This window comes from Cavia porcellus, unplaced genomic scaffold (assembly GCF_034190915.1).
Source record: "Cavia porcellus strain 051 isolate PalLab524CR breed Dunkin Hartley unplaced genomic scaffold, mCavPor4.1 scaffold_21, whole genome shotgun sequence".
Taxonomy (NCBI): domain Eukaryota; kingdom Metazoa; phylum Chordata; class Mammalia; order Rodentia; family Caviidae; genus Cavia; species Cavia porcellus.
The window spans coordinates 5,058,503-5,119,542 of record NW_026947504.1 but is presented as its reverse complement, the minus strand read 5'-3'; the positions used below and the strand labels follow the sequence as shown (position 1 = coordinate 5,119,542).

At 49.4% G+C, this 61,040-nt stretch overlaps 1 protein-coding gene and 1 long non-coding RNA gene across 4 annotated transcripts; one reads left to right on the top strand and one right to left on the bottom strand.

Moving 5' to 3' along the window:
* Positions 1–486: 486 nt before the first annotated feature.
* On the top strand, positions 487–4,778 carry LOC106025107 (uncharacterized). The gene is made up of 2 exons (XR_001198680.3): positions 487–3,605; positions 3,908–4,778. It is a non-coding gene; the product is annotated as an uncharacterized LOC106025107 (long non-coding RNA).
* Positions 4,779–6,437: 1,659 nt separating this feature from the next.
* On the bottom strand, positions 6,438–20,878 carry Znf496 (zinc finger protein 496). Of its 3 annotated transcripts, none has more exons than XM_063232831.1 (9): positions 20,740–20,878; positions 19,527–19,642; positions 18,868–19,294; positions 18,388–18,577; positions 15,609–15,670; positions 11,351–11,483; positions 10,834–10,941; positions 10,536–10,631; positions 6,438–8,526 (listed from the first exon to the last, which is right to left on the bottom strand). In XM_063232831.1, exons 3-9 carry the CDS (start codon positions 19,255–19,257, stop codon positions 8,000–8,002), a joined length of 1,506 nt encoding a protein of 501 aa, XP_063088901.1. In that variant the 5' UTR covers positions 19,258–19,294; positions 19,527–19,642; positions 20,740–20,878; the 3' UTR covers positions 6,438–7,999. The 3 variants fall into 3 exon arrangements, with proteins under 3 accessions (XP_063088901.1, XP_063088903.1, XP_063088902.1); XM_063232833.1 differs by having other exon boundaries at positions 18,868–19,247; XM_063232832.1 differs by lacking the exon at positions 20,740–20,878 and having other exon boundaries at positions 18,868–19,247; positions 19,527–20,472.
* Between the last annotated feature and the right edge of the window lie 40,162 nt (positions 20,879–61,040).

Sequence of the window (61,040 nt, the reverse complement as noted above, 5' to 3'; positions counted from 1 at the left end):
AGATAAAGAAGAGACAAAAGCTAGGAGCTGATGGATAAACTATACCATGTTTATTTACATACTGCATACTCCCTACACTCTGAAGGACAATTTCAGCCCCACTGCCTGGCAACTTGTTTGCCTGGCTGGCCTGGGCCCCTTACCTTCTCGGTGCAGGAACAGCTTTGTTTAGGTAGATTCTTTTGAGCTTTCTGTTCTCAAGGCTGGTCTTGCTTTAGCCCCACATATGTGATCAGTCTCCAGCTTCAGTGGCTTTCTACAGGTAGCAATTTGAATTGTTTAGGAGGCTGTTGCTTCAGCTTCTGATATGTAAATTTTTGTACCCCGGGGACTCATAGCCTCTTTATTTTGAGGATTATACCTAGTGGACATTCCTGGAGCTGACTGGCTCTGCTATCCCACTGTGCCCATATCATTTACAGGGCTCACTGTGTGTGAGGAAACAGGAGACTGTCAGAATGGCCCCACAGATTGCATATCAGTACTTCTGACTTTTCCTGCATTGCTTAGAGCCAGCTGAAGAGAGAATTATCATAGCCAGTACACCAGTATGTGGGAATAAGACTGTGTACACCAGTATGTGGGAATAAGACTTAACAGCTGTTGCAGCAGTTCTGAATTCAGGAGGTGCCCATGTAGTCTTTGTTTTTCTAGAAGCTGGAATTCTTGGAACCACATTGTGGTGATCCACCAATAAAGTAAGAAGGTAATGGTACCTTCTCAGTTCCAGTGGGGAATGGGATAATTTATTAGTTTTGTAAACAATTTATTCTTGGTCTTTCTGATGGGGTAAATTTTTAATGTTTTGGGTGTTGAAAGACATTCACTTTCATTTTTTTTCACTTTGTTTTTAATTTTCCACTCCATTTTTTGTTTGACAGAACTTTATATTTCTGTCTGAGACTATGCATTGGTATAGGACCCTATTTTATCAATAAATATGAATGGTTAAAAGTGGAAAAGAATGTTAGACTTGAAGTAAATCAGTGGGAGAGATACACTGCTAACCACAAGACTTTAAAAGGAGACACGACATTTCAGCAGCAACAAGAATCTAAGAATTACAAATGTGTCTTGTGTTTAAACAGCCTCAAAGTACCAGCAACAGCAGCAGAAAGTGGGCAGCTGACAACCACACAGTGACACTATAGGAGACTGCCTTGTGGGGACCGTGTGGGTCACCAGATGGACAGTAGGGAGGCTGTAGGTCTCCACACAATAGCCAGCACCTGAAATGTTCATGACCCTGTTCCTTGTGAGGGAAAGATGTGCTCACAAGGGTAGGTGGCACAATCGTCACAACAGCATTTCTGATGGGTCTCAGAGGGGACAGCTGGGTGGCCACCCTGCCTTCTGTGGTGGCCTTGAGCTTTGCCTGGACACCTGGTGAACCCTGAAGCAAGGCTGTGGAGAGTAAGGCCTGTCACTAGTCTGTAATGCTGATTTGATGGGGGTTGAAAGGGTGTCAATACCATGCAATACCACCCACCCAAGGCACATTGGGACCACATTGTGGGAGAGAGAGACCCAAGGGAGAGACCTAAGGGGAGCTTCCCATGTGCATCCCTGTGCCTTGGTCTCAGTAATACCGCAGCCCAGGGGCAGTCGTGCGCTTCACCCAGCTGCAACTGTGGGAAGTCGGCCAGCCAGCAGTCCCCAGTCCACAGTATCACAGAGGATCCTGGCCTAGTTTAGGTGCCAAGTTCTGTGGTGCTTTTTAGGCAGAACAGATACTCATGTACAGAAATGGATGCTGCGGTCACAGAAAGTAGAACATGTGGCACTGGCTATGAGATCTACAGGCAGGGCCTCAAGGAGACTACTGTAGCTTAAAGAGCACCCAGACACTAGAGACTCAAGGACAGTGAACAAAATGCCTCTGACACCTGGAGTTGCTTCGTACCCCCACAAGCAGCTGAGAGGGTCGCACCGTCTCATGTTCACAGAGTAAGGGTGCTTGCCTTCCTTGGGTCCACACTGAAACATTCTGGTCACCAGCAAAGAATTTCAGTGTAAGAAATGGCTTTGTGGCCAAGTGCAAAGCCCAAAATATTTTCAGTATTTTAAGGCTTTAGTATGTGACACAGAAGAGTGCCTGCTAATGTCCCCAAGCAGGCCTGCCTGAGGGTGAAGGTCTGTCCCAGAGTGGAGCTTCTTTAGTCTAATTTGTGCATCCTGGCAGAAAGGAAGCTCATTTTGTCTAAAGAAACAACCAAACTGAGTAACTTGTTATGCCAAAAGTATGGGAGGCAAGATAAAGAAAAAATATAAGCACAAGACAGTTAAGCTAGTTATACAGCCAGTTTGTCTTGGTTCATTGAAGGGAAAGTTGTGCTAGTAATTTTCTGGACAAGTGTTTCATATCTATCTTATACCTGAACAACTACTGTCACTATAACAATAAGCAATGTGTTGATTATTGTTACTCTCCTACTACCCTGTTTTGAAACTGTTTTACTGTTACTTTTTTTTTTTTTTTGTACCGAGGATTGAACTCATGACAGGCACTTTTGCCACTGAGTTAAATCCCTGGCTCTTCTTAATTTTTAAAAATAAAAATAAATAAAAAATAGAACAGATCACTGACATTAAGTGGGGAAAACATCATTCACCCTGTGAAGTTCATACACTACAGATAATTTTAGGGCTTAAAAAAATTGATAGGGGTAGTTACAGTTTTTTTTTTTTTTTTTGAGACAGGGTCTTGCCATGTAAATGCAGTCTGGAAGTCACTACATAGCCCAAACTGGGCTTGAACTCACAGTGATCCTCCTGCTACAGTTTCCTGAGTGTGCAGGGATTACAAGTGTGACACCATGCCCTGCAGGGCTATGTATTTTAAAGCAACGTGTATTCTAAATTGACTTCTGTGTTAGAAAAATAACTTTTAAAATACTTTATTTTGACTTAATTGTGGCAAAATGAATACTATTAAGCACAAAGTCAGGATGACAAACATTTGCAGATCTTGTGATCCTGGGCCGGTCACTGTTCCTAGAATTCACTTTTTAAAAATGTTGGCAAATCTTTCCCTCACTCAGCATCAGGACAGAAGGAGCATGAGCGCAGACTCTAGGTGACAGACTTGCCATAACTGAGACACTGAGTAGAAGACACCGCCAGGAAGACCATTACTTCTCCAGCCAGGTGCACCAGGTGACCTTGCCGAGGGCCCCGCCCACCCGCTCAGCTCCATTCTCCTAGCTTTTCCGGAAACGAAGACACCTCCCGACACCGCCCAGTGTGTGGCGGCTCCCGGGTCCAGGGTTACTGAACGCATCCTGCGCCATAAGGCCAGGGCCATGTGGGGCCAGGCTTTCCACCTTTCAAGACTGTTCTGCCCCTGTTCCCTCAGGTGGGGTTTCTGTTCGCGGAGTGCGCTTCCCAAAAGCCGCAGCACCTGCTTAACCGGAAAGACAAGGAGGCCACCATCCCGTGCTCTGATCTCCCAACTCGCTCTTTCTGGAAACCGGGTCTCGGGAAAACTCCGGTGAACTCGAACTGGCGTTGGCAGCAGGCTGGGCAAAAGAAACCCAGTTAAGTACAACCGCCACCCAGGAAGACGTGCGCACGTGTCACTAACGCAGCGGGACTCAACGCCACAGGTGAGGACCAGGAACCTTCCCGTCCCTCACAGTGCTCACAGCACTGCAGAGAGCGAGGCCGAAGGCGCCGTCGGCCAAGCCGGCGACCCGGCTCTAACCTAACCCTGCGGCTCTGGCGCACGCGCAGGCCCCCATTAGGCCCTGCGGCTGCGCGCCACCCCCTGGGAAAGCCACCGTCAGCCCCGTCCCTGCACCCACTCCAATGGCCAGGTTCCAGGCACTGCCCATCCAGGATCTGCGGCAGTCGCTCCCACTCGTGCCCAGGGCGCCTCCCTCCACCCACTACCAACCCTTTGACACAGAGCGGAGCCCCAGAGCTCGGGGAGCAGCCGGCAGAGCGCCTCTTTCCCCTAATTCCGTGGGAAGTCGCGGAAGCGGCGCATGCGCAGAAGCCCTATCCTCAAGGTCCGGTACAGATGACGTAGCTGGAGAGCCTACTTTCCCACGGGACAGGCGGCATCGCGGGACCCGGGAGGCTGCTTCTCCACTTCCGGAAGGGTGGCTCGGCTGCCAGCGTGGCCTGTTCGCTGGTAGTGGTCACTCCTGATCAGTGCCTCATTGGAGGAGTTGGCGTTTTACTAGATGCTGGTTTTACAGTCCAGGACATTGTGGGAATAATGTGAAATTTCGAATGTGGGCATGCAGTGCTTTAACTTTTTAGTTTGGCTAAATGGCATTGCAGTTATTCGATCCATTTGTTTTAGTGCATTTTAAAGCATGAAAAGTCTCTGTTGTATTTAATTCGTTTTATTCTTGAGACAGGGTCTTTGTAGTTCAGGCTGGCCTTGAACTTTCTGTGTAGTCCAGGTTTGCCTCGAACTAGGAGGGATCCTCCTGAGTGCCAGGTTTACAGGTGTGCACCACCACGTCCAGCTCAAAGTCTCTATGATGGTTTGTGTCTGGGTACTCTCCCCTAAAGCCTCATGCAGTCATGGAGGCCACTGAGTCTAGTGTTGGGATTGGTGATGTGAATGCTGCATTCTGCTAGGGGCAGGTGCCAGCATACAGGATAAGGGAGAGAAGGAGATGTGCGTTCCACTTTTGCCCTTTTCACTCATGTTGCTGTGGCCTCCATGAACAGCTCCCTCTCAGCTTCGTCACTGTCTTGGAGCCAGCTGAGTATAGACTGAAACTTCCAAAAACTGTGAGCTAAATAAACATTTTCTTCCTTCATATTGTCAAGTATTTTGTCTCAGTAATGATAGAAAAGTAACCAAAGCATTTAAAATATATTAAGAACCAGGAAAGCAATATTAATTGATACATTAAAAAATGTTCACACCCACTAGAGCATCATCAATGGGCTGAAGCTGTCCTAGTGGGATAAATTTCTCTGGTAAACTCTGAACAAAAACAGTAGGGTTTATTTAATAGGGTAGGTGCACTCCACAGGCCTTGGGCCAATTACACACCAGTCTCTTGATAATTATTTGCCAGGACTCTGAGCTTCACCAAACCATCTGTCTTTCTAATCTTCTGTTGGTTGATTTTTCTTTTGTTGTTAGACCCACACTTTGCTTTTCCTTCCCTAGTTTTGGCTGCAAACTAAACAAGTTCTGTCAGGGGTTTCTCAGAACTGCCACCACTGCTGTTCCTGTGAATACGCCGATGCATTCCTCTAATCCAGCACTTAGGAAGACTGAGACATAAGATTTCAAGTTCAAGCTTTGCTTGGAAAACTTAAACATTGGTGAGATCCTATCTAAAAAAAAAAGTTTGGGGATGTATCTCAGTGTGAAGACTGAATTCAATCCCAAATACCGAAACACAAACATGAGCAAAATCTCCTATAGGTCAGAGGTTTTCACCCCTGGACCACAGTGATACCAGTCTCATTCTGTGGCCTATTAGGAAATGGGGTGGCAGCCAGGAAGTAGTGGTGCACATCTGTAGTCCCAGCGCTCAGGAGGCTGAGGCAGGATTGCTGTGAGTTCGAGGGGGTCAGCCTGGGATACATAGTGAGTTTGAGGCCAGCCTGAACTACATAGACCCTATCTCAAAAAACAAAACAGCCCTCCCCTCCTCACAAAACTGGTGCACAGCAGCCAGGAAGAGAGTTCAGCCTTCCGAGTTTATACCTGCTCCTCACCTCCGATTACCACTGTGGTCTGCTCAGCAGAGGAACCCAGTTCTCAGGCCCAGCTGTGATCCATCTGGGAATGTAATGCCCACTGGAGCATAGCAGACACTAGTTTGCAGACACTGCAAGCAGCTGCAGATCCAGAGAAATGCTGATCCATGGTATAGACTGTGACAGCTTGCAGACCAGATCAGAGCCTTCTAGGCAATGGCAGCAACTTGGCACAGGCCTCCTCTTGGCGAGCAGGTTTATCTGTGAAGGTCATGACCTGGTACGGGCGTGACCACCTCATTTTCCCCCTGGTTTCCAGGATGCCTGGCTCCTCACTGCACTTTCTCAGTCCTTCTGGCTCAGTTGTCAGGCCGTCCCTCCAAAAGGAAGATGAAACAGATGTCACTGGAGAACCTTTTTTTAAAAAATCTTTTTGAGACAGGGTCTCACTGTGCAGTTCAGGCTCCACTTGAGCTCACTTTGTAGCCCAGGCTGGTCCTGAACTCACAGCTATCATCTTGCTTCAGCTTCCTGTGTGCTGGGATTATAGGCATGTGTCGCCACACCCAGCTTGGAGAACCTTTTTGAAAATGGGGAAAACCATGATGACACAGAAGACTAGACTGACAACAGAGAGTGCAGAAGACAAAATAAGAACTCTTGGCCGGGGATTTATCTCGGTGGTATAAGCGCCTGCCTTGCAAGCAGGTAGTCGTGAGTTTGATCCCTGGTACCGATAAAAACGAAAAAGACAAAAAAAAGAACAAAATAAGAACTCTGCTTTAATTCCATGCTGAGTGAAGCAGGTGGCTGGCATTCTCTACTGCTGCTGCCACCAGCCAGCTCACTACCTGAGGTGACTCCCATTTGCAGATTGTTTGCTACTTAATATTTGATGCAGGCTTGTTTTTTTCTTGTATCTGTGTGTGGCAAAGCTGCTCTGTGATTTGTTATGGTGGTACTTTCTTCGTTAGGTTTTAGGATAAGGGTAATACTGGCCTCATTAAATGAGTTGAGCAATATGACTTCCTCTTGGAAATATTTTGTGAGAAGTTGGTATTTGTACACCAGTTGAAGCAGAATCATCTTTAACACTGTGTTACCACAAAAAAAAAGTACAAATCTCAGGCAGGTGTAGTGGTGTACACCTGTAATCCCAGTACACTGGGAGGCTGAGGCAGGAGGATCACAAATTCCAGTCCCACCTGCACAACTTAGCAAGACTGTCACAAAAAACACAGAGGCAGGCCATGGCTCATTGTGAAGGTCCCACTTTCAATCTCTGGTACCCAAACACGAAAACAAAAGGACAGCTTTTATTGGGTAGGGGTAGAAGTCTTGATGTGAAAACCATGTGGGTGACCAGAAGCACCGGGATGTGATGCAGGGCAGTGTCCTAGGGCCACCACCCAAGCCGCGGCTGCTCTGGGTGGGCGCAGGTGCAGTCCCTGAATGTGCTGGCATACAAGTCCGCACTTCTGGAGGCTCAGAACGTGGCTGGATTCGGATGTGGTATGTGGTCACCACGGATGTCAGCAGTGCAGGCGCAGACAGGATGGTGTGGAGCCCAGGACCTGCATCCTTCATGCAGGGACCCTGGATACAGCCACTGGCTGCTGGCAGATGCAGCAGGGGAGGCCAGAGTGGCTTTCACATGCACAGGTGCGACATGCCCCAAACTGAGATGCGCACCTGCACCTCCCCCGCACCTTGCCGTGGACTGAGACCCTGCTGGAGGCCGTGCCACCCTGGGAACAACACGCTGGCATGGGATGCTAGCACCAGCATGGCGCACGCTCCTGGCCGAACCCTGTGTTCTTGGTCAGTGGGCCTCAGGCATCCCTCAGATGACACATCGGCTGCCGACCTCTGTGCTGTGAAGAAAAGCTGGCCGAGATTCAGCCGCTGGGTGTGGTGGTGCAGCCATCCTCCCAGCACTCCACATGAGGCTGAGACAGATGGATCTCATCTGAGCCCAACTAGTGAAATTGTTTCCAGAAAGTGCACCTGTGTGTGTGTGTGTGTGTGTGTGTGTGTGTGTGTGTGGTGGATGTGGCACAGTGAGAAGGTCCTGGTTCAATCCCCAGTGCTGCAAAAAACTAAAACGAAAAGCCAAAACCACAACTGAGCCGTCTTTTATCGCACCAAGGAGCAGCCAAGGCACCAGCCTTTGGACCCCAGGTAAACTGGGCAGGCCATGCTGGTCGGCACCTCCGTGGCGTTCAGGGCAGGCGGGCAGGGTGCTGAGGGCCGGCTGGGAAGCCAGCGCTGCAGACGTGGCTGGTGGTGCCAGTGGGCCTGTGAGCCAGAGCCGGAGCTGCGCTCAGTAGGAGTTAAGTGCCTGCTTGGAGCGGCGCTTCATGTGCAGGCGTTCGTGGCGCAGGAGCCCACAGTTCTGCCCGAAGCTCTTGGCACAGTAGCGGCAGCGCAGTGTGCGGTCCTGCGGGAGGTTGCGGTGGCGGGCGCCAGGCCTGTCTCCGTGCCCGCTGTCCTTGGTGTCCCCGGGGTCCTGGGTGTCCCTGTCCCCTGGATGCAGGTGCGCGCGGCGATGCGCTAGCAGGTGTGACGCCAGCCGGAAGCTGCGCCCACAGGCACCACAGCGGTGAGGCCGAGGAGCCTCGTGCGTCCCGCGGTGCCCAGTCGTGCTGTCGCTATCTCCGCTGCGCAGGTGACGCACGAAGTTGACACGCCAGCGGAAGGCCTTGCCACAGCGCGGGCACACGTACGCCTTAGCCTGGGCCCCCCGAGAGGCTGTGCTGTGCTCCTCCTCGTCGCCAGAGCCTGACAGCACGATCTCAATGGTGACCTCCTCCTCTAGGCTGTCCTCCAGGGGTGCAGGACTAGGCGCGGCTGCAGAGACCGGGTATGGTGTCAGGGGTGCCAGGGACGCCGCTTTGCGCGGTACCCACGGCCAAGGCCCCAGGGCCAGTATCTTTCAGCCCCCCCCCCCAGTAATGCCAGCCAGTCCCCACCGTGTCGGCTGTGCATGTCCCAACCAGGGAAGAGCCCCAGCAACCCTGGCTGCAGAGGCACAGCGGGCTCCAGACAGGCAGCCCTCCCTCAACCCACGCGGCCTTGCCACACACACCAAGGTGACTGAGGGGCTGACACAGGTACAGGCTCTGCAGTTGTGCCCCGCGTCCCCTCATCAGTCACCACACACTTGGAGTCGCTCAGCCCTGGATCTGCTGACCCTGTGCAAAGGTTCTTACTCCACTACCTGGCGCCCTCCACGGGACTTTGGGTGAGAGCTCCTGGACAGGGCAGGAGGCATGGAGCTGGGCCTCGAAGTGGGGAGAAGGCCAACAGGTGTGCATGGAGGGCCTTAGGGTTCCCGTCGGCAGCAGCAGGCTTGGTTTTCACTAGAGGTGGATCTCGCAGGCGGATGGACCGGCTGCAGGCCAGGATGGCACAGGACTCACTCAGTGCCAGGCCTCACACTTCAGAATGTGACCAGTGTCTGCAGAAGGGTCCCTGAGGGGTCTGACAGTGTCATTTGTGTCCTCCTAAGGACAGCAAGGACTGTGGGGTGCACACGTGGTCCCCTCGAGGCCCTCACCAATGCCTGCACCATGGATGTGTGGCGTCTTGCACAGAGCACACTGGGGTCTGGTCACAGGGACCAGCATATGATGCAATCAGGCAAGGTGCGGGGACCCTGAGAACCCGCTGCCCTGGACTCTGCTCGGGCTGGTGACCCCAAGTGTGCGCACAGTGAGGGCTCTGCCTGGCTCCTCTTCCTGCAGCTTAGAGAGGTGTGGGGGAGAAAGGCTGAGTGCCAAGCTGTCACACAAAGGGAATGGGACTCAGAGATCACTGTCCTTGCCATGTCAGCCTCTCGACGCTGTGAGGGAACCCAAGGGGCGACTCCGGCTGAAGGGAAGAGGCTGTTGCAGCATGCAGCAAGGTCACCCTCTGGCAGGCAGCAGCGGCAGGAAAGATCACACTGCCAGACAGGAAGTGGAGAGCAGCCTTTGACCTCCAGTGAACCCAGTCCTCTCTTGAGCTCACATCTACAGGGTCCTGCACCCACATCACCAGGCTGGGGCCACAGCACTGTCCACACGGGGGAGAGAAGCACTGCCAGACAGTGTCCTGGGGCCTAGGAGGGCAGAGGATGGGGACCTGGGGCTGAGGCAGCAATGGAGTAGCTCATATGCAGTAAGGCAGGGCATCTAGCCTGGTCCCTGCCCCCGAGGCTGAGGGTGCTGCAGGGACATGAGAGGTGCCCCTGGGTGATGGTCCTGTCCCACAGGGGCGAGGTGGGCTCTGCCATGGAGTGCTCTGGTGGGTCGCCCAGTCTCTCCCACAATGCCTGGGCCTTCTGATGACCCCTGACTTTGCACCAGAATCTGGAGCCAAGCCAGCTTCTCGCACAGATGCCAAGAGCCCCATCTAGGCTGCAGGGGACCCACTTTACGTCAGAGGTGGCCGACGGGAAGCCCAGGCCTCCTGGCCTTGGACACCTCTGTGACACACATGCTTTGCTCAGGTTCCGGCGGTCTAATCTGGTGTGTGGTAGAACCTGGCTTGGTACTGAGAGTGCCTTGACTTGGGGGTGCTAAATCCACCATGCTTTGGTCTCTGCCTTGGAGGACGACTTGATCAGACGACTCAGCCCACACCATGGCCATCCCTCCCGGACAGCAGTGTGGCCTGCACTCACCATGCTCCTGGTGGGGCTGCAGCAGCGTCCTTCCTCGCCCTCCTAGGACGAGCAGGAAGCGGATGGCCTGACCTGGATGACCGCGCTCGGCTCCACTGACATACACACGTGTGCACACAAACGCACACCACATACACACCTGTCCACGACCACACATGCTGCTGCACTCTGGTATCCCAGCCAGCACCCTCACCTGGGCAGCTGCTCTGCTGGAACACAGCTAAAGGGCAGGCCTGGACCTCGGGCACCTGCAGCTCCTCCGCCGGGAACGGCTGCACACCGGGGAAGTCTTCCCAAGAAGAAGAGGACAGGGCGTCGTATTCGAGGGGCAGAGGACCTGCCATGGGGCGGCAGGAGGGCCCCCCCCGCCCCGGTCTCCGTCGCCCTAATGGGCCAGGAGCAGGGAGCAGGCTGCTCCTGGATGAGGTGAGCCATGGACTCCGGGACAGCGTGAGAGCAGGGCAGCTTCCCCCTTGGGGTTCCCCACTCACCCATGGAGGGGGCCTGGAGCGTTTCCCTGTCCTGCAGCTCAGGCAGCTCTGGGACCCGGGGCTCGCTGTCCTCTCCCAGTGAGAGGTCTGCCTGGACTTCGGGATCGTCTGCACAGAGAAGGAGGAACAGGTCTGTTCAGCGGTGGGCTCTAAGGACAGGGACAGCAACCATAGGGACAGGGACAGGGCCACACTTGGCACTATGGCAAGCATGGGGCCCTAAGGAAAAGTCAGGCCAGCAGGAAGGCTTGGGACATGGCTGAGGGACAGGGCGGTGCTCGGGTGGAGGCGAGGGGCAGGGCATGGCTGGGGGCTTGGGTGGAGTCGAGGGCCTGGCAGAGGCCAAGTCCAAGGTGTCCCCTAGGGCTGGGAGAAGAGGCACAACCAGCTCCACCACTCTGGTTAGGGGAGCCACTTTCCCTATGCAGAAGCAGCGGGCCGCATCCTGGTGAGCGAGGCAAGGGCTCGGTGCTGTTCTCCGGGCACCGCAGCGGTGCGGGGCCTTGCGGGGCCTTACCCGGGGGCACCGAGACCCCGCAGTCCTCGCCAATGATGAACTCTCCGTAGAAGCCGGTCTGCGCGGGGTCCAGGAGGGACCAGTCCTCCTCAGAGAAGCATAGGATCATGTCCTTAAACGGGGACGCGCGGGTCTGCAAGCACAGGGCACAGGCTGGCGCTCGGGCGGGCAGCTGGGCCCAGACTCCGCGCGGCTGGGTGGGCAGAGCGGGCTCCACCGGCCAGGATTCCAGCCCTGGGGACGGAGCTCGGCACCCACGCAGCCCCCACGGCCTCACGAGAAAGGCGCCCCTTACCCAGGCAGGACAAACCATAGGGCCAACACGAACACAGGCGCCCCAGACTCCTTCGAGCTGAAAATGCACAGCACTCTTGAACGTGGGTGGTGGGGAGCAGACGGCAGGGGGTGCCGGGGCACAGAGTGCGCACCCAGGATGCCCCGGCGGCTCCGCTGCCTACCACCCCACACAACAGAGCAAAGGCCCCCAGTTGGGGTTGGACACCCAGAGCTCCGCGAGGCCAGCGCCCCCACCCCCACTAATCCAACGGGCAACGCCACAGCAGAATCCAGCAGATTCGCCTCCTGAAAACTAAAGGCAAAAAAACCATCTGAAAAGCAGCACAGGAAAATGACTCCTTTCCTAAGGAGGACGAAGTGAATGGACGCAACGTTCCCACCAGAAGCCACAGAGACCAGGCAGAAATGGCACAAGAGACCAGTGTGCTAGTGCGCAACAGTGATCCCAGTACTTGGAAGGCTGAGGCAGGAGGACTGCCGTGAAGTTTGTGGGCAGCCTGGGCTCCACTGTGGGTTCAAGGCTAGCGTGAACTACATATTGAGACTGTGTCTCAAAAACCAACCAACGGTAAAAAAAGATGTATTTTTATACAATAGAGTACTACTCAGCCATAACAAAGGGTAAACTAGAGACTTTGATAAGTAAGTGGATGCAATTTGAGACCATACTCATAAGTGAAATAAATCACACACCTGTGTAAACATCATATTGACTCACTAGTGTGAGAAGCTGAAAGAAACATAGGTATATGTATATAAAAATAGTTAAGATAGTTATATTGCTGATTCCTCTGAGTTCACTGAAGATAAAGATCTGTGCTGGTGGTGTTTGGACACTGAATGCAGACGGCCTGTGCTATGGGTGTGTGATTTGGGGTGACAATGAGCAATGTGTGTACCACTGTTGCCCTGATTGATGTGTTTTGAAATTTTTTTCTCTTCTCTTTGAAATGAAATGGATTAAAAAAACAAACAAAAAAAACCTATAAAAACCAACCAAACAAACAGAAAAAGGAAAAAGAAAGTAAATGATAGTTTGGAGAACTGTCAGCTCAGACCCTGGGTCTGCTTGAACTGTCCTTCAGGAGAGAGGGGGTAAGTGGGACACCCTCAGAGGAAGAGAAGCAAGTCTGTCTGTCTCCAGCAGAAAAGACAATGGGAGAACGCTGGGAGCCAGGCAGGATCACATAGCTCCAGCTGCTCAGGAGGTTCGACGGCAGTTCAATGAGACCCTGTGTCAACATTTAAATTTTAAAAATCTGTGGAGAGGACTGGGCTGGGTTCAGTCCTCAGCACTGCAGACAAAGCAAAACAAGCAAGCCCCAAACTCCACCCCTCAGTACACCCATCTGTTATCCAAAAGAACCTCACTTCAGGAAGTCAGACATACGTGTACATATTGCATGTTCAGGTACAAATTTCCTACGTGATCATTATGTACAACTAAAATTTTCCAACAAACAAAAAAGAACCTCACTTCAAGTATAAGCATGCACTAAGTTACACATATTGTGAAACCTTTTTTTGGGTGAAATCCTTAAAAGAACTTGGATTGGCACAGGGCGTGTGTCACCATGAAGGGGTCTGTTGGGAGGACAGATGCCCAAGCCGCTCAGTGCATGTGCCAAAGCACAGTGAGCTGAGAAGAAACAAACCATGACTTGGAGCTGGGGACTCCACGCTCACACAACTGGAGAGACAGCACGCCAGTGAGGCATGCCAGGAGGAGCCCCCTGCCAGACAGGGCCAGCGCTGGGAATTGACAGCCCTAAAATACTCACTTTAGGGAAGGAGGGGGTCTGCGCTCAATACACTCCCAACCCAAGAACCTAAAAGAGAAGAGCACAATAAACCCAAAGCTGCAGAACACAGACACCAGGGAAAGGGTAGAAATCAATGCAACTGGGACACACAATAACCTGTAGTAACACTGACAAATAGGAGTGAGAAAGCACCAATGTCCCACCTTCGGGATAAATCTGGGACCACCCCTTAGACTCTGCACATGCAAGGAGGATCAGAGAGCATCACTGCAGATGACGACACACATGCATTTACCAGTGGATAGGAAACCAGGTGACTGTAAAACCCTCCCACCTGTGAGGAAACCACAATCTAACCCTCAACCCTGGCCGCAGTCACATCACAGAGTTGCAGCCCAGCCGGCAGCAATTCCGCACAGCCCTGGCCAGCGAGCAAGGGGACAGGAAACTCCAGGCTGCCTTAGGAAGCCTGAGCTGCTGATCCCAAACCAGACTGTAAACCACAGGACGGTGACCCTGGAGACAGACAGACACCCACCCCTAACAAGGCTTCCACCAAGGACCCAGCAGCGCAGGAGTTGGGGAGAGCAGGAAAGGCCCACTCGGGAGGCTGGACACTCACACACAGACACCCAGGGAGGGGCTTCTCCCACTCCAGGAAGAGAATGAGAAAACAGCAGGGTTCTCAGTGGCACGACCTGAACGCTTTCCCCAAAGCCAAGGGGCAGAGCACAGACCTCTCTCACACCGCCATGTGGTTGGGGTGTTCTGGCTGGGAAATGAGGCAAGACAGGAGGAAGGACATGGCAGAGAACAAACAGCCTTGTCAGCCGCAGAGGATGTGTCCATGTCCCAAAACAAAGCAAGACAGAAACTCAGAGGGCTCTGCTCACAACAGTCCCATGTGAACTTACAAGTGAATTCAGAAAGGAAAGAAAAAATTTGAAACAAACAAGAACCAGCCAGGCCTGGGTGCCCACGCCTGTAACCCCAGCACCTGGGAGGCTGAGGTAGGAGAATCACTTTGAGTTTGAGGCCAGCCTAGGATCCATAGTAGGCTCAAGGCCAGTCTGAACTACATGCAAGACTGTCTAAAAAAACCCAAACCAAACAAAACCCACTTTAACTTTTATATGTTAAAAACAAGGCCAGGGGCTGGGGATTTAGCTCAGTGGCATAAGAGCCTGCCTTGCAAGCAGGCAGTCATGAGTTCGATCCCTGGTACCGATAAAAAAAAAAAAAAATTAAAAAAAAATAACAGGCTAGAGATATGGCTCTATGGCCCACTGCCTGCCTGGCAAGCTCAATGTCTTGAGCTCAATTCCCAATACAAACAAAAAGGCTAGGGTGCTAGCTCAGCGGCAGAGAGCTACAGCCCAGCATGAGCAAGGCCCAGGTCTAACTTTCAGGACCCCCAAAATAAGTAAATAAACAAACACAGCAAGTGAGCTAAAGCAATACTGAAGAACAGTAAAGGGCAAGAATTGCTCTGCTTCATTTCCTCTGATTTCTGTTCCGGCAATGGCTTCCTGTGACATATGAGGGGTCTCACTAAGCCACTAACTCACCCAGGCTGGGCTCCACATTGTGGTCCGCCAGCCTCAGCCTCCCAGAGTGCTGAGTTACAGATGTGCACTGCCATGCCAGCACAAGACAGATTGATTTACCACGTATTTTATTTTTTCCCACATAGTTTACTACTGATAAAAAATTCAAGGGGCATCTGCATTGTTTCTTACCCGAGTGTGTGTTTATCAACCGTTACCTAAGAATGACAAGTTTAACAGTGTGCTCAGTGCCTGAGGGGTGTGAGCACCCAGCAGACTTCTGGGAAGTCTCCTTATGCAAAGCACTCCACCTCTGCAGACCCAAGGAGCCCCTGACCATGCCAGCCCCTCCTGTGGTACGGGAGGAGAAGGGAGGGGCAGGGGAGGGAAGAAAAGGGGCAGGTACCATGCCCACGCTCGATGTGCTGCTGCCTGCCAGCTGGGAGTGAGCAGCTCGGGCAGTAGAAGCCTGTGACAGTGAGTGCCACATGCCGAGGAGCTCTGAGATCTAGGCCACGTCATGGAGCCATGGCACCGGCCCCAGACCCATACCAGTGGTCTGGGGCCGCCTCCCCCTTCCAAGTTGGTCCTCAGCACAGCCCCCTCACAGCCCTGCAATTCTGTCACCCAGGGCACCTGAGGGACACTCACCTCGGGCAGCGGGAAGGTGGCCACCTGCTGTGCATTCTCCAGAAGGCACGTGTCCTGCGAAGCTGTAAGAGACAGACGTGCGCACCTGAACATCCAGCCAGTAGGGAACGTTGGGAGCCCCACCTCAGCCCCACCTGCATGCAGGAGGCCGAGGCAGGCAAACTCGCTGGAGCTCGGGGCTTTGAGCACAGCCAAACCCCTGTCAAAAAAAGCAAACAAACTGGGCATGGCACGCACACCTGTGATCCCAGCGCTCTGGAGGCCGAGGCAGGAGTCCTGTGAGTTCAAGGCCAGCCTGGACTACATAATGAGACCCTATCTCAACAAACACATAACAAAAAAGAAAGCAAGGGAAAAACAAAAGCAAAGCACACAACTGAGCCTGCTGGCAGTGGGACTCACTATGGAGTGGATTTACTTTCAGGTGTAAACTCCCCGGCCAGTCAGGAAAGGGCAAGGAGGCTTATCCACGCATGGGCAAGGGCAGGAGGGGAGCCAGGCGCCCCTCCCCCAGGTCCAGAATGCAGCATGGGGCTCCCTATGTGTGCCCATGAGGGCCAGCAGCGCCTCTGTGTTAGTCACACAGAAAGCCACTCTCGGGGACACAGCCCTGTTCCCAGCGGCCACCAACCAACCTAAGTGTGCACTGCGAGGAAGAAGAACGTGTAGCACCTGCACTAGGTGGAATACTACTCAGCCTGCAACAAGGTCACTCTTGTGCCAAGGCACAGAGACAAGCACTTCAGGACTTTGCTCCCAAACAGGACCTGGAGTCCATCGAGGATCAGGAGCTGTGAAGGCAGCTGCTGGAGTCTGAGGGGGTAACTCTGAGCGCCCTGCGTGGCCCACATCAGGTCGTGTCCCACAGCAGGTCGACAGCCTGCTACCGTGTAGGCAGCTGCTGAGAGCAAAGTGAGTTTTTGCCGCAGATTCGAGTAAGGGAAGCACAGTAATGGGACTCACCTTGCTGCCTGCCAAAGGACCACACTAGTCGTGCATCTGAAACACACGCACCTTCCACATGCCCAGTTAGAAAATGAGATGGGGCTGGGGTGGAGCCTCTGCCGAGCCGGCATCTCAGAGGCCCGAGTTCGGCTCAGTGTGCAGGGTCGCCACACTCACAGCCCTTGGGTCCACTGGACAGGGCGGAAGGGCACAGCACACTCTCTCTCTGGAAGCACTCGTCCTGTCCCCTGGAACAGGGGACCCAACCCAACGGCTCCAAGGATGTACAGCTGCCTGCCGGAACCTTCAGGGTCCTATTCAGCTGGCAGGCTGCCCGCCCCATAAGAAACTCGCACTGCCCCACGTGTGGACACTCCCTGCTCACACAAACTGGATGCTGCCCTGAGCCCTCAGTGCCGGTCCGGGGTCGCTGTGGTGCCCGGTCCCCTCCCACGCATGCCGTGCCACCCAGCCCACACAGCCCTGCTGCCTCGGGTGAAGTTCTCAAGGCCCTGCTCGGCCTCTCAAAGCACGCCTGCCCTGAATACTGTCGAGGCCGGGTGGTGCCCTGCACTCTGGGAGGATAAGGCAGGAGGATGGCAGGTTTGGGCCCTGCCTGGACAGCAGCGCAAGGTGCTACTCACAGTGCAATAGAGGTGCAAAGCATAGCTACCAGTGGAAACACAGCTCACTGAGAGGCCTGGGGCCCACCGCCAGCACCACAAGCACATAAAAACAAAATTAAAAAAGGAAGCGGCCAGGCCACCTGAGCTTGCTGGCAGGCTTAAGCTCGTAAACTGGAGGGACTTTGCCATGGTCTGTGTCTCCACAGTGAACGCCCTGTCCTGACTTCTGAGGAGAGGACACAGGCACTGGACGTGAGGGGCTGGTCTGGTGGCGCACGCAGGGAAACCAGGCAGGCTTTCCTCCCTTCCCAAACTTTTTCACGCACTGTGCACAGACTTCTGCCCACACCAGGGCCGCCTGGTTCCTCAGAGGCGCATTCTCTACTCTCGAGTTGGGGTAGGAGGCTGCAGTTGCCGGTCTGGACCAGGGGCAGGACCTGCCAAGGACCTCAGAGGACCCAGGTGCCCCCCCCCCCCTTCACTGGCCCAGATTCCGACAACGAACACTCCACACCCCTTCCCGTAGCCTCCAGCAACCTGAGCTGAGTCACAGCTGGAGCCACTTGTGCCCTGAATGCAAATATCCTGCCCTCCACACCTTTGAGCACTCCAGGTCAGCCCTGGATACAAAGGGAGAAGCAGCTTCCAGAGATCTGGAAAGCACAGTTACTGTCTCCATTAGGTTGAGAACTCACAGATCTCACTAAATTGGCCTAGATGGGCTCGAAGTCATGATCCTCTTGCCTCCGTCTCCCAAGGTGCTGGGATTTCAGGCCTGAGCCGCCAGGCCACGCTGGTTTAGGGAGTTTAAAAGCCAGTCCTAAGTCATCCCTACCAAACTCAAGGTCAGGCTCATCTGATGATGAAGCCAGTGGCCTGATACGCTTTGTGTGGATGTTCAAACCACATCTGGGTCCACCTGGCCAGGACCTCACTGTGCCTGCACAGCACAGATCTGAGGGTCTAAGGGAACAGGGACTGCTCTGGCTCAGCAAGGACCCAGGTGCTGGTTGATGCTGCCCTGGACCTGAGGATACAGGCACACCCACATCCCCAAATCCCCTCAGGGTGTCAGAGGGGAGGGGCAGGAAACAAACCCAGCTCATCAGGGATAGAAGCAAATGCTAATGAAGCCACCAGCATATCACAGACCCGCCCAGCCTGCAGGCCAGCGCCCCCTCCCACTCTGTCCCAGGCCCTTGCAATACCTGGGCCCTCGAAGAGCTGGCTGGGAGACCGGCTGAGGAGGCCCAGGCCAGGTGCCAGGGCCACAGGCTGGGCATCCGGGCTCTTCACAGGGTCGCTGAGGACATCCAAGGGCAGGCAGTCCTGCTCCTGGCCCAGGTCATGAGGCCCATCCCCGTCGTCAATCACCACGGGGTCCTCACAGTGCTTGCGCTGCAGTCCCCACGGAGAGAGTGGTTCAGGCTACAGGGGACCCCAGGCAGGGCCAGGCCTGTGGGCCACCCTGGCTGTCTAGACTCTGGATAGGGCTATCCGAGGGGCCACACACCACACCCAAGCTACACCCTTTAGGGAGTGGAACTGGCTCCCCCAAGAAACCAAACTCTAGTTGGGCATAATCAAGGTTAGGCAGCTCAAGGTGCAGGTCACATCTCGGCCATGCGAGGGACTGCAGGACGTAGGAGCTTGCTGTCCCTCTCCGACCTCCCTCTGACCCTGCTCACCCACTGCCATGGCCTCCCTGGCTCGCGCTCCAGCGCCTCAACAGCGGCCACAGCCTGCTCGCCATTCTCGGGCTCCTGGGCGCGCACCCAGGCCTGCACCTCTCGTGGCAGGATGGCCAGGAACTGCTCCAGCACCAGCAGCTCCAGGATCTGCTCCTTAGTGTGGCGCTCCAGCCGTAGCCACCCACGGCACAGGTCCCACAGTCGGCGCAGCGCCTCCCGGGGGCCAGCTGCCTCTTGGTAGCGGAAGCGGCGGAACAGGCGACGCGAGGACTCAGGGCTGGGGGGCTCTCCCGGTGCACCAGCCTTCTCTTCGGGGGGGCTCCTCATCTTCCGGGGCTCCTCACTCTCCTGGGGGGCCAGCATGCGGGGGCACAGGGCTGTGGGCATGATGGGGTTTGATGGGGGTCAGCGGCAGGAGACGACCCTATTTCCAAACAGAAATCACTGGCTTCAACGCTGTGCGCTCCTGCAGGTGCTTCTGGGCAGTGCCGAGTGCCGGCCTGAGTGTTGAGGTTCAGGTCAGCAGTGTGGTGTGGGTGGCCCTCGCATGTGTGGACAGACATAACTCACGAGCCCTCCCGCTGGGGCACTCCTGCAGCCTCCCCTGGTCTGCGGTGTCCCCGCACGTAGGGAGAGGCAGCTGAGGCTCATGGTACCTGTGGGGGCCAGGGCCTCGGGAGACCCCAGACGGGTTGATGCGCTGGGCAGGCCACGGTCCTCCGGCTTCCAAGCTGATGTCCCTGCCCCGGTGCTGAAACCTTTATCAAATTAGCTGGAAGAGCATGGACAGGTGCATGGGGAGAGTCACACAGCGAGAAAGGGACAGACCCAGCTGGTGGCACAGGAGGGGTTGGGACTGTCTCAAGATAGCTGCACCCAGGTTACCAAGTAGAAACCAAAGCACACTGGTTACCAAGTAGAAACCAAACCGCCGGTGCCTCCAGAGAAGCCCAACTCCGTTGAATCGCTGAGAAAAAATCCTCATCATGCCTTTATTTTCATACTTTGCAGTACTGGGGATTGAACCCAGGACTTCAAACCGAGCTACAAACCTAGACTCCAATTTTCACTAGACCGTCTTGCTAGGTCACTGAGTTGCCCAGGCTGTGCCCAAACTCGCAATCTTCCTGTCTCAGCCTCCCAGAGTGCTGGCTGGGATGTCAGCGCGCCACTACCCCAGGCTATCGCACGTTTATAAATAACCTTGACCTTTAACCCGGTTTCCAGCAATCACACTATGCAGCCCTGCTCTGTCAGAAGAGGGCCACTCGGCGTCCCCGGACACCACAACCGGGACACCACAGCCGTTCAAGCGGTTGGCAGGCACCCAGCAACGCCCCTGGGGCTGCGTTCGGCAACCCACACTCAGGCCGCCGGGCGTTGCAGGGCCGCGGGCTCGGAGCCCCGCGCGCCGCCTGCCTGGACAGGTTCCAGCGGCAGCGCGGGAAACGCGGGAAGGCGGTGCAGGCCTCCTCCGCTCTGCAGGAAAAGTTGCAAAGCGGCCGCAGGCGGCAGGACCCCGGCGGGGAGCGCTCGGCGTCCGCGTGAGCCGGAGCGCGGGGTCTGCCGGCGGCGTCGCCCCTGACAGCTAGCCCGGGCCTGGGGCTCGCGCTACGCGGCCGGGACCGCGTCGGTCTCCCCGCCGCGCGATCGCGGCGTTGCCGGTCCCGGCCTGCGCCGAGCGGGCGCCCGGGGCGGGGCTTCCCGGGCTCCGGAGGAGGGGCGCGCGACGGGGTCGGTCGGCGGCTCCCGCTCTCCGCGAGCGGCCCGCGCCGCCGCTGCTCGTCCTCCCGCGCGGCGGAGAGCGGGACTCGGGACAGCGGGGTAGGGGCGCCTGGGACTCGCGCTGCGGGCTGGGCGGCCACTCACCCTCACCGCGGGCGCCTCAGGGCGCCAGGCCGGACCGCGCGAGACGGAGCGGAGCGGCGAGGAGGAACGGCGCCCGCGCCCCCCGGGACACTTCCTGCTCCGCTCTAGGACCGCGGAGGTCTCCGCATCTCAGTGGTTCGCGCCGCCGGCCGCCGAGCCGGCGACACCCGACACCGACCCCGCGTCCGCCCCGCCCCCGGGCCTGCGCGCTCGCTCGCGGGCTCTGTGCCGGGAAGGGGTGGGAGGGGGCAGCCTGGCTCTGGAACGGCGCCGTGCCCTCCGCCGCAGGTCTCGGTCGGGTCGGGGCGCGCGGCCGAGCATGTCCCGAGACGGCGAAGAGGGCACGGGTGTGGCACGGGCAGGGCCACCGACGGGCACCCGTCTGTTGGAGTCGCAGCGTGGGTTCACCTCTCGGCCCTGCCACATCTGGTCCCAGGCGAACAGCAACCTCTGACCTCAGAGTCGTCACCCTCATAAGTAGGATCGTGCAGTCACTCAGCAAACACGCACAGGGCAAGCCCTAGGCACTCCTGGGAGCTTCATCTCTCGGTGGACACATCTGGCTGTAGAGAGAGGGCATGTTGTTAGAGCCGGATCCTGGCCAAAGGGAGATGGATGAGTGTGCAGGGCAGGCTGAGTAGCGGAGCTGGAGGGACCCTGGAGGCTGCAGGGCCTGTATGGAGGCTGGGCTTAAGGGTCCGGTGACTGCACGCCCTTAAGTCACCGACTTGGCTGGGAGGGAGCACAGAACCTAGAACGCATTGGAAACCCCGAGATGGGGCCGGGGGTACCATGAGCAAGGCCTGTCGATAGTGCCAAGAAGACACCCAGTCAAGGGGCACCCATCCACCCAGCCGCGGAGGGACAGGGGGAAGAGTGGGAAGGACCAGGAGGCCTCTGAGATTGGCCACGGGCTTCCTAGTCCCAGCGGGATGGTCCCTGCATGCAGCAATCACCGTGTGGCTTTGTGGGGCAGTGCATGCACAGGCCCTGACTTCCCGGCCTCCTTTTTTCTGCTTCACATGATGTCCCCTGCCTGCCCCAGCCCTTTTCTGACTCACGCTGGACCCCTTCTTCCGCAGCTGAGCTTCGGGTCCCCCCTCCCCCCGCTGGTATCCCCAGCTCTTCCCTGGGTCCGGGCTGTGACCTCTGCGTTCACCCAGAGCAGTGCCTGATCTCAGTGCCCTTGAGCTTCCCAGGCCTTCCGTGCTGCTCTCCATGGAGGCCATATTCATTCAGTCCCCACCATGCGCAGCGCTCCTTTTCCTGCCCCTCTTTATGTCGGCAGCTGTTTGAACTGCTGTGCGACAGTATTTCACTGTCATCGGGACTTGTGTGTCCTTGAAGGTTAAGGATGTGGAGCACTTCTATACATTTGTTGGCCATTTGGAACCCATCTTTGGAGAAGTATTGATTCGGATCATTTTAAAATTGCATTCCGTGTTTTAACGACATTGAGCTTTTCTGGAGCTTAATGCACTCTGGGTGAAGAGCTGGCCTCAGTGTCCCCCCTGCCATAGGCTGTCTCCTGGGTGCCAGTGCTGAGGCTTTGCAGGCTGAAATAAGCCCCTTGTCAATGTTCCTTTTATGTCCTGTGCTTTAGGAGTCCTACCCAGGATCATCGCCTGTGTGGTGGTGACCCCACGGCACAGGTACTACAAAGGGCTGTCTGTTATCACTAAAAGGTCTAAAAAGTTCACCATCACTGCTATCTGTATAGACTCATCCTATACTAAAGTCTTTTTGTTTGTTTTTTTGAGGTGGGGGTCTCACAATGTAGCCCAGCAGGCCTTGGACTAGTGCTGACCTTCCCACCTCAACTTCCTGAGTGCTGAGATTATGTGTGTGCCACCACGCCCAGTTTATAATGAATTCAAAATGTGTGAAGATTATGATTTTCTCTAGCAGTTTTAGACTTTCAGGTCCTATAGAAAGGTTTTCAGTCATTTTGGGTTTCGAAGGATCCTGTTTCAGTGCCCTGCATGCAGCTCTCCAGTTTTCCAGCACCACTGTGGGCGAGGCCGTCCTGACTGTAGCCTGGGCCTGGCGGCTAGATGTTCTTGGGTTCTCAGGTGCCACATTGGTCTGTGTGCCAGTGCTGGATGGCACCTCACTAGGGGTTTCAGGTTCAGAACTGCTGGTGGGACACTCGTCTTAGTATGGTCACTATGCGAAGCAGGTTGCAGCAGGCCAAGAAGCCAGGTCCCTGCTGGAAGTCACTGGGGCTGGCAGAGCCGAGTCAGTGGGCCCTGGCCCTGGCCTGGTTCAGCAATGCTGTCTGGGGAGTCTGCTGCAGAGATGCAGAAGCAAGAATGCTGCGGTTGGGCCTGAATGACAGGAGGTGGGGAAGCCAGTTTCCAGGCCAGGCTAGGGTGATGGCCGGCTTGGTTTAGAAATGCCCAGAGCAGGGCAGGGCAGGGCAGGACACAGAGAAGCGCTGGACACAGGGTGTGGAGTGAGAGCTGCCGCCTGCCCATGACCTGCAGTCATCCTGGAGGAGCAGTGAGTGGCCGTAGGGTAGGTGGTACTGCTTCCAGAGCATGGCAGCTGAGCAGAGAGCACGTGGGTGCGGGGGGGGGGGGGGATTTGGCAGGCGATCCCCCAGGCAGGTCAGCACTTGTGGTGTGGCTGCTGGGCCAGGAAACTGGGAAAGAAGGGGCAGGAGGAGGTGGAGGCAGCCTGGATCTTGGAAGGGACAGCAACAGAGTAGGATAGGGATGGGGAGCCTAGCAGGACCCTGGCTCCATCCCGGCCTGGGTAGGGAAGACTGTGCCCAGCATGGTGGCTTATTCCGCAGGTTGGCTCAGCCAGGCCGCGGTGCCCAGGCCTGACTGAAACGTGGGTGCAGGTGTTTCTGTGAGGTGTGTGGACCTCAGATGCAGCTGGTGTTCAGTCCACCGGGGCTGATGCTCCACTGGTGCAGGAACCAAGCCCAGACTGGGAGAAGGCAGGGCGTCCAGCCTGGAGCTCCACCTGCAGCCCTGGCCTGCAGTGCGAGTCCAGCAGATGGCCCCTGTTGCGCAGGTGAGCCACGCAGTCCACCATGGCCCTGGTCTCCTAGGAAGGGGTGTCTGCGCAGCCTCCTGCACATCTCGGGAGCTGCTCCTTGGACTAAGGCAACCCAGCCTCTGTCGAGCCTTTTCTTGGTCACTGGTTCCGGCTCTGCAAGTGTCACGGTTTACATCCAGAAGTCCTCAAGCCTCAGCCTCGAGCGCTGCGGGCTGGCTTGCGGGGAAACAGCAGGATTGTGAGCTCTGCTGCTGTGTGGGGCGGGGTCTGGTCCGAAGAGGGGGCTCCCGGGGCGGGGCCTGAGGCTCCGCCCCCCACCCTGGAACTGCCCTTCCCTGGCTGCCTGCGGACTTCCTGGAGGTGGCAGCTCCGCACCCAACGCCCTGTGGCGGAGGCCGCGCCCGGGGCCGGGTATGAGTCAAAGCTACCTGCGCAGCGTGCGGGCGACAGGGCCGTGAGCGGGGCGCCCGGCGTGGTCGGCTCTCTGGCGCCCCAGGCCGGCTACGGAGCTCACTGAGTCCTGGCCCGCAGTCCTTGCTCCTGCGCGACGTTCGTAGCTCACGGAATGAAGACTTATCCTTTGGGACCTCTCCCATTGCGAGGCTTGTCCACTGGCGTCCTTTTCCGAGGACCTGACGCCCGGCTCCTGTGCGCAGTGGCTGCTCACAGCTGTAGTTCTGGGAGCAGCTGCAGTAACTCGACTCCCCCTCATTCGCCGGGCTTGGTCACTGTGTCCCCAGCGTGTTCCTCCGGGGCCTTGGTTCGTGCATTCTCCCCGTCTAGATCCCGACCTGTGCCCACCTCTCAGATGTCCATTTAGAGCGCGCTGTCCGACCATGCTGCCTAAAGAATGCAGCTTCCCAGAGGTGGGCACGGTATTGCACACTGCAGTCCAGTCTACCCAGGAAGCCGATGCAGGAGGACCACAAGTTTGAGTCCACACTGGGCAATTTAGCAGCTTAGTAAGACCTGGTCTCAAAATAAAAAATAAAAAGTTTGGTGATATAGCTTAGTGCTGAGGCTCTGAGTTCATTCCCCAGTGGGGAGAAGAAAGGAAGGAAAAGCTCAAAACCTGTAACTGAAACACCCCTTCTACCTCTACCCCCAATTCTTTACCTGGGGTTCTCCTTACCACTCCCTGACCTTGCAAGTTTATTTCTTCATTCCCATATTCCATGAAAATGTTAGCTTTACACAGTGATCATATTACCGCGGGTCCTGGCATATATAGCAGGTAAACAATAAATTCAGGTTAACAAATGAGCTTCATACATTGGAGAAATTAATAAATTTCAGTGACTGCAGAAGAAACATGAACCACAATAGTTGCAGCCCTCTTTTCTTTTTTTCTTTATCTTTTTGATGTAGGGTCTCCCTGTGTAGTTCAGGCTGCTTTGAACTTACTTTGTAGCCCAGGCTGGCCATGAACTCGCAGTGGTCCTCCTGCCTCAGCCTCCTGAGGGCTGGGCTTACAGGCATGAGCCATCACACCTGGCCAGGTTCTTAGTCCTAAAAACTGATTTTTAGATCCCAATTCTAAAAAATGGTTTCTTGGCACTGAGTTTCGGTGTATCTCTTTATATTATCTTCTCAGTGGTGGTTACCTAGGTAACTTTTCACCATCTATTGACACTGATATTTTACCACTCTGAGTCAAGGGCAAGGACCTCACTTCTACTTAGGACAGGCTACCTGTCCCTGCATTGAAATACACAAACTCCTCCACTTTCAACTGGGATCCTTCCAAATAAACCTGGCATCTGCTGAAAATGTCCTCCCCTGAAAAGGCAGGGGCTGCACCTCACCCAGTGAACACTCAGCTCAGTGACACAGGGACTGTCTGGGACTTGATTGTCACCCCTGCACTCAGGTCACTGCCCAGGAGCTGCCCTCTGGGAGAGACCAGAGTTAGTCAGTTCCTATGGAGTGCTTACCACACTGGATCACCACCAAGTATAAATAGTTACCCGAAACCATCCAAACTGGGAAGTGTCTGCAATTGTCCTATTTGATTTTTCAGTCCTCAGAATGATTTATCAAGCTTATGAGGACTGAGACAGCCTGTGGTATTCACCTGTATTTCTGCTGTTTTTCCTCCCTTCCCAGGGCTCAGAGACCCCGGATTTCCTTGCTACTTGGAAACATTCTTCAGTATTTCAAGTTTTCCTTCTGGAAGAGTCTTCCTTCTTGCTTCATTCCAGATAAACATTTCCTCTGGACACAAAATTCTTTGTCAACAGTGCTTTTTTCCTCTCAACATGGAGAATCCTGGGCTACTTCTTATGGTCTCCAGGTTTTGGGGACAAACCTGGCAATCCGGGAACTGGTGTCCCCAGGAGGGAATATATCATTTTTCCTGACTATTGTAAAGACTTTTCTGCCTTCAGATTTTAGAGGTTTAATTATGGTATGAGTTGGTGTAGATTTTCTTGGTATATCCTTTTTGGAGTATGTGCAGCTTCTCAAGTCTGTAGCTGGCTGTATTTTGTCAATTTTAGGGAGGATTTCAGCCGTCAATTCTTCTAATACTCTCAGAGCCCCATTCTGTTTCTCTTCTGAGACTCCATCAGTACCAGTGCTGAATCTCATTACTGCCCCGCAGGTCCCTGAGGTTTTGTGTACTTTTCCATCAGTATATTTCCTTCCTCTCACGCACTGGGTGATGCCTACTGCTCAGTCCTCTGTCATCTCCAGTCTTCTACTGAGCCCTCCTGTGAGTCTCCTGTGTTACTCTTAGTGAACTTCTCAGTCCTATCACATCCATATAGTTTTTAAAAATGTCGGCTGGGGTTTGGACCAGGCCCTCTCACATGCCAAGCACATGCTCTGCCACTGAGCCACACCCCAACCTCCAACTTCTTTCCCCTTATGGAGATTCTGCTGCTCTCTTATTTATTTTGAGACAACTGATGATTGCTTGTTGAGACATGTTTATGGTGACTGCTTTACTGTACCAGCCTGATCACTCTGACATCTGATTTATCCCTGTAATGGTCTTAGTTAGTTGCTTTCCTCTGGGTCTCTGTGCCTTGGCTGCCTTTTCAGCTGTGACCAGCACATCTTGGCTCTGATATCAGGGTGTGGTGACACCTTCATCTTTTGTCCCTGCAGCCAGTCATCCTGCTTGGACTTCCTATGCAGCTCTTTGCCTACTTTGTGAGCTGTTGCTCCACTGTTTAATTTCCATGACCTCTGTTGTGCCCCTCACTCCACTAGGCTTGCCTGGTGTTTCTGGAGTGCCTGCTGGTCTCAGATGTTGCTTGGAACAGGAGACAGGGCAGTTTTCTCCACATTCAGTGTCAGGTCCCTCCACGGGGCTGGAGCCTTGGGCACTGGAAAAAGGGAAGGACTTTGGGGACTGGGCCTTTGTCATGGTGTAAGTCCTCCTGCTGTAGGGGCAGTGAGGGTCTCCAGGACAGGCCGCTTGTGCAGGGGACCCTTGCTTCTGTCTGGCCACTGTCTGCGCTGAGCTTGGTGTGCGAGCCTGTGTGCCATCTGCCCTGGCCCTCATCCCATCTGCTAGTGGAGGAGTCACTCCTGGTACCTGTTTCCTCCAGGTGCTGCTGGTGTTGTGGGTCGGCCTGGTGCTGTCAGGGATCAGGGAGCCAGGGCCCAGGGGCACTGCCCTCCATGGCTAGGTCAGTGCTGGGGAAATGCGGTGGTGGCCAGCTTCCTGGGTGGGGCGGACATGGTGGGACTCCCTCCTGCTGCTCCTTCTGCCTGTTCCTGGGCATTTGTCTTCCTTTGCTCCTTTAGGTCTCTTTCTGGGGGTCTCCTGCACTGTGCCCAGGTGCCCAGGGGTCTCACAAGATGGGAGCAGTGGTAGAGGGGCTTGCTGCATGGCAGCTTGGGAGCCCTTTCCCAGGCAATCCAGGAGCCTTGGTGGCTGCAGGTCTGGTGCAGTGATGTCCCTGGCCCTTGTCATCCGCTTCCCACCTCAGGCTGGATCAGCCTCTGCCCCCTGTGACTCTGGGTTCTGTTGGGAGCTCTTGGGTTGCAGATCTCTCTCAGGGCAAGCCGACACCAGTGGACTTGCACTGGGTTCCACTCTAGGGTTTGAGACAACTTCTCACCGATTCGTCACTTGGCTCTAAAGTGTTTTTTACTTTTGATAGCTTCAGTTTCTGATATTATTACACTATTGTATTACACTTAATGCTTTGAAGTTACTTTGAACATTATTATAATCTTTGGTTATTGTGTCATATTTATTAGCAATTGTTTCATATGGAATAATTTCATATTTTGTATTGAATGATTTATAAACATTCTAATATTTCAGGAAATTATAAATAATTGAAAGTTGGACTTCCTAGATATTTACATATTTTGCTTTTTTAGAGGAATGTCTCATGCATTTGTTTTTTAATTTTTTCCCAAATCATTTATTTTTAAAGTTTATCTTGACTAATGTTCTCTTTCGGGTTTTCTAAGATTTTTCCTGATATACTGTCAATTTGTATTTGATTAGTTTTTACTTTTAATTTAATCACAAACATGTTTGACTCTAGGTTTTGGTTATAAAAAATATATTTTCGTAGCTAATGTTATATAATCACTTTTTCTTATATGATCATTTCTAGATTTTATTCCTGAAATTAAAATTATTTGTAATAATGTTTTAAAAAATTGTTTTATTGTTTTGAAGGTAGTAAAATACAATAGAATAAGACAGAACAAAGCCATTTGAGACAGTGTAGTGAAATTGCTACAGAATTTCATAGCAGGTTACCGGGATAACAACAATAGGTATCACAGTATATCTCATTATCATCACAATAGTTGTTCTTTCAATCATGTATAGCAAAATAAAATGAAGTACAGAACATTATAGAACTTAACAAAACATAATATTGAATAGAACAGTACTTTTAATCAGAATAAAGCAAAATAGTAGTAAAAATATTTGCTTTCAAAAAGATGGTAGAGGGAAACCCCCTTTATTTGCTGTATTGCATATGGTCAACCTCCCAAGCGATGCTCAGATCTCTGGTACCCTTTTGCTAAAGGGGGGCAGGGGAAGTGGGATGTTTGACTCTAAGCCTGTGCACCAGTAGGCTCACTATCGCTTAACAGAGAGGCAGGCTGATTGCTTGGTTTCCCAGTGTCCTAAGTTCAAACATGGTGTGGATCTCAGGAGACACTGGTGGTTCTCCCCCTGGAGGGGCCACAGCCTGCCACACCACAGCCGCTTACCAGGGAGGTGAGCTGCTTGCTTAGTTTGCCAGTGCTCTAAGTTCCAACATGGCGTGGATCTCAGGAGACTCTGGTGGTTCTTCTTCTGGGGTTGCTGCAGCCTGCCACACCATAGCCACTTACTAAAGTTTGTTTATTAATCTAAGAATTTTTACACAAACTTTTGTTAAAAATCTTTAATATTCATAGTATATATCAAAGTAGTTGGTAAGTTTTGATATTTTACTGATATTTATCCTAGCACATTAGTTTCAGTGAATTTTTGTTGGGCAGTTGTATAGTGGATGTGTGCATATATAAAATAAATTAGGATACCTTAAGTTTTAATAACTTGCTGTGTGAAACCTGTTTGTTCTCAGAGACAAATGTGTGTGTCAGTCAGTGTGCATTCCTTGATGTTTCACTGAAGTTTTTATAAATCTCCTAAGCCCACTGCATTGATAACAGCATGGAGTCTCTGCATGTCCCCTGTGCATGTTTTGACATGCATGGTGGCATTTATTGCTTACAGAGCATTTTGCACGTGCCAGGCCTGGCGCCAAGACACTGAAACGTTCTTTCATCTCTGCAGCTCCAGTCGTCCTAGCCCTGCTTCCCTGGGAGGCCAATGCTGGGGGCAGACAGCTGTCCCTGTTTGCCCTAGCAGCTGCTCTTCAGGGTCCATGTCACCAAGAGGTCCCCTGGGGAACCTGGCATATGCAGCTGGAGTCTCAGGTCCTCTTGGCACTGTCTCTTTGGCCTCTGTTCAGTCTGAAACATAGCAGTGCTGTGATTGACATCTTCTTGGCTGCAGCCTCCTGTCTCACTGAGATGATTTCCTTAGCATGGGGTCCTTTTTATCTTGAGAGGGAGGGGCACATGCAGGTTTACGGGTCTGTGATTGTGCTGTTTTATGATACCAAATCATTTTATGGAAGTCTTACAGCCGGTACTCTGCCACACCTCAGTTTTCCTCTGTCCCCTGGCACTGCTGCTGTAGATCAGATGCATAGGCATGGGTTGGGGATGTGTTTGTGGGAGGAAACACAAGTGAGTGCTGCTGCTTTTGTTAGGATGCACAGGAGACACAAGTTCCACCGCGAGGCTACTCCTGATGTTGCCCAGAGGTGCGTGCTGTGCATCAAGCTGCTGTCCAGCTGCAGGGGCCATGGCTGATCTTCCCTCTGCAGATGACTTATCTAGGGTGCTCACGGATCTTGGAGATGCTACAGGACCAAAGATCCATCCAGCGCACCAGCCAAACAAAACACTCACCCGAATGTGTTGCCTTTTGCAGGCTAATCACACTTTCTATTTTGTGGACAAATTGAAAACTTTATCAGAAACATTGCTGAAAATGCTCAGCCTTTTCCAGGGAAGCAGAAGTGGAAGGATGCTCTGCCAGCTGCAGGTGGGTGGGTCCTGAGGAGATCCCAGCCAGTGAGTGTGGTTGACATAAAGTTGGGTGGTTTACAGACTTTTACCCCAAGCAAGATGGCACCACTGTGAGATTGGTTAATGATTGGTTGATACTGACCTGCGCATTAAGTTCTACATTAAATGTAATGCTTTTTCATTCTTCTTAGTTGTAAATCTACTATGGTGATTAATAATTATTTCCTAATACTCTAAGTTTGGCAAAGTAAATGGACTAAGGTTTAAAATGCCTGGCTGCTTCAGAGCCAGCTGGTCATTTTTTAATTATAAAATATTAGCTCGGGGGAGTTTACCTCCAATCCTTAGGGGCACTGGGAAACCCTAGTTGAATTTCTAGCTGATAAAATGAGAAAAGAATCTTGTGTTTTTGTTCATATCTGGTTATTTGTTGCCAAACATTGATTTATTGACAAACATTTGGGGTCATGGACTTGAGCTTTAGATCATCTGCGTTTGACTCCAAGTTCCTCTGTGCTTTACCTGCTGGGTGACCTTGAGCTGGTCACTGAACCTCTCTGTGCCTTGGGCTTCTTTCTATGGAACCAGAAAGTCTTGATAGCTGGGAGATGAAGGAGTTGTGTGGTGGGAAGCATTCAGAATGGGGTTTGCAATGCAGATGGCACTGGATGATTCCGGGTTCCCCTGAAGCAGAGATGCCACTGCATCTTATCAGGGGGTGCAGCTGTTAGAGTGAAGGAAGAGAGGTGGGGACAGGCCAGGAGAGGTCACCCTGACCAGATCAAGGCCACAGGAGGGAGGTGAAGTGGCTGCATGTTGCCCAGGCAAGCAGTTGGGGGACATTGGGCCAGCTGTGAAGGAGTCTTGAGCAGGAGTTGGTCATCAGCCAGAGTCCCCAGTCAGCGGAGTACCCAGGACCAAGACCTGGCCTGGGCAGGAGGCCTCAGGATAGCACGCACTCTGCAGGCAACCATGGCCCTGGTCCCTCTGGTCCTCGTGGCTGAGGTCTTTGGTGTTCATTCTCATGGCGATGACTGTGGCGCTGTCTGAACTCCCACTGCATCACTCTCTCATGTGTCTTCTGTGGGCTGCTTCTTTAACACAGAGACCAGCGACCTCCCTCAGTGTCCGGATGTGGAGAGATCAGGTGTGGGGTATCCCTCCTGCACCTGTGAATGATGATATGAGCACACCAAGTCCCAGCTCCACAGCATCCAAAGGGCCGTGGGGACAGAAAGTTGCCCCTGACTCTGCCATGGGCACCACCAGCTCCTGAAGTGTGGAGTTTAGCTGAGCATTGTTTACTGAGTTTCACAGTCCACCACTTAATCACTTATTTTACAGAGGATGCAAAAATCATGGATTGTTACTCTGTTTCTCCTGGTTCTTCCCTCCTTCCCTCAATCCCTTCCTTCTATGGTGCTGGGGATTGAACCAAGGGTCTTTGCATTGAGTTACACTCCCAGTGATTTTTTTTGAAATAATATCTAAGTCACTAAATTGCCCGAGATTGGTTTGAATCTGTGATCTTCCTGCTTCAGCCTCCCAGAGTGCTGGGATTATGGGTGTGCACCTCCATACCTGGCTCATGGATTCTTACTGTTTCTTAGCTCTGGGCTCATGCTCAGCAGAAGCTGTCTGTGTCTGGATTTGGAGTGAAGTCCACACTGGCTTCTCCTATGCAGGGCACTTTATTGTGCACGTTGTCTGGCAAACAGCTGGTACCCATAGAAGAAGGCAGTGAACACTCAGATTTCCAAGCAAGTCCTGGTCCTTGGGCAGGTTTGGATGAAGCTGTCCCGTGTGAGTGTGAGCAGAGACACTCATGGTGGAGGTGCTGGTATTAAAGCATCACTGCCTGAGGCACCCGTGGGACCCGGTCAGTGAGAAGACAGGGACTGGAGAGCACAGCTCTACTCTGAGGAGCAATCAAGTCCCGGGCTCCTCCCCATATCTCAGTGCCAGGGCTGAGCTCGCTGCATCTATGTTTCTCCCTCTGGGTTTTTATGGGATTTTGTACATAGAAGAGCAGTGTGAGTAAACTCTGTGGACTGCCAAGTCTAGATACAAAATTTCATGAAGGTGGTGAAGGTGGTTCTGTAGCGCTCTCCATAGTAACATGACCATGACCAGGGAGAGAGGCCCCTGGACAGGGAGGGGCAGGATGATCAGAAGATGAACAGGAAGTGGGAGGGGTGGAGGATGTGACAATCTGTCCTCAGTGGGTTTGGCATGGTGGCCGATGCTGTGCACCTGGCTCATAGAAAGGTAACGTAAATGAAGGAATTTTCCAGAAAGTGATCACCATGTGGCTTCATTAGAAAACCATGCTCCTGCAAATCACTATTGCAGTCTTTGTTTTCAAGCCTAGTGGATAACTACAGTTTTTATAATTGTTCCTTTTGATTTTTAAGGAAAAGACTTCATTAAATGTTAACCTATTATTCACTATGTTTAGGGCAATTTATATTCTTCTTCGTCTTCTTCTTCTCCTCCTCCTCCTCCTCCTCCTCCTCCTTCTTCTTCCTGTTATTATTATTATTTTACAGTGTTGGGGACAGAGGCAGGCTTTTGCACAGAACCATAACCAAAATTCTTTTTATAAAAAAATTTTGTGACAAGGTCTCATTAAGTTTCTGAACTGCCCAGGCTGGGTTTAAATCTGTGGTCCTCCTGCCTCGGCCTCCCAGGGTGCTGGCATGACAGGCCTGTGTCAGTATGTCTAGCTAGAACGTTTTCTCAGTGGATTCACTTTCTATATCTTTTCCTGGTGTCACAAACCTTTGAATATGCCTGGTGCAAGTGTCCCCAAGCAGGAGGCCATGTAGCTCCTCTAGTGTGAAGCTTTATTGTCTTCCTGTAGGAAGCCCTGCGGAACAGATTCATACGGAGGTTTGTAGACAGCCAGCTGCATGTGGATGTGGACAGGCTCTTGGGAGAGCTCCATTACCACAGTAAGTGAGCCAGCTGCCTGTGGCCAGGGACCAACCACCCAGGCCTGCCCCTTCCCACGAAGGCTCTGTCAGCTCACTCCCTGCTTTCTGGGCTGGGGTACAGCCTGCCCCACCCCCATGCCCAGTCCTCCCTTCCCTGTGCACTCCAGGTGTGAGTGTCTTAAACTCCGTGCCGTGATTCTTTCTGAGTGTGTCATCACAATCTTGAATGTGGGGCCTGCCCCAGTCTTTCTTGGCTTATTCATGGTTGGATTTATAAATGAATTTCCTGCTGTGCAGGTGACCAAATCATTTGCCTGCCTGGTTGTTTCTTCTTGGGTTGATTCTTAGGATCAGGTGTCATAAAATGTAAGGACCAGATGTGTATTCTTCACTGCAGAACCGCTGAAGTACATGTGGTGAATTTTCCCTTTTCGGTTACGTTTCTTTTTTTTCTTTCTTTTTTTTTTACTTAAAGAAAAGGAAATGAAAAAAATACATGGAGATAAAAAAAAAAGGGTAGAAATAATACAAAATTACAGACAAACAAAAGGTAAGAAATTGCCGGTTGATAAGTTACACATTGTCATCTTCGAAATAGCTGTTCAGGTTATAGAATTAAAGTATTTAGGGGCTGGGGATTTAGCTCAGCGGCATAAGCGCCTGCCTTGCAAGCAGGCAGTCGTGAGTTCGATCCCTGGTACCGATAAAAAAATGAAAAAGACAAAAAAAAAAAAAAAAGAATTAAAGTATTTAGAATGACGTTCAAAAAGTGACCCTACAAACCATTCTGCTCTATGATCGAACAAAAGCTCAGTAATATGATTATCAGTCCTACACATTTGTTTTACATCTCAAAGAGGGTAAGATTAAACATATCAAAACAGAAAAGAACATTTAAAAAAAATAAAATAAAAAACAATTTAAAGAAATACAGATTTCAAAGCAAGTCCACTGGAGATCTTCATTATCTAACTGTCTCTAGCTTCTTACAAATAGTTGTCCCTATCTTCACCCACTTTATATACTTATTGCATATTATAGAACTAATCAAATCATTACAGGATGATGAAGTCTTTTTAGGTCCTCAAGTTCCAAATTAGGGAAGACAATAGCAACTACCATCGCATCTCTCATTCTCTTTGTGATAGCCATCCCCATCTCTGCATATGCTGAAGTTGAACTGAAGAAACCAGTCCAATGTCATTCTAATCAGCAAACAATAGATTGCTAGAATTTATATTATAATGCTACAAAATAAGCCTCGGGTTTCTCAGCGCCTCTTCCTCAGAGTATTTGTTCCTTACATCTTGCATTATATAATCTGTTCCCGTAAATTAAGAAAAAAAAACCCATGTGTGAATTTCTACCTATATATCTATCCTCTCTGTATTATAGGGAAAACCAAGTCATAGCAAGACAGCAAAACAATTTCCTAGAAAAACATGCAATGGATAAGACATATAAAACTACAATATCAATGATCTTCCGTAGCTACTATGCTTTCTCTTGTTATTTTCAATAGATTTGTCCACAACACTGGCTTATTATAGTTAAACATACTAACACCTATTTTTATAAAAACTTAACTTTGACTGCATTGTAGGATTTGAGAGCTGTTACTGATTCATACCAGTACGGATATCCTTTACATCTTGTCATGCTCAGAGTAGTTTCCTCTACTTTTAGGGTAGATTCTAACAAGCATACCAATTTCAAATAGAATCAGTCAAGACCAACCAATAGTCTTATGATTCAGATACACTTAAGATCAGTCATAGTAAGACAATGTAAGTAATACAGGATTTCAGTCTAAGTCAATAGGAAAGTAAGGATAGTTACCATGGTATAACCTGCTATTTTTGGTTCTAGAGGTCTGTGTCCTCAAATCTGATATGAGTGGACAGACCAGAACAAATTAAATTCAATCTAAATATGGCACTAGGACTACTGTGTCTTTTAAATCGTTATACACCATTAGCAATGACCTCTGCTTTTTTAAAATATAGTTTCAGAGCTGTCTATACTAAAGACTAGCTTACCGTCTCTGCCTCATGTCTGCTACTCCACTTTTCTGCTATAATTTGTCCACCTTATTCCCTCATTCCATTGTCTGCCCCGTTCACTGAGGCCTCTCTTCCACTGTTGCTGGAATCCTGATATCTCTTCCTCTCTTTCTCTGTAATGTCCTTCAGCGCTCTCTGTAGGGTTGGATTGGTGGCCACGAACTCCCACAGTTCCTCCTTGTCTTGAAAGTATCTTATTTCTTCATTAATTTTTAGAGAGAGTTTTGATGGGTATATGAACTTTGGTTGCATATATTTTTCTTTCAGTACTTGGAATATTTCTCCCCACTCCCTTCTTGACTTAAGAGTTTGTGTTGATAAGTCTGCTGTTATTTTGATAGTTTTCCCGTTATAGGTAACCTGCATCTTTTCTCTGGCTGCTTTTAATATTCTGTTCTTTTGGTGGATTTCTGGGATCTCAATTATTATATGTCTAGGCGTAGATCTGTTTTGGTTGTAGGTAGCTGGTGTTCTGTATGCTTCTTTTATCTGGATATCATTTCTTTTTGCTATACATGGGAAATTTTGCTTTAATATATCTGTGAATATTTTTTGTATTTCATTTTTGGATGTTCCTGCTTCCTCACTCACATTCTTTATTCTTAGGTTATATATCTTTTTGTCATCTTCCAGTTTTAGAATTGCTTCTTTCTGGTTCCTTGTTATTTTTAAGAGGCTTTTTCTTTCACGTTCATATGCCCTAAATCTCTCTTCAAGTTTCAGAAGGCTGTCTTTAGTTTCTGTCAAGGCATTTTGCCAGTGTTCAATGGAGTTTTTAGTTTCCTGATATTCTCTTTGGATCTGTTTCATGTATTCTAAGTTATGTTTAAATTCTTCTTCAGATGCTTCTCTTTCTTTTCTGATTTCCTCAGTTCTTCCATCTGTGTTCTCTTGGGCGGGGCTTGTCATTTCTTTAATTAATCTCTTTATATCTTGCCTCACTTGGATCAGGAGTACAGCTTTAAATTCCTCTATGAGATCATGTAGGTACTTTTTAATTTCGGCTGATGCTGTGTCGAGTAGTGGATGGTCACTGTGCTTGTTCTCTTCAGTGTTTAGTTCTCCTGGGCTTATTTTCTCCTGTTGGGCAGCTGGAGATTTTTTAAAATTTTTATCTCTTGTCATGTTTCTGATTTCTTTCAAACTGTCCTGGAGTTCTCTGGCCCTCTCTGAATTGCTTAGGGCCTTTCAGAAGCGTGCTGGCTTGAGTTTTTGCTGTCCTCCCCAATTTACTGTTATCTGGGGTAGGCTGGGATGCAGGGGCGGTACAGGCTAGTCTCTAGCCTCTGTGCCAGTTAACTCATAAATTAGGCTGTACTTTCGGGTTGTCACTGAGTTGTGCCTATTTTGTATCCGCTTACTGGGCCCCACGCAGAGGCTTGGTTTAGCCCCAGTAGCTCCTGCCAGTTCTCTTTGTACCAGAAGCAGCTGAGTAATGTCACTATGGCACAGGGTTCTGCCCAAATCCCAGCCGTTCTCTTCCAAACCTCTCTGTGGCAGGAGCACCAGAATAGCAGATCCGCCCAAAACCAAGATGTCTCCCACCAAGTTCTCTGTGTGGAGCTGAAGCCAGCATGTAATCAGGCTCTGCCAGAATTCAAGAATGTCTTCCACCAGCCCTCCCTACAGGGGGACCTGGTGATGTCACCACGCTGCAGTTTCTGCCGCCAGACTAAAATGTCTGGCACCAGACTCTGTGTTATTGATTTCCCTGTGGTGGCGGGCCAGCTGTTGCCTGGCCAACCCCAGCAGCCGCGGGGTTCCCAGTACTCACCAGAGTCCGGCACAGGTCCTCATTCCGGGACCACTGCACACCAAGCTGCCCACCTTTCCCGCACTCCCGGCACAGTACGGAACAGTGCACAGCGTGCGCTCCCGGCACAGCGCTGAACGGTCAGATATCTGTGCACCATTTAGATTTGAAACACCAGAGCTTTGTACATCCCCTCTGGTGCAGCAGTGCAGTCCTGGCTGCTACTCAGAGTCTCGGCCCGCGTCTGTTTCCCGCAGTCCCCAAAAGCAACTCAGCTTTTCCTGCTGGGTCCACGGGTCAGTTTGTTGATTTAAAGGCGCGGGATTTGCAGCCTCCCGTTATCAGCGTTCACGGTCTCAGCACGACTTTAAATCCTCCAGCTGTACTGTCTTGGTTAATAAGAATCGCTATCAATTTGTCTGGCCCTCTCCATGTTGTCATTTTTTAGCTTCTAGTATGAATTCTCCGGAGAGACTCTTCGCTCGATCCCCTAGCTAGCCGCCATTTTGCAGGAACCCCTCGGTTACGTTTCCATCTCCATCTCCTACCTTCTCCTTGCTGGCATGAAGCCCCCTGCTGTCACTGCCTCTGCATCTTTTCCTTACCAGGATTCGTGCAGCCACACCCTAATCCTACTGTTTGGATGTTTCATGGGTTTCCTACAAAAATGTCATCCTGGAAAAAAACCAAACAGGCACTGCAGGGAGAATACCTGAGTAGTTCTACCCAGCAAAATCTGGGTGCTGTGTGCAAAGTGTAGGGAAATATTCCTTATTCCTTTCACTGGTCATTTCAAATTAATCCCGCAGAAATTCATGGCTGAACTGTAGTCTTCCTCCTCTATTTTTCTTCTTCTTCTTTCTCTACTCTCATCTCTGTCTCATTCTCTTTCTCTTTCTCCTTCTCCTCCCTCTACTCTTCTTTCATTAAAAACAATGTTGTTTCTAATCTTAGAACTTTAAAAACCCATTGCTGCTATTTTTGTTATTAGCTTATTTTGCATTCTAATAGTGCACTGATGAAACCAGATCTCACCGAGAGTGTCATGTGTGGGCAGAGCTCACTGTGTCCAGATCCTGTCAGTGACTCCCCATGCCGGAGGTGCCCCTTAGGTCACAGTGGGAATGTTTGGAGCTGTGCTGGTGATGCAGCCAGGGGTCTGCTTGAAAAAGGCTGGGATGCCTGGGAAAGCCCTGCCACCTGCAGAGCAGGCTTGCACAGGACTACAGGCAAGAGCAGCTTCGTGTATTAAGGTGCCTACCTTGGAGCAGGAGGGTGGAGCCATTTGTTGAGGACAGTTTTTAGGGTCCCCAAATTCTGTCATCCCCCAAGGTGCATGCTTGCTCTATTTCCTGTCCTGAGTTACAGTCACTGAACAGGAAGCAGTAGTCTTGTTCTCTTGTCTGGATCTTGGAGCTGAAGTACTGCAGTCTTGTGTGCTGAGCTGTGCTCTGCTCACCATGTGAGCTGCAGTGTCCTGGTTACCCCTGAGGACAAAGTGGAGGCAGCACGTCTCTCCCTTGGCCCAATTCCTGACCCTTGGCATTACTTCACCATGCTATAGGAGGCAAATAGGGCCCCAAAGCCTACGGCTGGTTCCTCCCCAGGCCTCTGTATCCCTCACTCTGTACTCTGTCCTCTGTCATAGCAGTGCCTCTGGCCCCCAGATGAGACAGCACATGTGGGGCATGCAGAGGGATGCAGGCATCTGACCATGTTTTATGTTTGCTGTCCAATCTGCTGTGCTGGGATGGGTCTCCAGGTGTGGAACAGCAGCTCAGGATCTTCCTGTCCAGTGGGAAGTGTGTGTGTGTGTGTGTGTGTGTGTGTGTGTGTGTATGTGTGTGTGTGCACATGTGTGTGCATGTGGTGTACCATGGCCCCTCACTGTACACAGAGTTGTTCCTGGAATGCAATTCATGCACCAGCCTACAGCTGCTCAGGCTGCTCCACAGAGCTGTGCTCCACATAGCTCAGCTCTTCCCGTGACCCCTGTGTCATTGTCCACTCCTTAGAATCCCGCTCAAGCAGAACCAGCACATAATCACTCCGCACTGGGTTTCTCAGGGGACCAGGTTGGGAAAAGTGTGCCCATCGGCACAGAGGCAATGCATTAAAATATGTGGGATTGAGGTGGGCTGAGTCCAAGGACTCAGAGCCACAGATGCAGAGGGCTGATCATACACACAGGCACACACAGGCACATGCACACATGCACATTGTCTTGATTATTTTCTCCTCCCTGAGACAAACTATCCAGCACTGAAAAGTAAGGAGGAAAGCTTTATTTAGCTCACAGTTTGCAGAAGTTTCTGTCCATCATTGCCTGGCTCCAAGGCAGGGTGGCATATAGCATAGGGCCAACCGTTCACAGCAGGCAGAAGACAGAAAAGCAACAGGCAAAGCCATTAACAGCATCCTCCTTCTGCCCTTTTTACAGTTTTATTTTTGGTCCTGAGAATCAAACTCAGAACCTTGCACTTGCCAGACGCTGTTCCTGAGCTATCCTGGCCCCTGCCCTCTTATCTGATCCAAGCTGTAAGGGCAGGCAATGCTCACGCCCCCTAGTGACCTTGAACTCAGCCCTGCACTGTGAATCAATCCCAGCATCACAGCCTCAAGGTCCAGCCACCTGTGAGAAGCCTCACGTAGGATTGCACGAGGCTTTGGGGATATCCAGACACAATCCATGGCACACACACCTGTGCTTCTGATATATGTGTGTCTTTGCCTCTGTGTCATGCAATTATACACATGACCTAGCTTTGAAAGCATTTTTCTTTTTAAAGCAACTTTGATTCTTCCCTTGAAGACAGTGAAAGCTACTCAGTGTGAGGTCAGGTCATTCCTTACTGTGTTTACCATCTGGAATTATGCGCAGTTAAACTGTCTAACCAGGCTTTCCAGACAAGACTTACAAAGCAACACATTCTGAGAAAATGGTCAGTGTATAAAATACAATATAAAAATACCCTGTTTGCCCCATTCTATGAAGTTAAGCTTTCTCCAATTCACCTTAAAAATATTCAAGTCTCCTGCAGTAGACAGAGGTTTTTGACACTCTGGTTTCCAGGTATCCTGCTGAGTTGCATGGAGAGGAAAGAAACATAGACACTTGGTACCTGTCTATCACTTAGCTTTTACATATCTGGCCATAGCTACCATTGGTGACATTTACAGTTAGGTATGGTACACTTTACACATATTACATGTGTAGTCATGTGTTTATATACAATAAACATATATTTTAAAATATTGTGTCATTTTTATACTTTATATTGTATATAATGCATTTATATAATATTTATATGAAATATAAATATTTATAAAGTGTTATGTATATAACGTATATATATAACGGTGTTTAGTTTTTACGGCAACCCAAGGGTATGTGTGCTTCCCTCACACACATGGAGAAGGGGACCTGTGACAGATTCCTTAGCTTTCCCACCTTAGAAGTAGCTTGAATGAGGGCAGGGCTGCTGTGGGTACGGCTGCCTCCCCAGCTTTGCCATGTTCCTGGTCTGGGGCCAGAAGGTGACCTCCTGTGGCCCTGAGCACAGCCTAAGCAGGAGGGAGCAGTGGACCCCCAGGGCCTCCGCATCTGTCCAGGGTCCACTTCCCACTGAAGGGGCATCTGGAGCCTGGGGCAAGGTGCTCCAGTGGGGTCCAGGGCCCATGCCTCACTTGCGCTGCTTGGAGAAGAGCAAGACAGAGCTTTATACCAAACGTGCGAGGGGCAGACTGGTGTCATACACACCTGAGCACAGGCAGTCACATAGTTCACGGATTCACTCCTTACTATCTCCTCATCGAGCCCTCCCTCCTCCTCCATCTTCCTCGCTCCTCCTTCCTCCTCCTCCCTCCTCCTCCCTCATCTTCCTTGTCTTTCTCTTCCTCCTCCTCCTTTCTCTTTTCCTCCTTTTCTTCTACATTTCCTCCTCCTCTTTCTCTTCTCTTTTTGCTCTTCAACCTCTCCCTTTCCCCTCTTTTTGCTCTTCGACCTCTCCCCTCTCCCTCCTCCCCATCTCTTTCCTCCCCCTTCCCCTCCCCTCCCCTTTCATTCTCCCCTCCCCATCCACTCTCCTCCTCCCTCTACCCTTCCCGATGGCCACACAGGAATGCAGAGAGGACATGTCACAGTGGTAGATGCAGACACATGACATCATCCTGGAGGATGGCATAGCTGGAGGAAGTGAACATTACAGCCGCAGGCGTGGGCTTTGCCCCTGCACCAGCCCCTGCCTTGGGAGTCTCCACAGCCTGTGGCCTGGGCTGCCCAGCTTTCCATCCCGGCTGGGGAGGGTGAGTTGGGGAGCCAGGGAACCTGCCTGACACCACTCTGTGGGGCCTGTGCTACTACTATTGTGCCTTTATTGGAAATTTACTTTGTACATTGGTGACCGCAGCTATGCTCCACACTTCACTGCCTCTGATCTCCTTGATTATGGAGCATGTCATCATCAGTCTCTGTCACAGGCAGGGTGAGGATGAAGCACCCTGCAGCTGATGCTCCCCGTGGCCCTCAGGCCCCAAAGCCTGATAGACTCATGTTTATAATAGTATTTGAAATATCCAGAGGCAACTCAATTATTTATTTGGCTTCCAGAAACCTTTAATGACTTGACAGTGGAATGATGGCTGGGAGAGTTTGTTCAGACAGAGATTACTTGTTAAACCGAGGTCAGTTGGCTCAGTGGGTCTGAGACAGAGCCTGGGAACTAGCATTTCTAACAACCTCCCAGGGCAGCCCTGAGACCCTCTGCTTTGATGTGAAAGTAGATAGAGTATCTAGAATAACACACTCAGGGTTTATCTCTGTCTCCACTGCTCTTTAATGGTGCTCTGGTATTAGGGACTGAATTGTATTCTCCCAAATCCTTGTGCTGAAATCTTGACCTCTGGACCTACACATGTGATTACATTTCAAGACAGGACTTTGAAAGAGGCAGTGAAGGTTAAATGAGGTCATTGGAGTGGGCCTTCATCCAACACAACCTGTGTCCTCATTACAGCAGGGGACACGCACAGACACACGCGGAGGGGTGACCATGGGAGCACTCAGGGAGAGGAGACTGTCTGAAAGCCAAGAAGAGTGACCTCTTGGACATCAGACCTGCCCACACTTTCAGCTTGTGTTTTGGCCTCCAGGATAGACAATCACTGTAAGCACGTAGGTGGCTGGATGTGCGGTGCTTTGTTACTAAGGCAGCTGGCACAGACTGGCAGCCATGGAGAATCCCTGCCCTGCTGAGTTGTGCTGTGTGGCAGGTGTGGTGAGCCGATGGTCAGCCCCAGCACCCTGCACCTGTGTCCTGTTCTCCTGGACCACAGTAGAAGCGACCATGCCTGGTGGACACTGGCCCGTTACAAGGTACTCTCCTGGCCTCAGTTCCAACATCACCTCCCGAGGAGCTTTCCACCCTCTCCCCAGGTCCTCCCCAGATGAATGTGTGCTTCTTTTAGAGGAGCAAGCATGCAGTTCACTGTCACTTACTGTGTGGTGTTCCTTATCTGTCAGGGTTTTCATTGCACAGTGCTCATAGGCTGTGGATTCTCAAAAACGGAGTTCCCGATGCTGGCCGGAAACCCTGTCTACTCCTCAGCTCTTCTCTAGTTCTGTCCCTCTGCCTCCTGTCCCCTCTTCTCACCTCCTGCACATGGCCCTGCTGGGAGAACTCCTTCTATCTAAGCCAATGTCCTTCCCCTGCAACCCAATCCTGCCTCTCCTTCCTGTGCCTTGAGACGATGGGTCTCTCCTCCCAGGGGAGGCCTCAGCTGCAGGCGTGAGGACTTCCTTCCCCTTCCCAGGAGGAATTCTTCAGGCTGTATTTCCAGCTCCTCCCATCTCCGGGGTCAGTCCCAAGAGGTTTCCTGGTGAAACATCCTCTCCCCTATCCTTTAGGAAAAGCCGCGCAGACAGTCCTGTGTGATCTCAGCCACCAAATGTGGCCACGTAACTGTCCCAGCAGTACCCTCTCCACTCTGCAGCCAACCCTTCTTGTAAGAGTAAGCCTTGGGTCTCGCCATCCTCACTTAACAGGCAATGTGTGCCTAGGATCATTTCCCCCGCTCTTCTACTCTTCTACCCGGCTCAGTCTCTCAGCAAGATCAAGCTCCTTTCGGCCTCCAGCATCCTCCCAACTGCTCTCTGCCCTGCCCCACTTCTCTGAGCCAGTGCCTGTACTCCATGGTGTGAGGGTCAATGATCACCTCTCCAGCTCACAGGACCAGGTAGGAGTCCACCTGACTAGCGTCCTGGTCCCCTCTAGTCTTTGAGGCACACAAGACTCATTGCGTGTAAACAGTTAACTGTGCTTGCCCACAGCTGTGACTGCCCAAAGGCTGTGAGCCTGAGAGGGAGGGCGGGAGCTGGGCATATTATGTCTGGCTGCATCCTGGGTTTTGTCTCATACAAAATGCACGTTTCTTGCCTGATTGGTTGATGACCGGCTCAGTCACCTGGGGTCCTGCAGGAAGGCAAGAGGTGACCTTGTGGCCTCACATGTGTTCATGCCGGGCTTCTGGTACATACAGGTCAAGCTGAGGGTCTGGCTTTGGAAGGGCTCTGAGATGCCCTCCTTTTGCCAGCCACACTGATGTCACTTTCTTTTAAGAGAAATGACCTTTAAAATAAGCAACTTAAAAATTGACCACTCCTTATTGTACTGGCAGTTTTAAAAAAAATTTCCTGAAGCCTTATCCTCTCATGGGGGATCTGAGTTTGCACTGAAATTTTCCTCTCTCCAGCTTGCCAGTGCCACTTCACATAAAATCCTGCTCCTATTTTTGTCCCACAACTTAATCCTCTGTATTTCCTTCCTAATTGCTGCTGCTTCTGATGAAGGAAAGCAGTTTGGCAGGGATTCCTTTGAAGGATTTGCAGCCTGTCTTCCTCTCTGTGGTACAATCTGGAGACACTGCCTGTCTCCCACGGGGCTGCCGCACAGACTTCTCTATCTCTTCAAAGACCTCTTCCCAATTCCTGTGCGTCTCCCAGGCTTCACCGAGGCATTAGACTCAGAGTGCTGATTTTTTTTCCCTTTGTCTACATTTTCTTGGGCTTCAAACACAACCTTCCCTGTGTGGAGGTTGAGAGGAGACTTAGTTGCTGCCCGTTATGATGCCAGAGGAGTTTTGTTTCTCCAGTGTACTAACATCAGCCCTGCACGTGCAGCAGGTGCCCTGCAGCATGGAGTTCACAAAAATAAAACAGAGCTGAGATGGATGTGGGCAGGGTGAGTGCTGTTTGCTACAGCCAGGATGCAGCAGCTTCTCTCAGGGGCAGTGGGGAATGGAGACGTTGTGTGGAACTGTAGTTCCTGCAACCTTTCGGATCAGAGCTGTCAAGGAAGCACTGAGGCTGGTGGTGAACGGTTCTGGTCCTTATTTCTTGAACCAGAATATCAGCTTCCCCTGAGATATCTGACTTGGAGGGGCTTCACCTTTCTGCATGGGTAGCCATTGGCTCTAAAGAGCCATTTGGGCAATTCTGATGCGACTCATGCTGGACAGCTGGTGTCGCCAGGAAGCTGTGACCAGTGTGTCCTCTGGGTTGGCTTCAACTCCTCCACAGCACCCTTTACCAGGGCTAAGGATGGCAGAATAGGCTGTCCTGAGCTGACTCCAGGTTGAGCACCTTTGTGCCCAATGCTTGGGGCTGGATGCATGCCTCAGTCATTTTTCTTGTCACTGGGACACTGTCCAACACCCACAACTTTAGGGAGGGCATATGTTTCAGTCCATAGCCAGCTGGCTCCAAGGCAGAGCCTCAAAGCAGAGGAGCCTGGAGGAGAAGCAGCTACTTGAGGCTGGGGGACAGAAAGCGGAGTCAGGGGTGATGTGGGGCGGGAGATCATGCTGTGGTGAACAATCCTTGTGACCAGCTCTGCCTCCTAAAAGCAGGTTAACTGTGAGACCCCATAACCCAATCACTTTCCCTGGGTCCTGCCTGTGACTCCACAAGGCTTTGGGGGATTTCTAGGTACAGACCATAACAGTGTATTTCAAATTTGGGAGTTTTTCAGGTGTTGGAATTTTTCGATATTCATACCTAGAGATTTTGGCCTAAACATGGCACTCACTCATGTTTTATGTATCCCTGATACACGTGCCTCGCAGGTGATTCTATACACATGGTAAACACTTGGGTTCACAAAACAAACATTTCATGGTGGGGAATTTTGTGCATGTGAAGGTCATGTTAGTGCATGAAAAGTTTTTGATTCTGGAGGAGTAGGGATTGTGGAATTGTGGATTAAGGCTGCTCAATCCTTACCTTGATTCTTTATCTCTGGTTCCTTAATTCTCTCTTCCCCTCCTTAGCAAAGAGAGACACGTGGAATAGTGTAAGCAGCTGTTGTTATTCCTCTTAAGGCCACCTTGTGAAAGTGGGACTTTGCAAACTGCCTTGAATTCCATGTTTATTCTCTTAAAGGTCATATTGAAACAGAGCCTTTGTTAGTGGTCTGACGGTCCCTCTCACCCCATTCTCCACTCTCAGCTTCCCACGGAGCTCCCTGGGACACTCGAGGACCTGTCTGCAGCCTGGCCACCTGCATCCAAAAAGCTAACCTATGATATTTAAAATGAAAACCTAAACCTGCCTTTGCCAACCCGAACACGGCTTCAGAGTGTGTTTCATGAACCAAAGTTCTGACATGCTTCTCACAGTGTACTGCTTCTATGAAGGCTCTTGAAATCACGATGTTTTGTGCAATCAATGACTCCACTAAATGTGATCACCAAGCCTGAGAGTAGAAGCAAAATGTAAAGGAACTGGAAGAAATGCATGGACAGGATTAGGCTTTCTGAGTAGAGGAATGACGCTGGGGAAGGAAAACTTCCCTTCAGTGAGGCCATGGGTAAGAGTTCTGAACCTAGCATTTGGCCAGTACCCAACTTCTTCTCTATCATAGGACCCTGTGGAGCATCTCAGTTGGGGGAGGGAAGGTGTAATCAAAGCTGAGGACAAGGTGAAATCAGCTTGACTCCTCCCAGCTCTGGACTCATCAGGAATGAAGAGGGCAAAAGCGTGGAAGGAGATGAGCAAAGAGAGGTGAACTCAGGGTTCAGGTGGGATCCAGGTGACTGCCAGAGCTGCTTCTTCCTGCTTAGTCCACATGTTGATCCTCACTGTGTTCCGCGAGCTGAATTCAGGGCTCCTCTTTGTGTGATCACCTTAACTTCTCCCAGGCAGAGGCCCCGGCAGGGCCCGTGAGCCTGGACTCTGTCCTTCCTGCCTCCAGAGCATGGTCAGAGCACTGGCCACTGGTGAGTGTGACTGAGAGGGTGACAGGGCCACAGCAAATGCCCCTGGCATCCCTTCTCACAGCACTCAGTGCACTGAAGCTTGCTGTGGTTGGGAGCCCAGCACGGGGCCACTTAGAGACTGTGGAAGCCCTGTGTGGTGCTTCACGGAGAACCAGAAGCCAGCGATTCTGGGACTGGACCAGACAGTAGGTATAGTTAGTGACACAGTGGGGTGGTCTGGCATCACTGTGTGAGGCAGGCTCCACCCAACATGGCCCAGTAACCTTTCAATCCTCCAAAGCAGTGCGATGGTGTAAAGAGGACCAGGGTCCAAAGTGCAATCCTAATGTGATGCTTTTAGCAGCATACATTGGCTCTTAGAACCACCATGAGCTTTTCAAAGGGGCAATCAGGGATGTGTCAGCTGTGTAGCAATCAGAAACTTAGCAGGTGATGGGGAGAGAAGTGCTCTTTTAGCTGCTGTTTTAAAATTTTTTAAAAAGAAAAAACACCATGTTTTAAAATGCTGTTATGAAACATGAACAAATAAACTGTTGCAAAAGTCGGGCAGCATAGAGTTGTGAGGTTATCAGCAGAACAATTTTGATATAAACAGCCTCAGCTTCCTAACTTCTTTAAAGAATTAAGCATAATTAAGATGGATTTTGATTTTGAAATATATATTTAACTAAGGTTACAGTGACCTAGCATGGTTTTAAAATGTGTCTCTGTGTGTTGCCTTACTATTTTATACATAATTATTTCTTGAGCTTTATGTTATGATACTAAGCACACAGGTGCTGAGACACATTTGACTTCTTTTGCTTCTGCTTTCCTTTCCTGTTTCCTCTCTGATCTCTTCTTCCTTGATGAGAGACCATTTGATTTGTTAATTTTCTTCTTGGGGAATACAAACACGTGAGTAAAATAACTCAGTCATGCTTTGTGTAAATGTCACACATCTAGTTTTTCCCAGGATGCAGATTGATGCCCAGCCCATGCACGCTTTTGGTCTCATAAATGGGGTAAGGGAGGGGAATCTAGAAGCCCAGCTGGAACTCAAGCATCCTGACTCGGTACTGGGTTGCGTGGCCTTCTCAGCGGGATGTTGGCATAGTCCACACCCATCTCCCAGGTGTCCACTCATCTTGCTAATACTTGCTCCCAAAGGAATGAGTAGCACTGTTAGGGCTCTGTGCTGATCACCTGATTCTATTGCACTGAGATGCTGGGACAGGCAGAGTGACTCATGCTTCTCCCTGCCCATGCATGGTGCAGAAGTCCAGGGTCAGGACCTCAGTGCAGTGGAAAGTGGCCTTCATGTGTCCCGTGTGCCTCAGGTCTGGGAGCAGCCTATGCACTCTCCTTACCCCCACCCCACACCAATCAGGGAACACTTTCTGAATCTCCAATCCTGGTGTTGGCAGCCCTCCTTGGGGCAGCTTCCTGTGACCCAGTCTTGTGTACCTTCCACCCCCTCAGTCGGGCTTAGCTGACTGCTTTTGTTTTTTACATATTTGGCTCTTCCATGATGAGTCCCTGAAAACTTTATTCAAGTGGTGCAAGAACCATCTGTACTACAGACACCAGTAAATACATTTTACTCCCTCGAATTTAACCTCTTTCATAAATTCTAAACAGAATGTGATTATAAATAAATGAAAAGTCTGAGCTACATAGTTTTAAAGCTATTTCAGGCTTAAAACTCTGTAATCCAGAGAACAGAGTGTTACCTTGTTTCTAGCTCATAAAACTGGGTTTCCTGTAAGTGTGGTCTTTACAGGACAATTATTGTCTACAAGATGAATAAAAATATTCATTGGTGACAAAGGCCCAGAAACTTGCGAGAAAAATCAGAGTAGTACTCATCTGACACATAATTAAATTTTCAAGAGAGTGGAACCGGGCTCAGACAGCTAGGCGACCATGTGGATTAAACTCCTTCATTGAATCGCAACTGGGGTGTAGAAGTTGTTTGGTAAAAGACACCTGGCCCTATAATGTGCTGAGTTGGTCCTCTTGGATTAGATGTTTAAGCTTTTCCAACTTCCAGAAATGTTTTCTATAAGAGATCACAAATCACCTTGCTTTATCTATTTGATGCATTTCTGATTTTTAAATGATAAACTTTTAGATTGGATGTGAGGTAGATGTAAGAAGGCCTGTGCGTGTAGTTCTGTTTTATCTTAGAGATCTGTTCTCCTACATGCTGTGTATGAGACCCTGTACCTTGAACACTTCTCAAGATTGTGTGTTAACATCATCTTAGATCTTAAAAGCCAAATTACTGCCTCAGCTGACAGCATTCACAGATTGGCTGTTTTGCGGTCTTTATATCTTCCGTGTGTCTGCTTTCTTCTGCAGTGTTCATCTTGTTTATACTGAAGTGAAAACTATCACCAGTAAAACTTCATTGTAAAACTTCAGGAAGACTTTGGTGGAGCTGGTCATGCAGACCTTGTATTCTGAGGAGTCTACCAAGTCCTTGATATTCTAAGCTATTCCCCACCAAGCATTCATGCTTGAACCACTGCAACCACTGATGAAAAGAGAGAAAAGAAAAGAAAAGAAAAGAAAAAAAGGAAAAGAAAAAAGAAATCCCTGGGCACTCTCCTTAAGCAACTCAATAGTCTTGGGGTCACTGGGAATGCATAGGTGTGGAGATACCCAGACTCCTTGCCTTTAATTGCACTCATCAGTCAGATAAGGCAATTCATAACAACTTGGCCCAGCGTTTTTAATTTTAATTTAAATTATTCATGGGAAGAACTATATAAATTTAGCATGAATATTTGATTGCTGGTGAATTCATAACCATAAACTATCCCAGCCTTTGATGATTCTCATTTTTGTCCAATTAAAGTGTAAGGGAATGTGGAGAAAATTTATTCTTCTTAATATGAGACACACCTTTCCCTGCAGACTTACTGACACTGTCAGGCAAGCATTTGCTGTGAGGGAGGTGAGAGTGTGCCTGACCTGATGGTTTAGTAAGTGCTCTAATAATAATCTTCACCATCTGGGGGGAAAACGCTGTAAGTCTGTAGTTTACAAGGGAGCTGGCATTTAGAGGGCTACATGGTTTTCCAGGAGTCACACAGGATGTAGGTGCCTGAGATTGGATTTGTGTCCTGGTCACCATTGCCACCTTGATGTTTGCCTCAGTGAGCATGGTCAGCAGCACCAGCCCCTGTGCTGTCTCTGCCTGCATGCCCACCTGTCACCAGGGCAGATTTGCTGTGTGCATCCATGTGCACCCAGCGTACCCCTTCCTGTTATGCACACAGGTACTCATGGCCTTTGCCTGCTGTGTCTTATAGGAAACGGTGCACAGCTTGTAGGCTTGTTAGGTGTGGGCAGCTAGACGTCAAATTTGTTACTTGTGTAAAATGTGGACTGTACCTTCTGGTAGCTGCTAATTATAAAAGTAGGGAGGAAAATCACAGGACCAACCAGAGACCTTTGAGTTCCTCTTGAACCTAAATGAAATAAACCATCCTACTCTATAGGAGGGAAAAACTTGCTAAGTTAAAACAATGAAGACATCAAGCAGATATATCAATAATTATATTTAGAAATCCTGGACATAGACAATCCCAAAATATCAGAATTATTTTTACTCGAGTTAGGTAGCTTCCATAATGATCCTTTTAGGTCTGCATCCATCAGACCACAAATTGGTGTTAACCAGAATTATAACCCCATGAAATTATCAGGAAGCACACATGTGCATATGTGGAAAGGTTGCACTGAGCCTCATGTTACACTTTCTGAGCATTGTGGCCTCTCTGTGGGGGTTGAGTCACTCCCCTTGGAGTCAGCATGGTCCATGCATTAAATGTGGTGGTCTTGGAGCCCAGCGGGACACATCAGAAGCCCTGGAAAGCTAAACTCACTTTTGTCTGTAGTGGAGCCTGGAAGTCAGCATTTCAGCCCTGTTTCCAAGTGACTGAGGTGTGTGTGGCTTACAAGCCACCTCTCAGGTCCCTGTATTTTTACAGCAAAGGGTGATGGGTATCACACAGCACAAGTACACTTAGTGTCTGTGGCTTGGGCACCTGGTCCAGGGCCGGGGCAGTTGCGGCCTCCCCCTGTCCCATTTTGTCTCCTGCACTGCTGTGGTCAGTTGCATCTGCTGCCCACCTCTCTGGCCTTCACAGAATGCATGGTGTCTGTTTGCGTCTCCTGTTCGAGTTTAAGCATTTACATCTTAAATTCCCACCCTCGGATGCCTCTGCAGCTCTGCCTGCTTTCCAGAATCCTGGAGGGGCTCACCCCTTAGCACTGGCATCTGCACCCCTCTATCACAATGCCTGTCTCTGTGTTGGGTGATTTCTTTATGTTTTCAGTTCAGTTCTTCTGTTGTGCAATTTTGTTGGGGAGGGAAACCAAATAGTCCAGAGCTTGCCACACACAGGGTCTGCAGTCCATGTCCCAGGACTGCCACAGTTTGGTTCCCATCTGTGTCCCATTCTGGCTCTGTAGCCCCATCACGGGGCTGTGTAACAAGCACTCAACTTCCAAGTGATCCAGCTGCCTAGGAAAGACCTCAGTGGCTGCTCTTCTAGTAAATGAGTTTCACTTCTAGTAAATGTGTGAGCATGACAATCTGTCCAGTGTGTATGTTTTTTCCTAACACTGCTTTTCTTCTGAAATACTTGGTGTTGGAGTTTGTGTAGGGAGCCGCTTTGGGCAAGCTGCTGTCATTCATGGTTCAAACTGGTCCTTGTGTGAGACATGGTCTCAAGTACAGCCCTAGGTCTGCCTGGCTTTTGATTGACTTCTCCCATCACTGGTCCCATGGGAACAGCTCTGTTACCCCAAAGCGTGTATACGGAGACTTTTTGCAGAATCCTTGGCTGATCACCAGAGCACAAAGCAGGACTTTCCTCTGAATTTTACCCATGTACTTTTGTGATGCTGGGACTGTTTTCAGAGTTGCTGGGTCCCACAGAGGAGAAAGGAGGGGACACAGGACTGCCAGGGTCCCCAGGGAAGGGGGTGGCTGTGGTGGCGTGGGGGCCCTGACTGAGGGCTGACAGCTCCCCTCTGCCTTGGCTAAGCAGAAGGAAAGAGTAGGAGTGGCTGCTTCAGGCTGAACCAGGGGCAGCTGGGTGTCGTGGCTTTGCCCTGAGACCTGAATTGTTCACAAGCAGGAGATTTATCAGGAGAGACTTCAGGTTGAAAGTTAAGAGGGAAAGATGACAAGAAAAGGGGAGGAATCTAACCAGGGAAGCAGGTCTCCTACACCCCACACCTTGCCTCCTCTGTCAGTGTGCTTGAGCCTCAGAGAACCTCCTGCAGCTATTGTCTTTGAGGAATTAGAATCTACATCTAGGTATTAGGCTTCATGGAAGTCACTGGCCCATTTTTTCCCTCTGCTATCAGGAGCAAGATCAGAGCTCCACGTTGTGCTGGTGTCTTATGCTACCATTAAACATCATCTCAGAGTTTTGCCTTCTAGAGCAAGGACACACGAGGACCACGTGTGGCCCTATAGGTGGCAAACTGAGCATACATGATCTTCTGAAAGGGTCGCTATAGAAAAGACACCATTAAAAGAGCCAGGCAGGTTCTGGGAGCCACATCCCCCTGAAGCCATAGCCCACTCACCCCAATGACATGAGACATAGATGGCGGTTTCACTGCCTCTCGCGTGGTAGGTGAGACAGTCAATTGTTTACAGCTTGAGGAATCAGCTCCAGAGCTGCCTGTGACCAGCAAACCTTAGTCACTGTGGTTATACTTTCCATAGGCTTTGTCTGTTGAGCCCAGGGCAGGACTAGGCCCCAGCTGTGGCTGTGCATCAGTTTTATTAATGACACTGTGGGTTCTATGTGAATGAAGCAGGTGCCTGTGACCCAGAAGAAGCTCCTGTGGAACCTGGCCAGGCTGGGACCCTGGTCCCTGACTTCTAGTCTCCAGGGCTATGGGATATGAGTTTCTGTTGCTGAGAAGTTTCCCAATGTAGGGTCTTTTGTGAGAGCAGCATAGATGAAGACAAACAGTAATACCCTTGACATTCTTAAGGATTTCAAATAACAAATTTCTAACATGCAGGCTGGGGTGACAGTGTGGTGGCAGTGTCTGCCTCACCCGTGCAAAGCACTGGCTTTAATTCTAACATGGGAGAGAGGAGGAGCTGGGCAGATCTGGGGTGCCCTCACTGGCCTCTCTGCGTGTCTGGAGGACTCTGGATTTCTGCGCCCAGACTGCTGGAGTTCCCTCAGGCTTCCAGGTGCAGTGAAGGCGAGAGGTGGGTTTGAGGCTTCCACATTAGCCTCCCCATTCCAGGCTTCATTTGGAGACCTGCTGAGCTCCCGATAGGTGGGCTGGCCCACACAACCAGCCTAGCCCAGCCTGTTTAGCAGCCGCGCCTGGCCATAGGTCTGCAGAGGAGGAGCTGGGCAGATCTGGGGTGCCCTCACTGGCCTCTCTGTGTGTCTGGAGGACTCTGGATTTCTGCGCCCAGACCGCTGGAGTTCCCTCAGGCTTCCAGGTGCAGTGAAGGAGAGAGGTGGGTTTAAGGCTTCCACATCAGCCTCCCCATTCCCGGCTTCATTTGGAGACCTGCTGAGCTCCCGATAGGTGGGCTGGCCCACACTACCAGCCTAGCCCAGCCTGTTTAGCTGCCGCGCCTGGCCACAGGTCTGCAGAGGAGGAGATGGGCAGATCTGGGGTGCCCTCACTGGCCTCTCTGCATGTCTGGAGGACTCTGGATTTCTGCGCCCAGACTGCTGGAGTTCCCTCAGGCTTCCAGGTGCAGTGAAGGAGAGAGGTGGGTTTAAGGTTTCAACATCAGCCTCCCCATTCCCGGCTTCATTTGGAGACCTGCTGAGCTCCCAATAGGTGGGCTGGCCCACACTACCAGCCTAGCCCAGCCTGTTTAGCTGCCGCGCCTGGCCACAGGTCTGCAGAGGAGGAGCTGGGCAGATCTGGGGTGCCCTCACTGGCCTCTCTGCGTGTCTGGAGGACTGTGGATATCTCTGCAACCAGGGAGGGTCCACAGGTTCCTGAAGCACTGCGGCCTGTGGTGAGTACCCTAACCCGGCTGCGAATGAAGAACTGTGGAGCTTCCAAGGGGCAGGTGGGCGCACAGTGTCCCTGAGGCCCAGCTTGTCTGGAACTGCGGAGTTCTGAGCAGGCAGAGGAGGGCCACTGGTTCTGTAGGCCTAATGGCTTGGAGTAGCGCGGCGCCAGAGTCCCAGTAGATCCAAACATAGAAGGGGATTTTCAACAGATCCTGAGGAAGCTTTCAAGTAACACTTGAAACACAGAAATATAGGAAAATGACAAAACGAAAGACCAAATTACAACCTCAAACCTCCAGCCCATCTCAAGAAACCCTAGGAGCGATGTATATAGAAGAAAATATATCCCATCCACCTCATATATCGGACACAATAGCCACTGAAATTGACAAGCAACTCCAGGAAGCTTTAAAGAAATTCAAACTCGAAATAATCTCCCAGATAAAAGAAGAAATGATAAAAGAAATGAAAGAGATTCTAAATATATCTAAAGAAAACACAGATAAAAAATTGGAGGAACTAAACAAAAAGATAGAATCCCTAGACGAGCAATATAAGAAACAAACAGAATACATAATGCAGATGCACAGAGATATACAGGAAATAAAAAACTCCACTGAAAGTTGTAAAAACCGCCTTAATGAAAGTGAAGATAGAATTTCAGACCTTGAAGACAGGATTGCAGCTAGTGAACAGGAAAGGAAAGATCTTTTGAAAATAACAAGGAACCAGGAAACAACAATTCAACAACTGCAAGACGATGCAAAGAAGAATAACATAAGAATGATAGGGATTAATGAAAGAGAGGGAGACAACATGAAGGATGTCAGGAGGATATTTAGAGAAGTAATAGCTGAAAATTTCCCAAGCATGAGATCAGAAACTGACATCAGGATCAGTGAAGCATATAGAACTCCAAACAGTCATAACCAAAATAAAACTACACCCAGACATATAATAGTCACCATCCCAGAAATCCAACACAAGAATAGATTATTAAAAGCTGTCAGAGAGAAAAGACAAATCACTTATAAAGGAAAACCTATCAGAATCACAGCAGACTTCTCAGCACAAACGATAAAGTCAAGAAGAGCATGGAGTGAAGTATTCCAGATCCTAAAGCAAAATGATTTCCAACCAAGACTGATATATCCTGCAAAACTATCATTCAAAATAGATGGTGCAATACGATACTTCCATGACAAAGAACAGCTGAAGAACTTCATGAACACCAAACCAACCCTGCAAAAAATATTGAAAGACAGTTTAGATACACAAAGGAAAAAACCACTAAGCAAAGCAAATAATTAAACAGAACTGAAAGATAAAGATGCAACAGCAGAGAGATAACATTCCTACAATTAACCAGCATTTAACAGTAATAACCATTAATGTAAATGGTCTCAATGCACCAATCAAAAGAAACAGACTAGCAGAATGGATCAAGAAACAAAATCCAACCATATGCTGTTTACAGGAAACCCATCTAACCCAGAAAGATACTCACAGACTGAAAGTCAAAGGATGGAAAACAATTCTTCATGCAGCAGGAATCCAAAAAAAGGCAGGAGTAGCCATTCTGTTTGCAGACAACGTGAACTTTAAACCAACAATGACCATAAAGGACAAAGAAGGTCACTACATACTCGTAAGGGGAAAACTCCAAGAGGAAGAGATAACTATCTTAAATATATATGCACCAAACTCCAGAGCACCCAGTTATATAAAACAATTATTAACAGAAATGAAATCTCAAATTATCAGTAACACAATTGTAACAGGAGACCTTAATATGCCATTGACACCAAGGGACAGATCAACCAGACAGAAAATGAGCAAAGAAATAACAGAACTGAATCACACCTGTGAACAAATGGGTTTGATAGACATATACAGAATGTTCCACCCAAAAACATCAGAATACACATTCTTCTCAGCAGTACATGGATCATTTTCTAAAATAGACCATATATTAGCTCACAGAACATATTTAAACAAATGCAAAAGAGTTGAAATCATCCCTTGCATGTTATCGGATCATAGCGCTCCGAAATTAGAAATTAATGATAAAAGATACTGCAAAAATCCTGCAAACACATGGAAACTGAATAACACACTCTTGAGTAATCAGTGGGTCACAGAAGAAATTGAAGAAGAAATTAAACAATACCTAAAAGAAAATGAAAATGCAGATACAACTTACCGGAATCTGTGGGATGCAATAAAAGCCGTCCTGAGAGGAAAATCTATTGCACTGAGTTCCCACATCAGGAAAACAGAACGAATACAAATAAATAACTTGATGCTACACCTCAAACAGCTAGAAAAAGAAGAGCAAGTCAAGCCCAAAGCCAAAAGAAGAGAGGAAAGTATAAAAATCAGAGCAGAAATCAATGCAATAGAGACTAAGAAAACAATCCAAAGAATCAACGAATCAAAGAGTTGGTTCTTTGAAAGAATAAATAAAATCGATAAGCCCCTAGCCAACCTTATTAAAAAAAGGGAAGAAAAAGCTCAAATTCATGCAATAAGAAATGAAAAAGGAGAAATCACTACAGACCCAATAGAAATACAGAGGATCATCAACACCTATTTCGAAAACCTCTACTCTCAAAAGTTTGATAACACAGAAGAAATAGACAGATTCTTAGAAGCATATGAAGTACCAAAGTTAGATCAAGAGGATATAAAACTGTTGAATAACCCAATCTCTGCTAATGAAATTGAGAATGTAATTGGGTCCTTGCCCAGCAAGAAGAGCCCAGGCCCAGATGGATTCACTGCAGAATTCTACAAGAAATATAAAGAAGACCTAATGCCGACACTCCTCAAACTATTCAATGAAATTGAAAGGGAAGCAATCCTTCCTAAGTCATTCCTGGAAGCAAATATTACTCTAGTACCAAAACCTGAGAAAGACCCAACTATAAAAGAGAACTATAGACCGATCTCCCTAATGAACACAGATGCAAAAATCCTCAATAAAATATTGGCAAATAGGATCCAGCAAATCATCAAGAAGATTATACACCATGACCAGGTGGGATTCATCCCAGGAATGCAAGGATGGTTCAACATACACAAATCAATAAATGTAATCCACCATATCAATAAAGCCAAAAATAAGAATCACATGATCATCTCTATAGATGCAGAAAAAGCCTTCGATAAGGTCCAACACTTATTCATGATAAGAACTTTACAGAAAATTGGAATAAATGGTCTCTACCTCAATATAATAAAGGCCATTTATGACAAACCAACAGCCAGCATCATACTAAATGGCCAAAAATTGAAAGCCTTTACTTTAAAATCGGGTACAAGACAAGGATGTCCTTTATCACCACTCCTATTTAGTATAGTACTGGAAGTACTAGCCAGAGCAATTAGGCAAGAAAGAGAAATAAAAGGGGTAAAGATAGGAAAAGAAGAAGTTAAATTATCATTGTTTGCAGATGACATGATACTCTACATAGAAGACCCCCTAAACTCCATTGAAATACTCTTAGATACAATAAATAAATTCAGTAATGTGGCTGGATACAAAATCAATACTCAGAAATCAATAGCATTCCTATACACGAACAACAAAATTACAGAGAGGGAAATAAGAGAAACTGGACTATTCACATTAGCAAGCAAAAAAACGAAATATTTAGGAATTACTCTTACGAAAGAAGTGAAAGACTTATACAGTGAAAATTATAATACACTGAAAAAGGAAATTGAAGATGATCTCAGAAAATGGAAAGACATCCCTTGCTCATGGATAGGAAGAACAAACATTGTGAAAATGGCCATTCTCCCAAAACTGTTATACAGATTCAATGCAATCCCAATAGAAATACCATCAACATACCTTATAGATCTAGAGAAATCACTCCTAAATTTCATCTGGAACCAGAAGAGACCTAGAATCGCAAAGGCAATTCTAAGCAGCAAAGACAAAGCAGGAGGCATCACAATCCCTGACTTGAAGTTATACTACAAAGCAACAGTAGTAAAATCAACATGGTATTGGAATCAAAACAGAGCTGAAGATCAGTGGAATAGATTAGAAGATACAACCACAACTACGAACACACTCAACCACCTTATTTTTGATAAAGGAGCCAAGCAGGTTCACTGGAAGAACGACAGTCTCTTTAATAAATGGTGCTGGAAAAACTGGCTCTCCATTTGCCGAAAACTAAAGCTAGACCCATGTCTATCACCATGTACTAAATTAAAATGTAAATGGGTCAAAGATCTGAATATTAAAACAGAAACACTAAATCTATTGGAAGACAAAATAGGTAGAAACCTTGGAGACATAGGAGTAGGTAAAGAATTCATGAACAGGACTCAAACCGCACGGGAAATACTTCCCAGAATCAATAACTGGGACCACTTCTTATTAAAAAGTTTCTGCATGTCAAAAGAAATCTCCAGCATAGTGAAAAGAAAACCCACAAACTGAGAAAAGATTTTAGTGAACTCTCTCTCAGACAAGGGCCTCTTGTCTAAAACATATAAAGAATTAAAGAAACTCAGACCTCCGAAATTCAAAGATCCAATCCAAAAATGGGCATCTGAGATGAACATGCAATTCTCAGATGAAGAAATGCAAATGGCAAATAAATACATGAAAAAATGCTCATCATCATTGGTCATTAGAGAAATGCAAATTAAAACCACACTGAGATACCATCTCACTCCTGAAAGAATGGCCAGGATCAAGAAAACCGACAACAAATGCTGGAGAGGCTGTGGGGAAAAAGGAACTCTCCTGCACTGCTGGTGGGAGTGTAGACTGGTACAGCCTTTGTGGAGATCTGTCTGGAGATTTCTCAAAAAGTTGGGACTGGAAATCCCATTTATTCCAGCTATTCCACTTCTAGGCATATTCCCAGAAGAACTGAAAGCATCATACCACAGTGATATATGTGCACCTATGTTTATAGCAGCACAATTTGTAATCGCCAGATCTTGGAAACAACCCAAGTGCCCATCAACTGAGGAATGGATAAAAAAGTTGTGGTATTTCTATACAATGGAGTATTATTCAGCTATAAAGAAGGACCGCATTGAGATATTTATCAATAAATGGGCACAGCTTGAGACCATACTCATAAGTGAAATAAATCAATCTCGCATGTGTGAATACCGAATAGTTTCCCTAATGTAAGTAATGATTCAAATATATAAAAATATGTGGTAATCATGATTCCCCATTAGGTGGCCTTGAAGCCTTATAAAGTTTTCACTCATTAATTAGAAAGGCTTTATTCTGGGCTTCTTGATATGAAAATATTTGAAGCTAGAGTATATGAAGTTTTACCCAAATATTTCAAGGAAAAAGACACTATGGTAACTACTATTAAGTCAGGTTATAAGGTGGTGAAGTACTAGGTTATTGAAACAGTCATGCTGTGACCTCTATTGTTATATTGTTATGTCCTGTTTTATCTCAATCTCCCCCTTATTGTTTCAAAAAAATTATTTAGTCATTTCTTATGTTTGTCTTAATTAAAGAAAAAATTCAAAAAAATTAGGATATATAAATAGTAACTCTTTTCGATTTCCTATTAACTTGTTTTGAAGTCCTGTAGTACTCCCATGATCTTGTTTTGACTGATTAGACTCTGTTCCATTCTATATGATAGTATCAAGTTTGAAGACATAGGCAACTACTTTGAAGACAATAAGATTCACTAAGATACCCATTCTGGTTTGACTATTGTCTTATTTGGAAGTCCTGTAATGTTTACAATGCCTCAGTTTTATTGGTCTTGTTCTCTACTGTTTTGTCCAACTTTATAATATCTAATAAGATAGACAATTCTTTTTAAGGAAACAAGGGACAACGTTGATAACCATTGTTGATAAACTTGTACTCTGTTCTACACCATGTGCTATGTCTATCCTTGGTATTGACTGACAGCTTTGTTTTGCCATATTTGACTGTATTCTTCCCCCCCCCCCCAAAGAAAGTAATAAGCACTAAGGAGTAATAAAATCCAAGATGTGTAAATTTTGTTGTAAAAAAGAGAGGGAAAAAAAAAAGAAAAGGAGCTCTAACGGATATAACAGCAAGTGTGTTTGGGGGTGTTAAATAGCTGACTTTATCAATGTTTTTGGAACATTGAACACAGCTGTTTGCAGTCTCCCTGTTTGAATGTCCACCTTGTGTTCTTTGATACTGTGATTTGAGGAACTATTTTCAAGAAAATAGTGTGTAATCTACTAGCAGGTAATTTCTCACTGTTATGGTTTTTTGTTTTGTTTTGTTTTGTTTTGTAGTTCTGTATTGCGTGTACCCTTACGCCGCTTTGTTTTGTTTTGTGTTTTTCTCTTTTTCCTCTTAAATAAAAAAAAAAAATTCTAACATGGGAAAAAACTACTATGAACACTTTCCCTATTTCTGAGGTCAGAATTTGCAGGAATATGTTTTGGGAAGCCTTTGCTCTTTTTAGGCTGCCTCACAGCAAATGTGTAGACCAGTGGGGCCACCTGACCCCTGGCCACTGTGTGGCTGGCTCCTCCCAGTGACAGCCCAGACCCCCTGATGAACAGGACATGAGCCCTGGCACACATTACCTTCCAGGCCCTTATCAGGAAGTTGGAGGTCAGATACATTCCAGAACTTGAGGATTTCAGCGAAGTCTATAAAGTGTATGCTCCCCGTCTCTCTCCCAGTCACCTGTAGGCTGACAGCAGGTTCTTCACACACTGCTCTGCAAAGAGCTATAACCATCTTCTGGCCAGGGAAGTTCAGGGTTTGCTGGCCAGAAATTCAGAAGAGCCCAAATTGAGCCACCAGAGAATCAACTCAAGACCCTGCCAGAGCTGTAAATTTATAGACATGGGGTTGAAAGACTCTGAAGGAGGAACCCTGATCATTCATTGATATCAGTGGCCTCAGTTTGGTTGAGTTCACTCTAGATCCAGCCTTAACTCCTTTCTCTTGAGAACTAATCCAACCCCAGGAGACCAGCATCAATCCCTTCTGAGACCAAAACCCTAGGGGTCCGACTACATTCCAGCAAGATCCATGCCTTGAAGGTTTCATCACCTTAGCATACCCAGACCAGGGACCAGAAGCCTAGCACATGAAGTTCAAGGAGACCCACTCAAACTACCTCCAAACCATAGCCATGTACAGAGATATGAGGCCTTTCTTGAGAGAGTTCACATTCTGGTTGCAAGGCGGGTCTCCTAACTTTTGTGAGGTGCTTGGTGCAGGAGTTGTACCTAAGTTGCAGGAGGTACCATTTGAGGATGTAAAGGATGATTTTTATAAAACCATGGCATCTGTGAGAATCTGCAAGGGTCAATATGTATTTCCCAGGGAAATAGGAGAGAAAGTTTCTTTTAGAGGAAGGAGTGGGAAAGTTCTTCTAGTGGGTAAGCCTGAGAAATGATGTCAGTTTAGAAAGTCTCAGGGCTTCCTGCAGATGCCATGAAGCATTCTAAGTAGAAGAGCCCTGCTTCCTCAAACTGAGACAAGAGAGACGTTAAAAGTCTTAAACTCTGGGGTGTCTTATAATGGGGTTTATTCTTGTAGCTTCCAGGCATGAAGGCTGGTTTGGAGCCTTTTTTCTTCCAGGCCACTGTGATATGTAAGATTTCTTCTTTATTCTTGGAGGGGAGAATGCTTTCCTTTTTGAAATCTTTTCTGCAGCAGACTTGCAGACGTCATTCTTTA

Bases quoted from the DNA above. Each gene is read 5' to 3' on its own strand.
- Znf496 (XM_063232831.1), bottom strand. From the start codon at position 19,257: ATGCCCACAGCCCTGTGCCCCCGCATGCTGGCCCCCCAGGAGAGTGAG. The intron at 15,671-18,387 runs GTATTGCAAGGG...TGTCTCTTACAG, and splicing joins CCAGCTCTTCGAGGGCCCAG to CTTCGCAGGACACGTGCCTT. The intron at 11,484-15,608 runs GTGAGTGTCCCT...CTGTGCTTGCAG, and splicing joins CCACCTTCCCGCTGCCCGAG to ACCCGCGCGTCCCCGTTTAA.